Source organism: Micropterus salmoides, unplaced genomic scaffold (genome assembly GCF_014851395.1).
Source record: "Micropterus salmoides isolate LMB-PRFRI ecotype aquatic unplaced genomic scaffold, ASM1485139v1 Ms_hic_scaffold_12, whole genome shotgun sequence".
NCBI classification, from domain to species: Eukaryota; Metazoa; Chordata; class Actinopteri; order Centrarchiformes; family Centrarchidae; genus Micropterus; species Micropterus salmoides.
Genome location: NW_024040263.1, coordinates 8,818,212 through 8,869,536, shown reverse-complemented (window position 1 = coordinate 8,869,536; position 51,325 = coordinate 8,818,212). Strand labels below are relative to the sequence as shown.

The 51,325-nt window shown below is 39.1% G+C and overlaps 3 protein-coding genes across 10 annotated transcripts; 1 reads left to right on the top strand and 2 right to left on the bottom strand.

Moving 5' to 3' along the window:
- Positions 1–283: 283 nt before the first annotated feature.
- On the bottom strand, positions 284–12,971 carry g3bp2 (GTPase activating protein (SH3 domain) binding protein 2). Of its 6 annotated transcripts, none has more exons than XM_038713183.1 (13): positions 12,803–12,970; positions 10,785–10,903; positions 10,620–10,701; positions 9,975–10,148; positions 9,556–9,646; positions 9,343–9,448; positions 7,124–7,304; positions 6,102–6,203; positions 3,697–3,799; positions 3,535–3,594; positions 3,236–3,367; positions 3,001–3,128; positions 284–2,091 (listed from the first exon to the last, which is right to left on the bottom strand). In XM_038713183.1, the coding sequence occupies exons 2-13, from the start codon at positions 10,877–10,879 to the stop codon at positions 1,810–1,812; spliced, it is 1,536 nt and encodes a 511-aa protein (XP_038569111.1). In that variant the 5' UTR covers positions 10,880–10,903; positions 12,803–12,970; the 3' UTR covers positions 284–1,809. The 6 variants fall into 6 exon arrangements, with proteins under 6 accessions (XP_038569111.1, XP_038569112.1, XP_038569113.1 ...); XM_038713184.1 differs by having other exon boundaries at positions 3,010–3,128; XM_038713185.1 differs by lacking the exon at positions 3,535–3,594 and having other exon boundaries at positions 12,803–12,971.
- An 8,842-nt stretch (positions 12,972–21,813) lies between these two features.
- On the top strand, positions 21,814–32,631 carry pkd2 (polycystic kidney disease 2). 3 transcript variants are annotated; one of them, XM_038713180.1, is made up of 16 exons: positions 21,815–22,156; positions 22,303–22,738; positions 23,570–23,683; positions 24,925–25,058; positions 26,111–26,361; positions 26,532–26,756; positions 27,148–27,376; positions 27,479–27,649; positions 27,767–27,948; positions 28,041–28,161; positions 28,248–28,346; positions 28,596–28,717; positions 28,850–28,967; positions 29,131–29,294; positions 29,760–29,907; positions 31,050–31,259. In XM_038713180.1, exons 2-16 carry the CDS (start codon positions 22,327–22,329, stop codon positions 31,257–31,259), a joined length of 2,700 nt encoding a protein of 899 aa, XP_038569108.1. In that variant the 5' UTR covers positions 21,815–22,156; positions 22,303–22,326. The 3 variants fall into 3 exon arrangements, with proteins under 3 accessions (XP_038569110.1, XP_038569108.1, XP_038569109.1); XM_038713182.1 differs by having other exon boundaries at positions 21,814–22,738; positions 29,134–29,294; positions 31,050–32,631; XM_038713181.1 differs by lacking the exon at positions 21,815–22,156 and having other exon boundaries at positions 22,327–22,738; positions 31,050–32,631.
- A 4,752-nt stretch (positions 32,632–37,383) lies between these two features.
- abcg2d (ATP-binding cassette, sub-family G (WHITE), member 2d) lies at positions 37,384–50,843 on the bottom strand. Its single transcript, XM_038714821.1, is given in 16 exon segments — positions 37,384–37,608; positions 37,847–37,887; positions 37,889–37,960; positions 39,753–39,842; positions 40,158–40,312; positions 40,909–41,030; positions 41,154–41,243; positions 42,533–42,615; positions 45,117–45,367; positions 45,920–46,021; positions 46,194–46,345; positions 48,026–48,183; positions 48,317–48,469; positions 49,200–49,314; positions 49,414–49,473; positions 50,638–50,843. Coding segments are annotated over 16 exon segments (1,998 nt in total). The 3' UTR covers positions 37,384–37,460.
- Positions 50,844–51,325: the final 482 nt, after the last annotated feature.

Below are 51,325 nucleotides of genomic sequence, written 5' to 3'. Positions count from 1 at the left end.
AGCACAATTATTTGCTAGTCCGTAGGCTGTAACTATGGCCAGCCCCAACCACACAGATCATTACAAAATTGCTGCTAAGAAAAGAACAGTCTGACAACTTTTGAGTCCAGGGATTAACCAGAGTTCTGCCATGAGTTGCAAAAACTATGGTCAGACTGAAAGTAAGGATCAACAGTATCTGAATCACACTGAGAGACATTTACTTGTTCCAAACTGCAAACCTTAGTCCACTGAAATCACGGTTGTGTAGAGAGCTACGACATGTTAAACCAAGGACCAAGCATTTCACTGTCACCATCTTTAATGTACCTTTTTTTGGGATTAGTTCTTCAGATGCACTTATTAACCATTTAACATCAAATAGAACTCGAGGCACCTATTCTCTCTACAAATCCCAGAACAGACAATACAAAACAAATGTACAAAACTCACAACAGATCATCTTAGGTAGTAAACAGTATGGAGAAAAGAAAAAAAAGGAAATATGCACCTGAAACTTAAAATCTTGTGAATACTGCAATTTCTTTTTGTATCTGCTCCCCTAAGACAACAGTTCAAAATCAGCAGCTCCACATTATGAGGCGGCAAGCCCCGAGCCACTTTACGCTTTAGTAAGACTGGAAACAGGTGAAATAGAAGGCACCATCATGCTCTTATCAAGTCCAGAAAGAAATGACTATACACAAAGGGGGAAAAAAAATAAAAATACATACAGTAAACTATGATTTTTGCTGTACATTTATTATGTTACTCTGTACTTAAGACATGAAGGGAGGGAAGAGGGAGGAAGGTGTCGTCCATCCCAGTTTCACGGTCTAGCTGGCAGGGAAAAACAATTAAAAAAACAAACTTGAATTTTAAAAAAAACCACCAAAAAAAACAAACAGAGCGAGCAGCCATCATTACCACCACTCTTCTATTGTTCAACTTTGTTTCTTGTTTATCCTTTGTCCCCCCACTCATTTGGTGAAAGTCCAGGATTTTTTTTATATTTGATTTATAAAGGAGGAAAAATATAATGTAGATTTGCTTGTCACCTTGTCCATCCAGCAGTAATTGAAGCGTAGTTTTGGGTCAAAAGTGTGAAAAGTACATTGGTCACAGCAGACAGGCTGTAAGCGAGGCCTGCCCCGGTAAGTCGTATCGCTTTGAGACAAAACAGGTCTCTCCAGCTGCGTTCCGAGCATGGATGTCAATGTAATACGACAAAAGTACCCATTAGTGCATATTGATGAGTGCATTATGCAATTTTGAAGCAGTGGTCTCTCAAAAGGAAAAAAGTAAAAGGCAAGCTTTTCCCCTGGAACTGCATAAATTTTGCACCTCACTCTTTTCCAACAGTAACGGGCAGAAAACTACCATATAAAATGTGCAATAGAGGGATTTCGTGAAGCAGCGCCCCAGTTAAGTCAAGGCATATAATCTCTTTTCCAAATGATGGGCTGTATTGTCGTAGTTAAAAGTCTTATCAGTCCCTCCTAATGTGGCAGATCACTCCTGGTTGGTTTGCCTTTTTTCCACAAATTTACAAATTAAAGTTTGTGAATTCTTGAGTTACCCGAAAAGGATGCTCAGCTCACAACTAATAAGCGAAATTTTTTGTTTGCTTATTCTGTTTTGTCTATTTCACAAACAAACGGTTGACAGGCTGTGTCACATTCCAAAGCAAAGAGGGAACAAAAATAAAATAAAAAATAAACAAAAAAATAACAAATATTTACGTTTATACATGAAGATTTCTTTTCGTTAACGAGAACGGTTGAAGATGAAGAACACGGGACTACTTCCACGCTGCAGGTGGTGCTCTTCTCAGCGGCGCTGGGTCGTAAAGCGACTCTCTCCCTGACCACCAGAGCCTCGTCCAGAGCCCATGCCAGGTTTGGGGGCCATGCCGCCTCGAGGTGGTGGTCCCCTCCCGTCACGTTCGCGCATCATTCCACTTCCCACAATGCCTCGCGAACCCCCAGGGCCTCGGTCGTTGCGCCTCATGTCCCGACGCTCGTCTCCTCCACCACGAGTCTCCCGTTCACGCACCGCCCTCGTCTTCTTCTCCTCCACATTCAGACGCACCTCGCCTCGAAACATAATGGGCTGCAGTGAAAAAAAGTAAAGTCAGCACAGGATAAACCAGGACTGAGTATTTCCCTGTCTATTTCACAACCCACATCATTCACTGGTTTGCACACAAGTTTGTTCATCTGTCCCAGACGCTGTGTAAGCACTGCCACACTGGCCTGACCTGATGAGCTCAGTGTCCCTGCCAGGGAAACAATTTAATCTCTTAGGCTGAGCTCAGACCGACATTTAGACCTGAGTGAGAAACACAGCCCCCCTCATTCATTTGAAGTCAAATACATGCAAGCGCGCATTCCTGGTGGATTACTTTGTAACGACAGCAGAGCATTTCTCCTGCTTACCTCACAATTGTTGTGATGAAAGACACAATTACAGTGCTGTGTTAACTTTCCAGAGTTATAAAATCCAGTCTCAAGAGTATTTGAATTATTGTGCACTATTTTTGCTTTTCCAAACTCACGGATCCATTTACACAAACTGGGCTTAGAGTCTTATCAGTCTCTCCTAATGTTGCAGACCACTCCTGGTTGGTTTGCCTTTTTCTCCCACAAAGGAAAAGGATGCTCAGCTCACAACTAATTAGCAAAATATTTTGTTTGCTTGTTTTGTTAAAGCAGTATAAACTGCTGTGTGGTTCATGTTTTGTCTCACCTGTTGTAACAGCTCCTTGTTTTGTTGGTTGCTTTTTTTAAATTCAATGTTATAATTGGTCTGAACACAGTCATAGATTTCTGTTTACAAGCTCGATTTGTTAGTGCCGTGAAAATGGAAAAACAAACATACAGTGGCTTTATGCATTTCATACTTTATAGGGGTTTCCTCCTACTGTGTCAGATTCAGGGTGAGAATAACTAAATGTAGAAATGTGTGTCACCAAACCACCACCGAAAGAATGAAAGTGGGTAATGAAATGTCAATACATGCCCCTTCTACCTTGGCCCCCAAGATTCTTTGCACAGGATCAGAGTCGTCAAAGACCACAAATCCAAAGTTGGGCAGCTTCCCACCAACGCCCTTGGTGTTGATCCGCAGCTCCACAACATTTCCATATGCTGCAAGAACAAATGTGTAATTGAACTAATATTTAAAATCACCCTCAAACACATTTTACAGGACATGCAAGTGTATCTACAATGGGTTGCTTTTTTTGAAAACGTACTCATGAAGAAGTCCTTAAGCTCGCTCTCGTCAATGTCATGCGGGAGGTTGCCAACAAAAAGCTGGTGGCTGTCTGGGTACCGAACAATCCGCCTGCTGTCAATGTCCCCAGATTCAGCATCTACCCTGCCACCTGCAGGTCAGAACAACAGGCAAACTTATGAGTTATCTGCTTCAAGTAAAATTCCTGGCATCAAGTGAAACATATGCCACGTGTAAGACTGAATAACAGTCTCATACAGAATATCATGAAACAGGATTATAGATCACTTTAGATGTGACCTAAACGGTCATGTTTACCTTTGTTAACAAAACTCAAGTGTGGTTTCCCCGTTTGTGACTCCGAAGATGCAACACCATCTGATTGTGACAGAGACATGCAAGACTTAAGAATAAGCCAAATGAAAGGCTTGAAAGTGATAAACCCTTTTTCTGGCCAAGGAGTGTTACTATAGGTATTACCAGGTCTGGGACCCCGCTGAGTGAAGGGCGGTCTGTCGCGTGTGCGCTGGTCTCTGGGTCGTAGAGGTGCGGTCTGTGTCTCAGGCTTGGCTTCAACTCTGGGCTGTTAAGGGGAAGATTGTCACACACAAAAAAGACTCAATGAACCACACATCCTTTTCATCATTGCTTTAACACGTTTCTCCAGAGAATGAGTTTAAGTCACCCAGCGTGATCTGGTAATATGTTTTAGTCCCAAGCACAGGTGGGTAGAGTAACCAAAATCTGTACTTACTTAAAAGTAACATTCCTGTGCAAATAAAAGTACTCAAGTAGAAGTAAAAGTGGTCATAAAAATAACTACTTGATTAAGAGCACAAAAGTATATACTGAAACAATTACTTGAGAAGCGAGGAACTTAAATAATAAAAAAAAAAAAAAAATGTGAAAACACACTTGTTTAAAGTCTTTTATTTGATGTGGCTGTGACTAAAGTTATTCAGCTTCCTATGGTTAAGGTAGAAATGCAAAAATACATTTGTATTTATTTGTGATGAAATGACAAGTCACCTCCTCATTAGATAACCTGCCACATAGACACAATATTCCCAGTTTGTAGCTCTAAAGTGTGACCACAAAATACTACATTAATATTATAGTCTGTTAAGTACACCGATAAGTAAAGATTGTTTAAAAATATACATTCTTTGTTGTTGTCGTCTCCTATAATAAAGTTATGATTTAGTAAATAAGTAACATTAGCAGATAATGCAGGGAAATTTCATAATGTACTGCCTATTAAATACAGGCGTGTTGTCTTCTTCACTTTTACCTGAGGCAGATCATCTGTGGTTGAAACATATTAGTCACATCCGTATAAAAAGTGTTTTGTCTTCGTGTGTGCATGATTTGGTCTCTTCAATAGGCCACACCAATGAGCATGACTAGTTAAATGCACACTGCTCTACACAGTTAGCTTGAATATTTAGGCTATATTATGGCAGAAAGCAGGAGTCATTTTGAAGCATGATATACTGTGTAGCTATTTACTATTAAACTCAGCTCATTTCTGTGATGTAATGTTCCTGACTTTACAACCGGAGACCGCTGCACTCACAAATAGTGCTAGCAGCTAATATTTACAGATGAAAATTTAGTGCACCGTGCAGCCAGCCTGGTCTCATCCCACGGCGTCTAAGAATACACGTTGGTATTGGACGCCCTGGGATAAGAAACTAAATTTTCATCTGTAAATATTAGCTGCTTGCGCCATTTGTTGTAGCTTCATTACATTAATTCATTTAGCTGACGCTTTTAACCAAAGCGTGTTTCTCTCTCTCTCTCGCACCTCTGGAGCAACTAGGGGTTAAGTGCGTCTTATCCACTGCTCCATCACCACCCCTTGCTTCAGCCATCATTCTGCTCTGAACAGAGTCATGTGAAGGTGTGACTGCGATCGGATAAATAAGCATTAGCAGACTTGGGACCAGCTGACCACCAACCTCTTAACAGATCATGAATGCATAAAATAAATAAGTAACAAAATAGTGCGATGAACCTATCCAAATGTAACAGAGTAACAGTAAGGATTTTTCTCTAACAGTAAAAGTATACACATTAACACTACTCTGACAAGTAAATTTGACTCAAATTGTACAAAACAGTAAGTACGTGTAACGGAGTAAATGTAACTCGTTCCTACCCACCTCTGGTCTTAAGTCACTTTGCAGCAATGCTTTGGGTAATTAAAACAGAACTTCCTCTTTCTGAGCACATTTTTGTCCCCTTTACTCATTTTATTTTACTGTGAGGACATTAATTTTATTGCATATTTTCAAGATAGTTACATGGCAATATAAAATTACATATACCGTGATAGAGGACTTCAATAATATCACTTATGTCTATAGAGACTTCATGAGCCATGTTTACATAGCCATGGCTAGACAAAACTGATGTTTAAATCCATTTTTAAAAAGTCTGAGGAAGTCTTGAAATGACGACACTTAATGGAATACAGTACATTGGCTACACGTTTTTATAAAGTCTTTGTAGTCTTTAAGCGATAAAGACACAATCAACACCCCATTTCAGAAAACTCACCTCTGCTGGTAAATTTCTACAGTGAATTTCCTTTATTTATGGCTTTTGGGACTCTAACCCTCATAGTACTAAGTACTGCACAATAGAAGAGGCACTGCACAAAATGAACCAGCACTCCGTTCTGTCAGAAGGTGCACCTCATACAAACTTCAACTAAAAATCTAATGCTGCCGTTTATCCATGGTCTAATCTTTAATGCATGTTTGAAATAAACATTGTGGTAGACTCCTGTACAGAGACCCATTTCTGTGCTGTGGCAGTTCATTTTATTAGAAAAATGTTTTGATATTCTGCAAATTTCGTGTCCACTGGTAGTTGGTTACCTGTGTGCCTGGAGCTTTAACAACATGGGGTGAGATTCCAGAGGAGGCGACTGTGCCGGTAGGAGGCAGGTTTTTACTGGTCACAGAGGCCCACGAGGACGTCTGTGAGGGATGCAGTAGGGCATTGTTAGGGCTGCAACAATAACCACTCAACGCCACTACAATATTCGTAATATTACCTTTAGGCAGAATCGTATAACATGCTATTGGACTGTGTATCACAAAATTATTTTGATAATAATATAAACTCTTCCTGTGTGGGAGGAAATCTCACTCAAGTTGCTTAACATCCATGACAAACACAGCTTTTTTAAACTACGTAGCATCGCTGATACATCAAACAAGACCTTACGTTTAATTAGAGTCATTTTGGCACTTCAGTTTGCATACACAAAGATTCAGTGAGTAGTATGGCCCCTGACGCCACAATTAGCACGTACATGCAGATTTTTCTTAAATGCTGGTAAACCCGCTTTAATAGGCCATCAACTCTTTTCCCATTGCCAGTAGATGAGTCTGCCGTTTCTGTTTCTGATGTGTCATGTTCAATGTCACAAATGAATCATTAAACAGTAGAAAGCAGAATGGTGGCCAGTGGCAATGTTACAGTGGTTGATGTGTGTAGCCCATAAACTGTACAAATAAGGTGTAGCCACAGTGTTTCTGGTTAACGGCACCATGCTGGGCAGGTGAGTGGGGTGTTCATGGTGCTTGTGCGCTTGTTTTGAAAGACGCCACAGTGCAGATATAAAGTCACACAGCTGACGGACTGTTAGCTTAGCATGATAATACTACATAAAGTTGCGCCGGAAAAGGAGCAGAAAGTTTTAGTGTCCACCCACGTGTTATGTTTCTATTACTGCCAATCGGAGCCAATAAAAGCCCGTATCTACTGCAGAGTGATTTGACCCAGGAATTAATGCAGATAGTACCCGTTCCCACTGAAGACAAAAACTAGATGTTAGAGCGCGTTACTCTGGTTTTTGTCCAGTGTGAAAGGGGCTATAGAGAGACAGCCTTACCTTGGGAGGCTCCTGGGTGTTAGGTGGGGACTCCACAGGGACCGGTGAAGGTGCTTTCTCCTCCATCTCTTCAAGAACCTTCTCATCTGCTTCAGGCTTTATCTCCTCTACTTTGGGCTCTGGTTCAGGCTCTGGCTCGGGTTCTGGAGCTGGCTCCTCCATGGGCTCCTCTACTCCATTACTACAGAGCACAAATCAGCATGCTGTCACATCCGCAAAAGTTTAAATGCAAAATGCTGGAGCTAAAGGTAAATAATACATTTTGAAGGGAAACACTATAAATAAAGATGGGTCACAAATTAAGGGTTAAACCCTGCATGAAGTATTAGTCTTAGTTCAGACAAGCTAAAGTGTCTCTTCCCAAGTCTGTGGAGCTCTATCGGAGGGATGGACACCATCCCTCCAATAGAGCACCTGAAGTCAGAGGGACGTCCCAAAGTAATTCTTCACATTTTTGTGAATGCTGGCACCGAGTGCCATAAACAAATAACCACAAAATAACGTTGGTTAAACACAGCTTATGGGGAAGCGATTTGCTCATCCTCCCAAAGTCTGGGTGAAGCCACTAACCAGCTGTAGATGGGGATTGTTAGGATTATTCTCTTTATCTAAATCTTATCTGGCTGGTTGTTTTTTTTATTACTTAAGAACTGGGATTTTTAAATAAAAAAAACAACAACAAAAAAAACAAACAAAAAAACCAAATTGATTTATATTTTAAATATATCAAACTGGAGCGGCGCGGTGGACCAGTGGATAGCACTGTGGCCTCAAACGGTTGCTCCGGTGTGTGACTGGTGACCTGTCTAGGGTCTTTCGTCCGATGCTGCTGGGATTGGCTCCAGACCCTGTACGCAGGATAAGCGGTTGACGATGGATGGATATAACCAACAACAGAGCAGCAACAATAAAGTTACAAAAATCACAACATTCACTCAATATCTCCCTGGAAACAAATCTAAAAAGTCAGAAAATAAATCACATTCCTGACATCAAAATACTGAGTGGCGTCTAGAAAAAAAAACTTCTATACTTTCTGTATCGGTCCTTCCTCCTGTCCTTGCTGATGTGATGCCTGCAGGTACTGCCGTCTTAGCCAGTAGATGCGTTTAGAAGGATTTGCCAAATTTTAAGAATCATGGCAAACTAGTTGTCGTCAACTCAAGTCACTTCACTTGATCACTGTCTCCAATGCGGCCTATCTTTGTTAGGCACTGTGCCTGAATGCTAAATGTCACCTCATTTGCAAGAGACCTGAGAACAGCAGACAAAAGCAAAAAAACAAAGATGGCCAGACATGACACTGTCCAGAGACAGTCCCAGACGTCACTAAATAGATTTGAAGATGAAAGTTTATAATATATCATTTGGTCTTATGGCGATGGAGGCGGACACCTTGTCTCACATGTTGGAAATCACAGATCATCGGCAGGTGTGAAATTGGGTTGAGATCTGGTTACCATAAAGGCCATAGCATTTTATTCACGTCATTTTCATACTCACCAACTACGGATGAGGATCGTTAATTTTTATTGATACCCTTATTGAGACTGCTTAACGATCCGATTCTTTATCGATACTTTATTATTTAGTGATGGTTATTTGGTAAGACCAGACCCAACGGGCATGAGGTAGGCCTGCAGGGTATGAGGAAAATATTCACAATGTGCAATAATGTATTGTGCGAAAATATAGAGAGATGATAAAGTATTGTCTTTTTACTTGCAAAGATTTTATTGCACGTACTTACAGTAACGAGCGTAGCTGTCATCAACTAACGTTACAGTAGTTTGGAGCTAACTTAACCCTCACCGTATTGCACCGCGACGGGGCAGCCTCTCGCTCTACTGCCGCTGTGTGTGTGTGTGTGTGTGTGTGTGTGGAACCGACAGAGAGCAGGCAGAAACTGTAGCCTGAGGATTTTCTTATCCAGTGTGTTTCAAATTAAATCAGATTTGACGCTCGAGACATAACGTTACATCATAGGACCCGCAAGTCTTGATAGCAGTATCGATAAGCTTGAACCTTATTGATTTTTAGGTTTTGAGAAATTTTGGAACCGGGTCTCGATCCCCATCCCTATCACCAACCCATTCAGCCAGCCCTGGTGCATGGAAGCATCAGCATTTGATATGTTTCTCAACTCTTTTGTTCAGGTTTTTCCCTTTAATTTGTGCCCCCTCTGTATTATTGAGGTTATGATAAAAGTTTAAGCATACGCGACAGGGTGAGGTTCGTAATAGGTGGTGCTGTTGGGGCTTTCTTGAAGTGGCTCAGGGGATTGCTGCCTCTCCTCTGGCTCCTCTTCAACGTCCTCCTCTGATTCTAAGAGAGAGAAATAAACAAATAGAAAAGTTATTTCCAGCAACACCATCACATTTAACCACTAAACCACCAACAAAAACTGCAGGAAATATTTGTTACCATCTTACCCTCATCTAGCTCCGCTTCAGAGTCTCCGAAAACCTCATCCTCGTAGCGGAAGATGTCATTGTGAACGTAGAACTTGTTTGCCACCGAACCCTGAGGAAATGCAAACAGAAAGAAAATCCACACACATTTCAGTGTTCAAGAGTGTCCAATTTAAAAATACAATCCATGCACATATTAAATTGAAGGACCATGTTATTCATTTTGGGCACACTGGTGCACTTTCAAATTTTGAGTATATTCATTACACCAACAGCAACTCATCTCCTGTTATTAGCTCAATTTGAGCCACTAAAAACATCCAAAATTATAATTTACAGTTAGTAGTCAAGCCATAAATTGCACTAAATAATTATTCATCACCGTTGTTATTAGTTAAACATAAAACCTGTTAATAGTACAGAAAAGTAGAGGTACTCACCTCTGGAGCAAGCACAAATGTTTGCATAAACTTCCTCATGGGCTGACCATTGTTGGACAGTTCTCCGAGGACTTGCACCACCACTCCATCACTCAGTGTGGCATGGGCATCCACATGCCTGATCTTTGTGTGGCATTCACTAAACTGCAGGGACATGACCTTCTTGTGGATTTCCTAAGAGATGCAAGTGGATAAATAAAAATAAATGGAGAAAAAAAATTTGTCAAAATCAAGTCCAACATCTTGTAATTAAAAAGATATTTTCCTGAGGCAATTTGTCTGCCATTTTGCATTTAACCAATTATGACCACAAGTTCGGGTTACTTTTGACTGGATCCTTCCAGTCCCAACACAAAATACAGCATACCATTGTCTTCAAAAGCAATCTTGGATTTTCACTATATTTTTGTTGCCATTTTACAAAACTTTGTTCAAAATATGATCTTTTCATATTGAATGTTTGGGGGGGGGGGGGGGGCAACATATATGACAAATCATTCTATACAATGTGACAATCAGGTCAGCATCGCTTTCTCCTACATTTCATTAAAACTTATTTCATCACCACTGTGAAAGATCTTGTACCTGACACCTGATACACAGTATTTTCAATGTGAATTTTCGTTAATGGTCCATAGAACATACCGCCTGCCCGTACACTGCTTCCGCCAGCTTCCCACTTGGGTCAAGTCCTCCATGAACATAGGAAGAATTCCTCCCATAGAACCTAATGGCAAAACGATATGACAGTTAAGAATATTACAAAGACCTACAGCTTTAGTGTCTACCACATCACATTTCAGTAATTACCTGTGCAGGAAATCTGGTGCCTTGTTTAAGAGTGTGTAATACTGCCTCACAAACTCCCGCCCTACAAGCAGGGGACTTGGCTTCTCCATCACCATTTCTTTGGTAAACAATATTAAGTGCTGAAACAGAAAATAAACACGAATTTATTTATAATAATGCTATCTAGAAGTAGGAGTTTCTGAACACACACTCAGTTGGCAAGTGTACAGCTAGTAGGTAAACTACAGAATAATGCAGTCTAATACTACAGTCCTGCAATACACCTACATGAAAGTTATTGAGTTTTTATTTTATTAAATTTAGTTTTTGTTCAAATTATTTAGATATAACTTTATGTTCCTTTAAAGGCTGTAGTTTATGGTTCTGGTGAATTGTATTGAGTTATACCGGGAGGTGTTACTAAGATTTTATGACTTGTGTACTGTGGTGCTGGTGATTCAATTCACCAGCACCACAAACTAACTATAAGCTCAAAATGTACTTTAAAAGTACACCTTTCCAAACAGTTATTTTTGTATTGGAATACATTAGTTCAAGGTAGGCAATGAATAGACAACTGATTGTAAGAGAGAGAGCATTGAAAAATTAAGCTTGGTCAGTTGGACAGCTAACATTACATGAATTGTTTAAGTCAGGCTATTTCAAGGAAGTCTATATTAGTACACATAACCGTGTATTGTGTCTCAGGTAAACAACATTGATGCGTTTGAGCTTCAAGTACAGGAAGTACAAAAAGTGAATTAAGACGTTTCACTTTCTTTGTCTCATTAGGTGAATGTTTACCTGACCCACATCAATCCCATGGTAGACCCAAGACAGCTGACTGTTTGGCTAGCTGGCTAACACACTAGCTACCATTCAACTGCGCCATCACGTTCATCCAATGAGACAAAGAGGGAAACCGGCTGTGGATAAAAAGGGAAGCGACTGATGCAGGTGTTCAAGTTAGGCAGCGGAGAAAACCAACTTTAACGTTACTACAATTAAATTATTCTTTTCAAAGTATACATAAAGTACATGTGTTACACACACCTGTACATCGCATTTAAGTTAGATAAGTGGCCTACTGTAGGAGTTGGGCCTTTCCTGTCCATGCTAACAACATTTTCCCCATGTCTCACATTTGTCGCATATTTTTTAGCCATGCAACGTTACAGATTAATAATGTACATCATATGTGGCTGTTCTAAAAATCTCAGAAGCACTGTGCGCCAACACTGTCAGCAAAGCCAACGTTATCTATTCTGTATAACAACTGAAGGAATATTAACTCTAAACTGCCGGCCTCTTCGCTGTCATCTTCAATGGCTAACACTAGCCCGGCAAACGGAAAAGCAACGCCAAGCTTGCGACACTGTAGTTAGCTAACATTAGCTCTAGCTAACTTGTGGCGTCGTCGTTTTTCCTTCAGCCGGTGGTCACTTTTGCAACATGCTTGAGGAACACATTTCATGAAAGACATTGCCGTTTCCCTCAACACAGAAAAGCGGACAACTGTAAAGATGTTGCTTTGTTGTACTTTCACACAAAAATCGCACGCTGATCGTAAAAGGGGAAAGCCGTCAAGCTGACATGACGTTGATAGCCGTTGTAAAGTAACGTTATGTGCAAGGTTCCGAAAACTGACTAACGTTTGACCAGCTACGTTATTAATTTATAATTAATTGGCTCATAATCGGTACAACCCGTTCGAAGTGCAACGCTTACTCAAACTTTAAAATAAATCGTTCCCACATACACTATTAACCATTAGCAATTTAACAAGTTGAGTGCTATGCTAGCTCAAAGAAAACAAAGGAAGGTAAATTTGACATGTTTGGCTGATTGCATACTTCTTAACCAGATAACTTAAGTGGGCTATTTATAGAGTAGCGACACGCATAGTTCGCAACTTTACATCTGTCTATCGAGTAGTCGTTGTTTCGACTAGACAATGCAGCTAACACTTAACATTAGCTGGTACTGTTAGCTTGTCAGTCGTCTCATAGCTGATTTAGCTTGGAGGATGGCTAACTTACCTTATGAAAGACCTATCTATGTAGACAGAATTATTTGTAATAAATTACTACGAGTATCCGGCTATAAACTGTTATGATATATCCCAAGTGTAACTTATAGTGTGTTACTTCCCACGCTTCACTATCTAACAGTTTATGATCTCTGCTGTACCAGAGATTGAAGATTTAAAGTGATAGGTTCTATTTATTGTTTTACCCCTGCAGTCTGGGGCAGGGAACCCCCATCACAAAGATTCAGCCAATGGACTGTTTACACTAGGCAACATAAATTATGACGCCAAACAAATAACCCCGCCCCCCAAACTTTCTACTAATAGTATCCCAAAACCGTTCTTATTGTACCACTACACTTGACTTGATTGTAGTAGTATTATAGTAGTATTGATTATCACATGTTGTCAGCAGGGATTGTAGCCAATTGTGTGGTCGAAATGTGAGAGGTGACAAAAAAAAATACAAATAAATAGTTTGCAACCATATATTCATTCTTTTGTCCTTTTTTGTTTTGCCTTTTCAGCGCGTCCCTATTTCTCTAAACTGTTTCTGTAAAGTATAAAATTAAGTGATTTCTCAAGTAAAGATATATGAACATAATTAGCTCATATGCTAAGAAGTATTGCGATTAAACCCGATAACTAACAAGAAACTGTAGTAGTGAAATTGAGGTAATTGTAAAACAGTGTCTCTTACATTGTTTGTCCTCAAGTATGTTTTTCAACTGCAAAATGACTCTGTAGCTACATAGGCGGTTGCCTAGGGCGCAAAATGTAGCGAGTGGAGTATAGGGCAGGTAGAATTAAAAGATGTTTGATGAAGATGAATTCTCATCAAATGACATTAGTCTCTTAATATTAGCCTGCTCTTTTGTTCGACATGTCAGAGAACACAGATGTGGGAGAGATTCTGAATGTGCAGCATGTTTTGAACATGGACAGAAAACCTGCTAAAACACAGGATTTATTAAAGTCCAGGAATTTATAACTATAATTTATTTGAGGTGAAAAGCTGCCACATGCACATCCCCATGCAAAAGACACAAAAGAGGAGGGAAGACTGAATCATGCCTGCATGTGCACTGACTCAGCAGGGATTTTATGAAATTAGAAAAGTTGATCTACAGGAGAAATATAGGCTACTTAAAAGCAATAGCTACAGGATGCCTGAAAGCCTTACTGCATTATATTCTAAACATGCTGCCCGAATTTTTTATTCCCCTTTACATAAATTAAAACTTTTACACCATAAATTGAGTCAGAAAAAGCAGAAATTTTCACCAGAACGCAGGAAATGAAGTCCTCAATGCTTAAAATATTCTGGGGGAGGACCCCTGGACCCTCCTCTTCATCTGAGTCATCTCCACCATTGAAACTAAACCAATGCTCTTGCATTTCTAGAAATACTCAATGAAAACAGTCTCTGGGTTGACTCACAGTTTCTGGAGGGGCATAGCTTTGGTTCCCCAATTTAGGCTATGATGTTGAGGTTGACAAGTTTGCTGATCACACTTATTCATTATTGACCATGATTACTGGCTTTTCATCTGTACATGCTAAAATTGTAAATTTGGCTGCTGAAGGTTTAAAATAATTCTTGAGGATAGGGAAGCGAACCTGTATACTGGTTATTTAATTATTTAACACTGTAATTAAAAAAGTTTGGTTACGTCATGTGTTTATGTTTTAAAGAAATCCACCAATTGATCATTATCTCAAATATTAGAAGTAGCCTATCAGTCTAGTTTAAAGTACCCAATATTGAGTTAGTAGACCACAAAATATAAATAATGTAGTGCCTACATTGTAGCACATTAATATTTAAAGAGTCTAAAAGAAACCCATAACAAAATAAGATTTTCTTTTACTATAACTGTTAATATTGTGGTATAACTCAAAGGAATCTGTGTGAAGACTTTTCCCACTAATGACACCTGTACTTCTTTTCAGCTCAATAGTCTAGCAGTGGCTGTCGTTTCTCTCTCCTGTCCTCTTCCCTCTCTGCCTGGTCTTTAAGGTGGTCCAACAGAGCCTGGCTGTCCCTGGGACAAGAGAGATAAGTCTCTGCTGTAATAAACCACCACTTACAGATACTGACAAAAGAAAACTACTTACACTACAAACCAAGTTAGATCATATTTATACAAGAAAAGCAAATGGAGCCTTCATCAGATCCAGAGCAAAATGGACTGAGGAAGGAGAAAGAAGATTAGAGAAAACCCGCCAGGAAAGAAATAACATAGAAACACTGGATATTAATGAAAATGAATGATCTGATCCTAAAACTATAACCAATGACATTTATTCCTTTTACAGCAATTTATATTATTCTAGATTCTCAGCTGATGCAACAGAGGCCTTTATTAATAAAATCAGAGGTTTTATTCCCCAAATAAATAAGGACTTCCAAAGTACATGTGAGGCAGAGATCACGTATATAGAGCTTGAAAAGGGGCTGCAGTGTCTGACTTCTGACCGCTCCCCTGGCCCAGACGACCTGACAGCCAACTTTTATAAACACTTCTGGGAGCATGTCAAAGCACTTTTACTTGTAACAATTAAAGAAGCTTTAAACAACCGGTCGCTTCCACAGACATTGAGTCAAGGTGTCATTGTTCTCATTGCAAAACCAAACAAAGATCCCAAAAATTTAGAAACACTATAAAAAAGTTTTTATTACGACACCAACAGCTCAAAGTCTCTCTCAGGTGGCGCTACGCCTCGCTTCACTATCAACAGAGGTATAAAATAAGGCTGCCCCATCTCACCATCACTCTTCATAATCACAGCTGAAATGCGGTCAATCCTCATCAAAAATTCTCATATCATATTAAATGTATTTGATAACCAAATAGTTATAAGTCAGCTGGCTGACGATGCAACTCTGTTTCTTAAAATTGTTGAGCAGGTCCCAAAGGCTACTGAAACTATAGACTCATTCTCAAAAGCATCTGGATTACAACTGAATTTGAAAAAGTGAGTTATTATCTATACATGACTGCCACCTTGAGGCAGCATATGGCATCCCTATTAAAACTACAGTCAAATACTTTGGTATACAAATAACCAAAGATACTTAGTTTTACTCAATTTAACCAAAATGTATGGAGCAAAATGGATGAATGTAAATCAAGATTAGATAGATGGTTATATAGAGATCTTTCTCTTTGTGGTCACATCTATATAACCAAAATGGAAAGCCTTTCAAGGTGTATTTACCAAGCATAGTCTGTGTTTATCCCCAACAGAGCTGCCAACACCATCAATACATTAAACTTTAATTACATCTGGAAAAGAAAATCCCATTATCTAATAAAAGCGACTATAGTGAAAGACTTTGAAGATGGCGGGCTACAAGCTATAGACTTTTATTGCATAAATGGAACCTTAAATACTAAATGACCTTTTAAAAGACCTTTTCTAGCAAACAGTGGAAGCTTCTCGTATTTTGTCTCCAGGGAATTGTTTAAAAAAATTGGAGGTATTGATTTACTTTTACGCTGTGACTTTGATGTTATAAAACTTTCTGTAAAATTGTCTGGATTCCATTCAGGGTCTGTTATATTGGAAACTAGTGTACAAACACAATTTTACTCCCCATGATGTACCTACAATAATCTGAGTTTAACATTAGAAAATCACAGGTAATCCAGGTTTTAACATCCTGAAGGTACATTTGAAGTTTAGCTAACTGATGAGTTTCATCTGTTTACGGAGTGTTTCCTAATAATATTGCCTAAAGGAAGGATATATAAAGTGAAGAGGATTGGTCCGAGCACAGATCCTTGTGGAACTCCATGACTAACTTTGGCGCGCATGGAGGATTCATTGTTAACATGTACAAACTGAAATCAATCTGATAAATAGGACTTAAACCAGCTTAGAGCGGTTCCTTTAATGCCAATGAAATGTTCCAGTCTCTGTAATAGAATATGATGGTCAACGGTATCAAATGCAGCACTAAGATCTAATAAAACCAGTACAGAGACAAGTCCTTTGTCTGATGCAATAAGGAGGTCGTTAGTAATTTTCACCAGTGCTGTCTCTGTGCTATGATGAGCTCTAAATCCTGACTGAAAATCCTCAAATAAACTATTGCTCTGTAGAAAGTCACACAGCTGTTTAGCAACTGCTTTCTCCAGGATCTTAGAGAGAAATGGAAGGTTAGATATAGGTCTATAGTTGGCTAAAACATCCGGATCAAGTTTGGGCTTTTTCAGAAGAGGTTTAATTACAGCTACTTTAAAATATTGTGGTACATAGCCTGTTGATAGAGATAGATTGATCATATCTAGTAGAGAAGTGCTGACTAAGGGTAAAACATCTTTAAGCAGCCTAGTCGGGATGGGGTCTAAGAGGCAGGTTGATGGTTTAGATGAAGAAATTATTGAAGTTAGTTGGTAAAGGTTGAGGGAAGCAAAACAGTCTAAACATATATCTGGTTCTACAGCTGTTTCTAAGGTTCCTGAGTTTAGAGATAAGTCGGTGCCAGTTGAGGGCAGGTCTTGGTGAATTTTGTTTCTAATAGTTAGAATTTTATCATTAAAGAAGCTCATGAAGTTGTAACTACTGAGAGCTATGGGAATACTTGGCTCAATAGAGCTGTGACTCTCTGTCAGCCTGGCTACAGTGCTGAAAAGAAACCTGGGGTTGTTCCTATTTTCCTCTATTAATGACGAGTAGTACGCTGCTCTGGCATTACGGAGGGCCTTCCTATAAGTTTTAAGACTATCTTGCCAAATTAAACGAGAATTTTCCTGTTTTGTGGAACGCCAATTCCTCTCAGATTTCTGTGATATTTGCTTTAATTTGCGAGCTTCAGTATTATACCATAGAGCTGACCGTCTTTGTTTAAAATTATTTTCGTTTTCAGAGGGGCAACAGAGTCGAGTGTCATTCGCAGCGAGCCTGCAGCACTATCAACAAGATGATCGATTTGGGAGGGACTGAAATTAGAATAGAAGGCCTTCGTTACTTTGTGACTTGATAATGAATTTAGAGCTGATGGAATCGCATCCTTAAATTTAGCTACAGCACTATCAGACAGACATCTTGTATAGAAATTTTTGCCCAATGGCGTGTAGTTCAGCAATACAAACTCAAAAGTTATCAAACAGTGGTCAGATAAAGAGGGATTCTGTGGGAACACTATTAAATGTTCAATTTCAATACCATATACCAAAACAAGGTCGAGGGTGTGGTTAAAACAGTGAGTCGGTTCATGAAAACTCTGAGAGAAGCCAATGGAATCTAACAGAGAGATAAACGCAGTACTAAAGCTGTCATTCTCAACGTCCACATGAATATTAAAATCCCCTACAATAATAACTTTGTTCGTTTTAAGGACTAAAGTTGACAAAAACTCAACTAAACTCAAAACTCACAAATTCAGATAAGAATTCAGAGTACAGGCCAGGTGCTCGGTACACTATAACGAAAAGAACTGGTTTCAGTGATTTCCAACTTGGGTGTGAAAGACTAAGAACAAGGCTTTCAAAGTTATAGTTTAGAGTTAGAATTTAGTTTAGGTTTAGAGCTGATTAGTAGACTAGAGTCAAAGATAGCTGCAACTCCACCTCCTCGGCCTGTGCCTCGAGGAATGTGAGTATTAATATGACTTACACCCAGCCAGGTTTCAGTAAGACAAAATAAATCAATATCATAATCTGATATTAGTTCATTTACTAGTACACCTTTAGAAGAGAGAGATCTGAAGTTTAAGAGTCCACATTTAATTTTCCTATTAGTTTGCACTATTGCTCGTGTGGTTTTAATTTTTATGAGGTTTTCTGTTTACCTTTGATTTAAATAATTTCAATGGAGGGGGGACAGACAACGCCACTATGAGGTTTTCACTAAGTAACTCCTGGAATGGAGGAGCAGAGAAGTGTGTTAGACTGCGACTCTGCCTCCTGGTCTCAACTCCGGATTGTCATGGATTTGGTCCACTTATAAACTTTTTTTTCTAGAAATGAGGTAGCTTCTCCTTCCCAAGTAGGATGGATGCCGTCTCTCTGACTCAGACCAGGTCTTCCCCAGAAAGCCTGCCAATGATCTACAAAGCCCACATTGTTTGCTGGACACCACCTCGACAACCAGCAGCGAAATGACGTCATGCGGCGATACATGTCATCTTTTGAAGACTTTGGTACAAAATTTAATTTTCAGTGCAACCGTAAACATTATGATAAGGTTATCCAAAGCGTCCCATCTGCCTTCTTTCTGATGGTAAAAATTCCACTACCTCATATGTTTAACCCCCCTCATCTTGCTTCATTGATGATTGCTGGTCACCAGTTCTGTAGTAAGACTTTGCAAAACAAAGTGTTCCGTGATCTCTTTACTCTTACTTTATATCCAATGCAACACAGCCGAAACGCTGCTGTCATTCTTCTTTGAAGAAACTACATACAGATTTCTTAAAGTTACCTTTATCACCAAAAGCTAAAGAGCTTCACTTCAAAGTATTTAATGACATTTATCCTTCAAGAGACCTCCTCCTCCATTTAGATTTAACTTTGATCCAACTGTATATTCTGTGGTGGGGACATAGACACCACAGATCATTTGTTTTTTCTTCTACCCTTCTAGTAACATGTTCTGGTGTGACATGTATGATTGGCTGGAGCCTTATCTCCAGTCTCTCTGAAAGCCCCTTTCACACTCAGCTGTGCTACAAGGGATGGTCTGCACGCATCGTATAAGTGGTTTTAGGCTTTATGGCTCACTGTCTGTGTGCTCAAGGAAATCTCTCATGCCAGTAACTGCTTGCACTCACACTTCTCACCATGCCGTATGCCAGGTGTTGATGGCCAGTTGCCTGTATGCAGAATGCTAAGATCATGAAGCGTTTCACCTTCAAATGAGAGGCGCTTCTCCATGTTGTTTATGCCTCCTCTGATTTTTCTCCTGGGGTGTCTTTGAATGATACCAACACTCTGATGGTGCGTTTCAGAAGCTGGTCTGCTCTCGCGAGTGTGACTGAAAGGGCCTGAAGTTGCTGATACAGATTTGCAAGTTCAGACAGAGCATCATACGTGCGTCCAAGGTCATACAAGAATTCCTTGCTTTGCATACGGCGTGCTAGGCCTCTGTAAGTTTGTCTCTCTTTGCTGTGTCTTGTTTGGTCTCCCGCAGCATTTTCAAAGTGTCTGTTGAGTGCTTTGTATGACTTCCACACAAAGGTCATACATACATACATACATATACTCCACGCTGCTTGGATGGAACACAAGCAATAGCTTGTGTTCCATCCAAGCATCTCCCTCAGGTCAGCTGCAGAGACTGATTGTACAATGACAAACATAAGGGATAAGTCATTCAGCTCTTCTTTATCAAACAGTCTCTCAAAATAAGTCATTATGACCCATATATGGAAGCTGTTATCTACGTCTCAAAGTTGCAATGACTGGATGATAATAAATGATCCCAATATTATCACCAAAAACAAATTGCCAGTTTTAGAGATGGCACATTCAGCAGGCAAATTTCTGCCATATAACAATAATAATGTAAAACATACTCACTCCCAGAAGGAGATCACAGTGAGGGATCAGCTGAAAAGCAAAGCCCGCTGCCGCCGTACCTTGTTTGCAATGCAGTAAGTGTTGTAGAACAAGAATTATGCTTTGATACAAATTTACATACATCTAATAATAAGGATGCATAGTTCCTGATGGTTTTAATTGTCCTTCCACTTGTACAGGTTCAGCTTTGACAAGTCTGGATATTGAGCACCACCAAGTGGTCAAACAAGCTTTGTGTAAAGCACACAATTCATGGGCCATTATTTTAGTGACAGAAAAAAGTATTATAACAACATATAATGAAATAAAGACTTTTACATTTGAAAACCATAACAGAAACAATTTTTTTAATTCATGTATGTTGTTACTCTGATAAAAGTCAAATATGGAGGAAAAACACAAGCAAGTACTGCTGTGTTGTCTATTAACAAGGTCCTCTTTGACAACAATTGACAACAACTTCTTGGCCTAAGAGATGTTTACATTTTGAGGAAATTTCACTTGGTTAAGTTTCATGTAGAAACTGCTAAATTTAGAAATAATATTCTTTTACAGAGTTGGTGACTTTTTATTTATAAACATCAGCAGTTTGGAAATCAGTGGGTTGCTCTTTGCCATTAATACACCACATATGTTTGCTTGTAATTTATGACATATAACACTAAAGAGCCTTTTACCATTACTAAATCAGCATTCCCAGTGTTATACTGTACTTTACATTCTATTTGTCCAAGTAATGTTATATGCATTCGATTATATTGTAACAAGTCTGATAAGATAAATGAGATGTTATAGTAATTAAATTTTTGGAGACTGTGCAGCTTAGATGCTTTATTCAAAAAGAAAACTCTGAACAGTAACTTTTGAATTGTAACCTACAGTAACTTTTAACATTTGTTGTTTGGTTGCTGTATCTGAAGACCCAAACTGGACACTTGGAAACTTACACTTACACATAGTTGTGGTTTTGTCCTAAAATGGCTTCCACACAACTTTTCCCAACATAGTTTTAATGTGCAAAGCTTTTGAGCTATGTGCCATTCTTGTAGATGTTATGTAGTTCTCATTGGAGATCACTTGGTTTTGCATCTGGCGTGCAGGTCCCATAGCAACCACTGACCCAAACATACAGAGATTATGTAACGCTAACTTCAGTATTCATCTAAATACTATATTATACATTTTTAAGCAAAGGCAATGCATAATGAGCGACATTAAGGGTTCAAAAAGCTTTTAAATAACGCTTTCAATGAAAAGTATTAGGCTACTTTGAGGAACTAAACTCTGATCTTTAGACACAAGCGCTCCCAAACGAGTCTGATCTTTACAAGCTGTAAATTCAAACCGTTAATTTAGAAAATATTTCATTTAAATGGACTAAAATGGATATTTCAATAAGGTAAAAAAAAAATGTCCACAGAGGCGTTTTCCATCCTTTACTGCGACGCCATGACTTCTAATGTAATCTGAGTCCTGACCAAATGAGAATCAGAGATTTTTTGGGGAACAGTTCAAGAACAAGATGGCTGTCCTGGGGCAAGCAAAGTAACTTTCTTGTTTAACGTAAACACAGCGTTTCTGAGCGGTCGTCAAGCTCATGTGAATAGCTAATTAGGTAACAACTTTAAAAGCTTTAAAGGCATCGCTTTATAACCACGGACATCGTTTTTTGTGAGACGGAATGAAGATTGCTTGATGTTTTCTCGAGGAAAGTTTTCTTAACGGTTTGTTGAGAGTGAAAACGTTGGCTATGAGGAGCAGGACTGCGTTATCGTTACTTAAATGTATCTATTGTGACTTTTTACAGACAGTGTAACGGTGTATATATCTAGGGTATTTAGTTAACTTAGTGTATTGACTACGTCTGCGTTGTTAGTTCGTCAGTAAAATTACCCGAAGTGCTTCAGTCAACATTTATTAGAGGTTTTTGCGTTTTTGTCTAACGTTAACTTTTTCAGATGCCCCACATTAGATAAAAAAAAGAGTAACATTAGCTATCTGGACCATGAGTTCATCTCGAGTCAGACCGCAGAGCCAGACTGGCAGGGTGCCGCACCGACTCGACACAAGCGAAGGGATAGAGATGGAGAACATGCAGCATCAAGACCTGGGTCTCGGAGGAGTAATAGGCACCCCGTCCCCTCCGTCCAGACAAGCATGGAGTCGGGATAACCCGGGGTTTGAGCCTGAGGATGAGATTATGGAAGCCGACTGGCCTCCAGCGAGTCCCGGGAGGAGGTCAGTGTCCACGGGCTCCAGCAGCAGCTGCAGCAGCGGCCTGGGCAGCTACACCGGCGGAGGCAGCAGCACCCACATCCCCCGAGGAGGACTCTACCCGACCCCGACCGTGGATGCCCAGCAGCAGGACAGACACGAGCACCCCAGCTGTATGAAGCAGATACTCCAAAAGATCAGAAGTTAGTTACTCTCTTTATGCTTTTTAAACTTGTAAGCGTGGGAGAGTCTTTCATATAATAAGTTATTAATCCTCTACAGATCAGTAACATCATGATAATGTATAAATATATTGATATTGAAGTTTATCAAGTTTCATTTACTGTACAGTAAGCCATCCATCCTAACCCAGCAAATATGAAGGGGACTTTCATGAGTAGGTACAGTATGTCAACCTCCCTCTATTGTTATCAGTGCACTTACAGTAGACAGCTGCTAAGTAGTAATAATAATAATAATAATAATATCTTTAATAGAGCACTTTTTAAAAGCCCAGGTTACAAAGTGCTTCATAAAAGGCAGCAAATTAGAATCAACAATTGTAATGTAATCAAGTATAACATCAAACCAAACTTACATGTAACACAGACATTATGTGGACCAGAATTAAATAGATAAAACAAATCCCAGTAATATAAGATCATTAAAAAGTAAAATGAAGTAAAAAAGAAAATCAGGACAAGCTCTCTGATTAAAATTTAGTATTTAAGATTCTGATTCTGATTAAGAAGAGATCTCTGTTCTTACTGTCACTTCTTAAATCGTCATCTTCAGCACATTTTCTGAGGTGGACACATTTGATCAAGTGGGGTCTGTGGTTTAATATTTATATATCTGAAAACCACTAGTGCTGCCAATGCACTACTGCTCTGTCTAGCTTCATAGCTAGAGTCTAAGCTAGAGTCTAAGGAAAAGCTGTACTGTAAGTTTTACAGCAATATTTATGTAATCATGTATCTTCTATGTGCTGTAAATATGCTGATGTCCTCTTGAATTGCTGTTTCTCTTTGCAGTTCTGTGGGGCACGGAGCTGATGGAGGACAGTGACAGCAGTCGAGAAAGGTACCTCAGGAACGTACTGAGGGAGATGCTCACATATTTTGCATTCCTCATTACCACTTGCATCTGTAAGTAAACGCTAAAAATCCTTCTTTGGTTGACACAAAATGACATATGATGTGTGCACAATGCTCACTGATGAGAAATCAGATTTCTGCAAAGGCATTTCTGCTAGCCGAGCCTCATCATGTGCTACAAGGCACTGTTAGGACATAGTCCACCTTCCAGTCTTAAACTGTTTCCCAGTTCAAATCTACATATTAATTCTAATCAGGTTTTTGGAGTATGAAGTGTTTTCACAATGGAAATATGGCAAACTTTGGTATTCTCAAAACATTTAGTTTGCATATTAAATCAGCTTGTGAGCATGCTGTTGATTTCCACTATTAAAAAGGTAAATAAATTGTTCTTTGTGTTGCGACAATTGCAGGAAGATCTCAGGAAGCAAAACAAAAAGAACTCTTTTGGAAAACCTTTTTTTTTCTTTGTGAAGTATAATTAGCGTTTGCTATTTGTTTAATGGTAGTCAGCACCCATTGCATCATATCCTGTTATTTCAAAACAGTAAAGTAAATGCAAAAAAAACAAATCAGGGCTAAAAACATTCTCAGTTCTGAATTAGGACCTGCGGTGTAAACATGGTCTTAGATAGAGAATGGTTACATGGTTTAAGAAACACGCACAAAATATGTTTTATGTCATTTTGGTAACATAAAACTAAATGCTTGTTCCCTAAAAGCTAGTCCTGGACTGAACAGACGGTTGATCCAAGTGACTCATTGAAAGCTCTGTAAAATGTATTACAAAGTACGCAGGCCTGGGCACCTTTCCTGTAGCTCTGAAGTTCTTTTCCAAGCTCAGAGTAAATGCTTAATGGTTTTGGCATCTGAAAATCGGATCTTGTAAACAAATTGATGGACATTTAAAATACGTGCGATGAGAAAAATTATGGTAAAGCTTCTCTACTCTCTTTTTGCTGCAGTGAAAAATGTGGTTTAGGGTGGATCAGGAAATTACTTCCTGGCAGACTTAATTATGGCATATTCTGCCAGGCAGAGCTTGACTATTAAAAACAGTTTCCAGAGCTAGGAAGAGAAAAAAGTAATACATAGGTGAAACTAAATTATAATTTTGAGAGAGATGTTCCTCATACTGGATGTAAAGCGCATATTTATGTACACACAAAGCATTCACTCTGTGTTAATTGTCCTGTTTGTCATTCTGCATTTTAACAAGGGCTTGTTATGCTAGTGCTAATTAGAATATTACTTTCAGTAATGGTTATGTTATGTTACGATTTGCTCTGCAGTGACATATGGAATGGTGAGCGCCAATATGTACTACTATACCAAAGTCATGTCTCAGCTCTTCCTGGACACACCGCTGTCTGCCGCGGACCCTTCCACTTTTAGAGACCTCTCAACCATGGAGGATTTCTGGAAGGTAAAATGAAAGATTCATGTCTGTTTTGGGTCAAATACTTTGTCAAGCTAAAGTGTTTTTATCAGTAATTATCAGTTAAAGTAATTTTTATCAGTGCGTTATCTTGATAAAGGAAGCCTCTGCACTTGCTGAATACTTGCTGAATGCAAGTATTTAAAATAGTTTTGGGAAATACACTTATTGGCTTTCTTGCTGCGCGTTAGATGAGAAAATCCATACAACTCTAGTCTGTTAATTATAAGTCCCCAGAAGTAATTGGTTAGCTAAATTTGGCATAAAGACTGGAAACGGGGAAACAGCTAGTCTGGCTAAGAGTAACAGAATATGCCTACCAGCACCCAGTTAGTGAGCATCAGAGGTGCTGGTAGGTGGACTTTGGTTTTCCTTCTTACAGAACCAGAATAACTGTGTCTTCCTGTTTTCAGTTTATGCTAAGCTAAGCGTGCCTGTTGCCTCAGTGCAGACGAGATAGTGGTACATCGATCTTCTCATGTAACTTGCGTTAAGAAAGTGGACAAGTGAATTTTCCAAAATGTCAAACTTCTTCTTTAATAAGAAGAGCTCTTAGTCTTTAGAAAATAATCAAAGCAAATTTTTGGACATCTTATAATGCCAGCAAATAGAGTACATCAGAGCTTTTTCATGCATTCGGGTAATGCAGTTCACAACTGTAGTTCCATTTCAATAGAAATATATATCGGTGGAAGTACTTTTCAGAAGTAATTCAAGGGACGGAAATATCGTTCCAGCATAGGGGAAAAGTACAGCAGCTATAACCTTCATACACATTAGTAAAGTCTGTCTATAGTGAGATTATAGTAAGATTACATGAAAAATCACCAAAAACTGTGAACTGTCAGAGTTGAGCTATGCACAATAGACATTGGTTGCTTGATTCTTAATATTAAACTTCACAATTTGTACTGCAGGAAAGACAATGATACAAAAAACAAATCACAATGGTTAACCTTCAGGTTAATTGTGTTTCTCATGTCTGAATACTGCCGCCTGGTCTCTTCTGCATCATAATCCTGACGGGTCTACCATTATAGTTCACAGAGGGACCTTTCCTCAATGGCATGTACTGGGAGGTGTGGTACAACAACAAGAACCTCCCGGAGAATCAGAGTCTCATCTACTACGAGAACCTCCTCCTTGGGGTGCCACGGCTCCGGCAGGTCAAAGTCCGTAATGAGTCCTGCTACGTCCATGAAGATCTGAGAGACGAGGTTCAGGACTGCTACAACATGTACACCCCAACCAACGAGGATACTACCTCTTTTGGCCCGAAGAATGGAACTGCGTAAGCCCACGCTTTTGATTTGATAGTGCTTGATTTTGACTTTGGTGCTGAAAGAGACACATTTTCTTTATTCTCAGTTATGTTACAAAGCAGCTTTTTACATTCCCAGTTTTAAAGGAGACTAGAGCTGAAACAAATGTCTACATCGTTTTCTTTCTGGTGTCTCCTAGGTGGGTGTATGCGACAGAGAGTGAGACGAATGGGAGCAGTTACTGGGGTCAGGTATCTAAATATGGAGGTGGAGGATACTACCAAGACCTGTCTCGTACGAAAGAAGAGTCAGCAATCCAACTGCAGTTTCTCAAAGACCACATGTGGCTGGACAGAGGCACCAGAGCAGTGTTTCTTGACTTCTCTGTGTACAATGGGAACATCAACCTCTTCTGCATTGCCAGGTAACAATCATCAGTAACAGCCTATCCATTTACAGTGTAATCTAGGGCCATGAGATTTCTGATTTATTGACTTGAAACCATGTGCACCTGGCAGGAATAAAATGCTTTAAACAAGAAGGCACATAATTTACATCTAACTTGGCTAATGCAACTGTAATGATGAAACTACAAAAGGACATAATTTTTGGAGAAAATACTGGAAAAAATGCATATGACAATTTCCCAGAGCCCAAGGTGACCTCTACATATTGCCTCTTTTGACTGAGAAACATTTCTAAATCCAAAGATATTCAATGTAGAACAAGTACAGTGCTGTCCATGATAACAGCACCAGCTTGTAACTACTATTGTATGAACACTCACAGTGAATATAATTTGATGCATTTGTCAGGTTGTTGGCGGAGTTCCCTGCTACTGGCGGGGTGGTGACCTCTTGGCAATTTCAAACCGTGCGTCTGATACGATATGTGTCCAGCTGGGACTACTTTGTGGGTGTTTGTGAGGTGGCATTCTGCCTATTCATCCTTTACTACGTGGTGGAGGAGGTGCTGGAGATCCGCATTCACCGCCTGCATTACTTCAAGAGCCTGTGGAATTGTCTGGATGTTATCATTGTCACAGTGTGTATGAAAGTCATATGCAGGATTATTAAAGTCAATAATAATCATTTTAATTTGTCATTCACTGACTTTGTCATTTTGCTATTTCTGCTCTATTTTCAGTTAAGTGTTGTTGCTATTATTATGAACATAACCAGAACAGCCATGGTTGGCAACCTTCTCAAAGGCCTGTTGGAGAACCACACTGCTTATCCCAGTTTTGAGCCTCTGGCCAACCTGCAGGTCCAGTTCAACAACGTGGCTGCAGTCATCATCTTTTTTTCCTGGGTCAAGGTATAAATCTTTTCCCTTTGGTTCAAAATCTGTCCAAAACTACATTAGTGGAAACACCAGGACCCAGCTGCTTTGAAGTCGACTAATGCTGACGATTAATTTCTCTCGTCCTCTCAGCTGTTTAAGTTCATCAACTTCAATAAGACCATGAGTCAGCTCTCCAGCACCATGTCTCGCTGTGCCAAGGACCTTGTGGGCTTTGCCATCATGTTCTTCATCATCTTTCTGGCATATGCTCAGCTAGCCTACTTGGTGTTTGGGACCCAAGTCAACGATTTCAGCACTTTCCAAGCCAGCATGTAAGAGCATTCAAAGTATTGTCCACAAATGTACCTCTGACAACTGATGTTTCCTTTTGTTTAAAATTGTTGAAATGTTTTGCTGTTTGTAGTTTCACGCAGTTCCGTATCATTCTGGGAGACTTTGAGTTCTCAGAAATAGAGGAGGCGAATCCTGTGCTCGGACCTATCTACTTTACAACCTTTGTCTTCTTCATTTTCTTTATTCTCATGGTGAGTAGCGGATTCACACTTGTGTTGGTTGATGTTGTTTGCACATGTGCGCTTCACTTTAATTTTCCTCGTCTCTTTCTAAAAAGAACATGTTCCTGGCCATCATCAATGACACATACTCTGAGGTGAAGGCTGACATGTCCCAGCAGAGGACCGAGATGGAAATGACTGACCTTATTAAGAAGGTATTGAACTACATGTATCATTTATTTTAGCTAGACGGATATCCATTAAATTGACACTAGCCGCCATGCCATTAATGACAGAACAGCTGAGGGATGAAAGTGTAGGACCTAAAGGTGCTATTTTAGGTGAGGCAGCAACTATAATTTGCTGCAAGTATCATCTGTAACAACGTAACAACATTACGCAACTGACTTGTTCAGGTAAGTCCAAATGTAATATTAAGTATTCTCCTGATTCTCCTCTCTTAGGGTTGTAACAAAGCTTTGATGAAATTGAGACTGAAGAAGACGGCGGTGGACGACATCTCCGACAGTTTGCGTCAGGCCGGGGGCAAACTGAACTTTGATGAACTTCGCCAGGACCTTAAAGGGTAAACAAACGCTCAAATAATGCTAAAAGCTTTTGACCTTCATGATATTATTTCAGTATTTGTGTTTGGTTTTGTATATATCAAATTCATGTTACGTGTCCTCAGTGTGGTTTTGGTTTCTTCTTTGCTCAGAAAGGGCCACACAGATGCAGAGATTCAGGCCATCTTTGCAAAGATTGATCACGGTGGCGATCAGGAGCTGACGGAGCACGAACACCAGCAAATGAGAGACGACCTGGAGAAAGAGAGAGTGAGTGATGGTGCTTGTTCCATCTGTTAAACAAAAGTTGATGGTTTTACTTTAGTTTTTGATTGGTGCTGATGAAAAACACAGCACACCCTGCATATATGTGGTCGCGTACACTCAGCCACAACATCTGCAGATGTTCAGTGTGTTTTTGCTCATATGCTAGGAGGACTTGGATCTGGAACGCAATTCGCTGACAAGACCCAACAGTGGGCGGAGCTTCCCTCGTACCCAGGATGACTCGGAGGAAGACGATGACGAGGATAGCGGCCACAGCTCTCGTCGTCGCGGGAGCAGCTCAGGGGGTGTCCCCTATGAAGAATTTCAAGTGTATGGAGCTTTTCTTATTATTATTCTGTGATTTATTAACTGCTACACATTTATTCACCTAATAACTGACTGAAAGTTGAAATAAAAACTGATAAATAATAAAGAGATAATATACATAGATATGCTACTGAAGTACAGGTGAGGCTGACGGTGCATAATAACTAAACTACAGCCTGCAACAGATGGTAATTTTTATTATCAGTTGATCTGTAGATTATTTTCTCAATTAATTGATTCATTCATCATAAAAACTAAACTGAAGAAAAACAGCACATTTTCAGATAACAGTATACTGGCCAATAATATCAGTCGAGCTTTACTTAGAGGCCCCCCTTTTGTCAAAAACATCGCTGCCCGTTTTTCTGTTTTGAGTTTTTAATACTAATCTGAATTATTATGACTGAAGTAGTCTGACACATTTAACATGTAATATAATAAGGGCACTAATGGCTCTCTGTTTCACAGGCTGGTGAGGCGCGTGGACAGGATGGAGCACTCCATCGGCAGCATAGTCTCCAAGATAGACGCTGTGATCGTGAAGCTGGAAGCCATGGAGCGAGCTAAACTCAAACGGAGAGATGTGCTGGGCAGGCTGCTGGACGGCGTCATGGAGGTGATATGTAGTGGATACACAGTCAGCGCGTTTACATGCACTTAAAGCTGCTAAAATATTTTTTTTATATTATCAGTGGATCAGTGGATGACAAATGACTGTTTATACGTGATAGGGGTTTCTCATAGTGACGAACCCACTGATAATTATAATTATCACCAGACTGCAGTTGACATTTATAGCATATTTTAGCAGATGAAGAGCCAGATATTTTTCTGAAGAGTTGGTAGACACCACAAACAGAGCTGAAACAAGAGTGAATTTTGGATTTACATTCATCAGGTGGTTAGGAATGTGACTCCAAATAAATGAATTATGTTGCTCCGTATCTGCTAGTAGATAGTGTTAATAGGCAACAGATTTGCAGTGTCAACTAAAAAGGTGAGAATAGGTGCGTTTGACTTCATGCGGCACTGCGCATTGCTGACTTAACGTGATGCATGCTGGTTAGAAATCGTGTCCGACTTTTGCCGGCACTACAAAACAGCACCGTGTCACAACATTAAAACTTTGCGGGAGCAAGGTGGCTGCAGGCGCCGAGTTCGGTGGCCGCAGTTGCTTTTCTCCGGCTGCACAAAGTTGGAACCACACTTTTTGCCACGAGACCAGGCATTGATCAGAGTTCACAGTAAGCTCAAGCAGGTAGATTGAGTCCGACTTGACAGCGCCGTTTTTATTCCCCGCCCCTGCAGTTGCATACAGCTCACGTTAGACTATCAAGTTGGCGAAAGTCAGGCGCCGTCATCTCGAACAACCTAATATGTCAGTTGTGTTAAAATTTACTTTTTGTGTAACTTGATGCATCTTTATATTCAAAAGCCTCTATTTCCACCACTGAACATTTGACTATTTATAAAATTGAGACTTGTTTGTGGTGTATGGACAAGCAGCTCTCACTGCACAAAACACACAAAATAAAAAATAATCAGGAAGCAACATCTTAAATCCCTTATTCAATCAAAATAAATAAGCCATGTTTCCATAATGAGGTTGGGGGGAAATATTGTCCTGCTGCATGTATTGTAGATGCAGATTTACAGTTACCAGGCTACAACAGTGCACATTGTCAGATATCCTGCGTAACCTGGTTTCTTATGTGCATCTAACCAAACTATACAAGTGAATCTGTTTATGTCTGTCAGGATGAGCGTCTGGGAAGAGACACAGACGCCCACAGGGAGCACATGGAGCGGCTGGTGAGGGAGGAACTGGAGCGATGGGAGTCTGATGATATGGTCTCACAGGTCAGCCACCCACAGCCAGCCACTCCTGTCGGCCCCCGGCCCCGTCCCTCCTCTTCCTTGTCCACCGACGGCCTTGAGGCAAGCACAAATGGGAGCGGCCATGTGTGAGGACTTGGCCCAGGGAAGAATATTCCACTCTGGCAAGAAAAACTCTCTATTTGAAATTTCCCAGCAGCGGTACAAGTAGTTGTGAGACCATTTTTGAAGAACAAAATAAGGTACTTTATTGAAGCGGTTTCAATTTTTTGACGTAATACAAAAGAGGTGATAAAATGCACCTCACCTGAAATACTTAAATGCACTGAAAATGAGACATCTGAAAATATTCACTCAACTGTCTTTTATAAAGTATTTCTTTAATAGGACCGTGAAAGAAAACTGTTTGAAAGACGTTAAATAATAATGAAAGATTTACAGTACATTATTACATCACAGTATTGGATATAATACACCAGCCTTAAACCATACTCAGTTGTACACAGCGTATTATTTTAGTATAATATGAGAAATATGCTCACCTGCTTTGATTACTGTATCCACACATCTTTGCATTTACACAAATACCAAAAAGGCGTTTCTATGACTTTTAATTTCACTTATTATTGTTTAGTTTTGTTCATTTTAATACACAGTAGGTACAAGTGTGGCACATTCTGTCATATTTACTTATACTCTGTACAACAATGAAACTTCAAATTAAATATTATCATTTAATGATTTATATTGTAACTTAAAACAAACTTCGATTTGGAGTGCATCTAGTGTTCATGGGAAACCCATGCATTTAATATTTTTTTCTCTGTGCCTTACTTTTTTTTTTTACTTACTTTTATTTTTTTTTATCTTTTATGCCAAATAAAGTGTTCAAATATAAGTTTGTTTTATGTGTTATTCTGTCTCTGGTTTGGGTTATAATTCATTTAAAGTGACAAGAAAACAACCATAAATTATGATCACATGTCCTTACTTGCTTTTACTTAGTTTTAGGTAGATATAAAGCCTCATGAAATTAATTCATGGTATCGTGGATAATAATACAGAATCTTTAATTTAAACTTTAATTTTGTGTCTGAGACAACAAGATGTATTTTCCCACAATGCAATCGAAATTTATTTTATGCACTAAGCTACAAGGCTCAATTATGCAAGAACCTATTTATGACTTATTTTCTGAAAATATCCTAAAAATAACTATGGTATCTGGTTCTAATTAAAGAAAACATACAAACAAAGGTTTGTTATTTCAGTTGTTGTATTTAGCTATATTGAGTTTTTGATTAGTTGAGTTTAATTTCCAGAGAAATGTCCTTGAAAGAAAAGCTTTATTTAAACCCAAGTCAATAAATGTGTTATTAATTCATTATTGTAACCATTCATTTGAATAAACTGATTTGAAGTGTACTAATTAACACTGTAATACTACCAAATTAGTTATTTCTGAAAAAAACTACAGACCTGTAAAATAAAGCATTTTCAAGTATTCTTTTCCGGTTACCGTTTGGTTTGTTTTCGCTTGTTATTTTAAGCCATATTAATTTATTTATTAAGTCTTTAGTCTTGTCTTTAGTGCTGTAACAATTGCGATGTGTTGGTATCATTTTATATATTTTGGATCGTAGGTCTGTGCTCCACCTGGAATAACCTGCAGCGTGTAACTCCGGATCAACGCCTCGGTTCGGCTGTCTGTGTGGATTGTACGACTTTGTGCTCCCAGTGCACTATGGAGTTTCATTCGCTCTGGCCTTGCGAGTGTGCACTACCGACCATGGCACTAAGGTACACTACACACCAGCTTTTGAATTTAAAACAGAACTGCTATTGCCTAGACTATAAATCTCTGTCAAGATGCTGGACTGCTACGTCCTAAGCGATATATCCATCGGGGTTTGCGGCGCAGTCTTGCTGTCTCACCCTCTCCTAACATCTATGTCCCTACCTGTCGACATAAGACCAACAAACTGCTCCATACTGGTGTTGTTCACAGTAATTGTCAGGATCGCTGGGTGCGCAAAGCAGGGGAGAGCCCAAACGCATGACACTGTGAGCTGAGATTGAGTTCCAGGGTTTATTAATCCCAAGCATGACAAACAGAACTCCCGGGTACAGGAAACTGGTAACATCCAAGAGCAGCAACTTCATACAACAGGGCATACATGCGACAATGACCGGACAGGGAATGAACAGAAACACCAGACATTTATACACAAGGACTAACGAGCAGGGCGGGAGCAACACAGGTGACTGGGATCAGGGTTAACGAGGCAGGGAGACAGCATGGAAAAACAGACACGCAGGCAGGCAGAGAGACAGCAGGGGGGAACAGAGAGACGCAGATGCAAAACACCATTCATGAACAACAAGGAACACAGACTGAAGCAATGATAAAACAGAACTCAGATAGACATAGGCAAAACAAAGAAGTACAAATACCGGGAGTGAACACTTAACACATAAACTAAGGTACAGGACTAAGATACGAGGCAAGACAGATACTAAATAAGATGTGGGTGAATAATAAAGGCTAAACAGAGACTAGAGCTGAATGAACAAAATCAGATTACTGAAACTGGCAGAGAACATAAATGACACCTAACCAACTATAACACAGGGATCATAACAGAGAAATGAGAACACAGAGTACCCAGCAGACTAAACCCAAAAGATGCAGAGAAAGAACTAGAATCAAATACTACGACAAGAACTAAAACACAGGACTAGGAACACAGACATGGAACAAAAACCCAGACTCCGCAACAAGACACACAGACAGGACTGAAACCCAGACACGCTCAGGACAGGATCGTGACAGTAATTTAATATCGGTTCCCCGCAGGGAGATTAAACCTCTGTCGTCTCCGCTTCAGAGCCAGGCTTACGCCGCTTTATTCAATTGTGAACAAAAAGCGCTGCTTTTATCGGATTTTCTTACAGATAAAAAGCTGGACTTCTTAACTGAAACCTGGCGCAAAGAAAATGATGGGCTCCTGTTTAACCAGATCACTCCAGTGGGATTTGGAGTGTTAGATCTCCCGAGGCTATCTGGCAGAGGTGGAGGCATTATTGTGGTTTACAACCTGAAGTTGAACACAAGCTCTGTGACTGTTCCCCAGTTTCCATCAATTGAGTGCTTGGTCTTGAGTAACTCCGCTCCTGAATTCTAATTGTGGGAGACTTCAACATTCATGTGGACCGGAGTGACTCAGTGGCGGCTAAGGAATCTCTGTTGCTAATTGATTGTTTTAGCTTCACACAGTTTGTAACTGACCCGACCCATAACAAGGGTCCTTCGCTGGATCTTGTGATTGCTAACAGCTCATTTGTATCGCAGTTTTCATCTAATGACATTGGACTGTCTAATCATTCAGCTGTCTTTTTTAAACTCGAACTGTATCATTCAAGTGAGCCTACCATCCGAACAGTAACCTTCCGGAAGTGGAAGTCTATCGATCAGACTGCTTTCTGCAATTCTGTGGTTTCCATCCTAAGCAATCTTCATCCATCATCACTGGAGGAGAAAGTTACGCAGCTAAACTCCACTCTTGCTGCTAATCTTGACGCTTTTGCTCCTCTAAGGTCACGTTTAGGTCACATTCGCCCGCTCCGCTCCATGGTACAATGACAATCTGCTTTCTAGAAAGGCTGCTTGTCGGAAAATGGAGCGCAAATGGCACTTTACTGGACTGAGTGTCTACTACCAAGAGTGAGGGGGGTTATCGTGCTCTAATGGAGACTGAAAGATCCTCTTACTTATCTCAGGCTATTGTAAATAATAAAAATAATCCCAGACACTTGTTCCAAACCATAAACAGACTGCTTCAAGTTAATCCTGTTTCCACCATGCCTGTTTCTCAGCAGCTCTGTGATTCTTTTCTACAGTTTTTTAATTCAAAGATTGTCAATGTTCGCAAAGACATTGCTGTTAACCCTGACTGTGCCACTTCACTCCTTCATCTGGGTTCACTGGTGTTTATTTCAGTCATTTCTCACTGCTTGATTCTGAGGCTCTCACAAGGGAGGTATCTAGCATGAAATCAACCACTTGCTTGCTGGATCCAATTCCTACTATTCTATTTTAAATCGTGCTTCGCTGTGTGGTGCCCTACTATCCTCAGCATTATAAATGAATCACTGGATACTGGGGTCATTCCAGCAGTACTAAAGACTGCTGCTGTTACGCCTGTACCAAAGAAAGAGAATGTTTCTGTGGATGATTTTAACAACTTTCATCCCATCTCTAATCTTCCCTTTTTGGTAAACATACTTGAGCATGTTGTTGCCTCTCAACTCTGTAATCATCTTACAACCAGTAACCTCTTTGAACCCCTTCAGTCAGGTTTTCATAAATTTCACAGCACTGAAACGGCATTGGTCAAAGTTACCAATGACTTATTGATGGCCTCTGATTCTGGAGCTACCTCACTTCTTATTCTTCTTAACCTTAGAGCCGCCTTCGATACTGTGGATCATGGTCTCTTACTTACCCATCTTGAAAGTGTTTTTGGTGTGTCCGGGACAGTTTTAAAGTGGTTTAAATCCTATTTTACTGACTGTTCCCATTTTATTTCTATGTGTGGCTTTAGGTCTGACACTTGCTCGGTGCTCACTGGTGTTCCTCAGGGATCAGTTCTAGGCCCTCTACTCTTCAATATTTATCTATCTCCACTTGGGCATCTGCTGCAATCGCTTGGCCTCCATTATCACTTTTATGTTGACGATACCCAAATCTACATTCACTCTAAATCTGGTGAAGACATTGATGCTTGTTATCTTTCTGGTTGTATTTCTGAGATAAAAGCATGGATGAGCAATAACTTTATTTGCCTGAACAGCGGGAAAACTGAGGTTATGCTTATAGGTTCCCGTCATCAAATTCGCAAAGCGGCTCTACTGTCCCTGTTTGTTGATGGCTCTGTTCTAGAGACCCAAAGTAAGATGAGGAACATTGGTGTAACTTTTGACACCAGCCTCACCTTTGATTTTTTTGTTCAGAGCACTATGAAGGCATCCTTTTTCCACCTCAGAAATATAGCCAGACTACGCCCAATGCTAAATTTATCTGTCGCTGAAAAGCTGATTAATTCATTTGTTTTCACACGGCTGGATTACTGTAACGCCGTTTTAGCCGGAGTTCCTAAAACCACAATTAACAAATTGCAAATTGTTTTATAGTTATTTTTATTATTAATGTTGTTGTTTTTATTAACTTTTATTTGTTGTATTTTCCTGTGGATTGTGATTTTATGTACAGCGCTTTGAGAAGCTGCTTTTAAAGGCGCTCTATAAAATAAAGTTATTATTATTTTAAATGTGATCATTAAACACGCACTTAAACACTGATATTCATCTCAAGAGAATTATGATTATGTAGGTCAACATCAAAACATTATCAAATGGAAGACTGCAATGAAAAAACACTAAGACCAAGGTTCCATGAAAATGTTTATAAATGTTATCATAAAGCTGTATCAGAAGATAAATGCAAAAGAACAATGAAAAAAGTGAACACAAACTATGTGATATAATTCTACAATATCTATAATTGAGAATAATCAGTGCTGAGTTCAAATCAAGAACAATTTAATTCAATTATAGTGCAAAAACTGAATGATCAAGATTACTTAACTTACAGAAGTAGGCAACTGTAAAGCCATAGTTTTTAACACCACTCCAACAATGTAAAAAACAAAGTACATTGTCATGTTACTTCGTGAAAAGTAAAGATTTTGGTTTTCGCTAAAGATAAAACTGATGTTTACATTCTGGTATGTGTTTTACCTGTAGGCCTACAGATTATCCATGCATGTAAGTGCAAACTGTAGGCACACTCAAAGAAATAGTTTGACATTTTGGGGGAAAAAAATTGCTGGTTTACTTAGATAAGAAGATTGATACTCTCATATCTTTACATTAAAGCTGCTCTAATGAATATTTTAATATTAACAATAAATCAAATTACCATAAACTCAATGTTTTGGTTTTATGTCACACAACCTTACGGTTTTGGTTGATGCTCACCGTATTTTTGGACACAGCTGGCAGCTGTTTTCAGAGAAAAAGCTCTACAAACTAACCATAAGCTGCCTGCTCAGCACCAAACAGCTGTGCTAAAAAAAAAACAATAAATGCAAGTTTTAATCTAGAGCTTTAGACAGAAAGCAATTAAAGCTAGCTTAGCTTAGCATAACCACTGGAAGCAAGGGGGAACAGCTAGCCTGGCTCTATTCAAAGTTCAAAAATACACCCTTTAGCTCACTACTTAAAATGTCTTGGTTCTTTGTAGACCAAACTTAAGATAGTAGAATAAAACACTTAAGTGAATTTCTTGATGTAGCGGAGTTTCAGGTAGGCGATGATGAGGAATATGAACGTCATAATGGTCAAAGCCACGTGATTCTCCCATAGTCCCCAGGTAGTGTATTCTATTCCCAGGTAGTCCAGATACTGTTCTCCTGTACATCTGCAACAACACAAGTCCCAACTGGTCACTTACAAATTAAATATCAATATTTAAGATGATTTGTTTTGTAGTTCCTAAATGTTTGTAAAGTCAACTGGAATTACGCTTAAAGATGTCAACTTTTAACATGAAGCCTGGTGGACTAGCTAGACTAGAAATGAGATAATTTGCTTTGAAGCAGACCACAGAGGTGGTACATACCAGTGTGACACAGCCAGAGCAAATACAGTCTACTCACGTCTCCCCAACTATGCTCACATAGCAGTTGGTCACTGTAGCCCGACATGTTGGTGTTTCGGATCACAGCCTCCTCACAGAACTTCAAACCCACAAACTCATTGATCTTCAAGGCCTGAACATAACGTTTGACAGTATAGTCAATGAATACGGAGCAGGTCAAAGGAAATATAGTACATTAGAACCTTGCTTATCTGTGGTGATTAATGGAAGAATATGGTCTGCAAATTAACTCTGTAAGGAAGGTGTTCACAGTCTTTTAAGAGCCAAAATTGTCTTAGAAACATGCGATGACAACATTTTGACCATACAACCAACAACACGTGTGTTTGTAGTGTGAAGTGCCCAAGCGGAAAGCTTCTGGTCTGAGACGTGAATCCAATGCGGAAGTCATTCTATAGAACGGCCAGCAGGGGTTCGACTCTTCTGGTTGTAAAAAGATGTCCGGTGCATTACAAACAATGGTAAAATTACCCGATTTCTCGCCTGATTTATTACCTCAGTAAACACTTTCCTAATGAGTTTATGGTCTCAATCGCTAGTTTCTTGTCTTCTTCAATACCACATGATGTTCATTTAGTAAACTATGGTCCCATTTAGAGGAAAATAGACCATAAAGGTCTTTTCACATGGGAAGCGACACTCCACCTGCGCTACGCCTGTTGCAATACCCGCGCCTCCCTTCCTACACGCTCGCCTCTCATTGACAATGAATTACGAGGCACGTAAATCGCTTCCCGTGTGAAAAGGCCTTAAAGCAGAGTATGCTTCAGGTCGGGATTATCTGTGATTGACAAGTCGTCACCAAGATGACCTGTCAGTCAGGCTAGAGTGACGCGTACCTACGGCACTGTGTAAATTTAACCAGCGCCGTTGAAAAAGCTTATTAGGAGTTGGCTGTTCACTTTCTCTGGTGAGTACATTTAGCTTTAAGACTGTTATTCGCTAGACAAAATTGTCAGCCCTGTTAAAATTTAAGTTAAGGTGAATTACAGATGAACCTAGCTAAGCAAGCTAGCTAGCTCCACACACGGTCGTTAGCTCGACCGTCTCGTCCAAATATGGTCACGTCCGGTGCCGCTGGTTGCAAAAACTTAGCATGGCGGTGCCCTATCGGCCAAACTTAAAAACGGCAGTCCACAAACCAACGGGTGACGTCACGATGACTATGTCCACTTCTTATATACAGTCTATGGTAGTGTCCTACATGAGAGGGATTACACTGCTGTATTTAAGCATTAGGCAGTATTAAGTATTTTAGAACATTCAAATATTTTATCAAGTTGCTAGAAGACAAAAAAATCAAGAGAAAAGTGCCAACACAATCACAATCAAGTCTAAAAATGACAAAGATTTGTTTGAAGTCATTTATAAACAGTGTTGCCATTACAGTTTGGTGACCAGAGGAGTCTGACAGTAAAAAATGTAAGGTCTAGTAAGTAGACATTGATTCATTGATCATTGTTTGTCAAATAACTACTAGGATCAAGAATAAACTTTGACACATCAGTATAGAAGATCTTTATCAAAAATGTTTGTGTACATTATGTGTTTATGTTAAGATTGAGTAAGATATATAAATATCAACAAACATATTTTTGTTAAATTTTATTTCATTATCATATTGGTGAAGGCCACAACAATCCAATATCAACAGAGCTCTAATATAAATTAATGTGATAATATGCTTAATCAGGTGATGATGTGTATACAGTATACATATATGACCCTTTTTGGTCAAATGCTGAGTATACCTAATTAAGTCATAATATAGAAATGTCAAAGCTGTATTAAATAAATAAATTTTGGTAGCATCAATTCAGTGTGCAAGTACCTTTCTTAAGAACTATAAATATAAAGTTCTTATTATGACTTTAACTGAAATTATTTCTTTAATCTTGACTTACTGCGAGGCCGTAGCGTGGAATGCTGAAGTACTTCAGCCAAGCCAGCCAGTCCATGATGCTGGGTAGGTTTACCAAGAGACCTGAGAAAATCTACCAACACAACACACAACTGTATTATTGTTTTTTGGGTATTATTGTCTTTACACTTGTTAAAGCACTTTGTAACTTGTTTTTGAAAAGTGCTTTACAAATAAAGATATTATTATTATTATTATTACTTGGAAGCTGCTAATAACTAACTGGTTGCCTTTTCATGATGCTCCTACCCATTTGCCTTCCAAAAAAGGACCACAATGGAAATAAGCCGTCTGGCTTATGTTTTCATCCTTTTGATGGTATCTATAGCTGGGGCACCTCTCGTTGGAGGCGCCACTTTTATATTTACAATCAATAAAGAACTCTCACCATCATGAAGACAAAGGTGATGGTCATGAAAATGTTGGCGAGAGCCACGACGCTCTGGTCAGCGGAGATGGCCATCGTCAGGGCTGTGGCGGTGTAGGCCACCATAGTCACTGTCAGTGTGAAGATGAAAAAGGCTGCTGCTGTGGATTTGAGCCCTGAGAGGACCAGTGGTGCAAAGTAAGTAACTAAGTACATGTACTCATGTACTGAGTACTTTATTTGCATCTTTATCCTTCTACTCCACTACATTTCAAAGGGAAATATTGAAATTTTTTATACTACTTTGCAGATTCAGATTAAACACAATATTATCAACAAATAAAATCATCAAAATAAATCACTATGCTACATCACAGTTTATAAAGTAGAATGAGCCCCGCCTTTACCAGCTGTAACATTAATATACAGTATATATATGTGAGTATATATATTAATGGATCAATGATTATAATCCAATAATATATATTATTCTGAAATGGGGCATTCTGCAGGATGAGTACTTTTGGTTCTTTAAATATATTAAATATTTATGTGTAGTGATTAACTTTTACTTTTACACGAGTATTTCTACACTGTGCTATTGCTAATATAATATATTCTTAAGTAAAGGATCTGTATACTTCTTCCACACACTGGAGTGGACACAGACAAAATAATGAGCAATCTGCAATCTTAAATTTAGTATTTGATCAAGTGTTCATGGGTTGAAACCTTCCACATATGAATTTGTTTATGGATTCATTAGTCTTACCGATCATAAAGTAGACAATACAGCTGAAGATGACTGAGGTGATGGTGCGCATTGTGATGTCAGACAGGATCTTGGAGAGGAAGTAGACAGACAGTCTGTAGTAGCCACTGATGTACTCATGCCTGTCACAAGAAAACCCAAGAGGAAATCAAGCTCTACCCATTTGTTCCTAATTTATGTTGAGTTATCCATTTCAGATGTCATAGTTATATCCTCTAGCTTGTTCTGTGCAACATGTTACATACACAAACAGTTTCCTCTCAATGATGAAGAGCTCAGCTGCAGACACCGTGCTGAAACACTGGTTGGTAGTGATAAAAAAGAGGCCACCCATCCTGCAAGAAGAAACAAAATCTGATCATTAACTCTTTTATAGAAATGTATGAATCTCATATTCCACATACACTGTAGCTGTACATGAGAGAGAGCACACACACACATCACATGTTAAAATGAGAACCAGTCCTCTGCAGTAAGACAGAGAAAATGACAAAGGAAACAAAAGAAAAGAAATGAAGTGAATCAATAACTGGTGTTGTATTTTTGCTACTGTAACGCCCTAATTTCAACCCAAACAAACAAAAGAAGGGCATTTAACACCACACAAATTATAGTGGTATGTGTGTGTATATGCGGTATGGTCCACATACAGAAAGCCTAAAAGGTGACTGACTCCAGAAGGGCCCCAAACCCAGTCAAAAGGAGGGAGGGGTGAATAACTTTTTTAAGCCACGTACATTGGTGTTTGCCATACTGCTAATGCACTGACCAGGAGTATAATGACATTAGGTCCTTATATTCTACTCAACCATGAGTACCAGGTTGTACCCGATAAAATATGGTAAGAGGATTAGCAATGTAGGAATTGCTCTACTTTTCACGCTTCTTCATTAAAAGCAGTGACTAACTTAAAAAATCTGAACAATCATTAAGAATCATGTTGCAAAAATCAATATGCCCGTACTACGTAGCCCTATAATCTAGATTAACACAAATAATGCACATCTTATTTCTGTGTGAACATTAAGACATATTACAAAATTATGCAATAACTTTAAATAATAAACATGCTGTTGAAGGTACAAAGACCCAGAACCCAGTTGCAGTGAAAAAAAATGAAATAAATACAATTTTCGTGGACCAGTGGGTATTTACTATTGTTTTTGCTACCTGGGAGTTAGAGGGACTCCATTTGTTTTTTGCGGTTAGTTATTATATAATGTATTATGTATAAACAGGGAGGTAAAAAATAAAAAAAACATTTATTTGTTCAATTTTAATATCAGAGGCCTGCGTGCTGTTTCAAAGCCTTTTCCAGACTACCAGTAATACATGTCTAGTAGGTAAATAATCCATCCATTATTTATTCTTTTACGTGACAAAAGTCAAATTTAAGCAAATAAGTAGCAATCTTTTAGTAAAAAATGCCAGAATCAGCCTATAAAATTTCTACAATGTTAGTTTTTCAATGTAGAACAATTACATTGGTTGCTAAAAAACACAAATTCCCAGAAAAAATAAGGACATGACCTTGTTCTCATCAATGGTCACTACAGCCCTTGGTGTACGGTAAATATATTAGCATGGGTCCCCTGCTAGCTGCTTTTAAATACAGTTCTCTCACCTGTTCTGGATTCCACTCCGATCATCTTTGACCCCGAAGAAAATCGCTCCTACGATGAGGGCGAGGAAAATGTTGACTCCGAGCTGCACAGAAAAAAACATTTAGAGACAGTAGAAAGTCCTGTTTGTAAAAGCAGCATGTATTAGCCCATACAGGGTCAGAACTTTAACAATGTAGAACAAATGTATTGTTTGAGCTTGAGGCCTTCGTTAAAGTCATCATAGAATACTTTGTAAAGAACATTTGCAAGATGAATATGAAACAAAGGAGTGAGTTTTTGGATTGCATCCTGTTTGAATGTTCTTTTTTAAGTGTTGCATGATTATGGATTTACTTTTGTGTCATTACTATGCAATTAAAAATACTTTTATATTATATTATACACATTTCAAGACAGTTTGTCCTGCCTCTGAATATCATAGTCTAATCAGAGGCAGCACTCGGTGGAGTACAGAATGTTTCGGGCAAATTTTGGTCTGGTTAAAAATCGTCCAGATTGCTCTGACTTGACTTGCATGTTAGGACTATTTTTTTATTCAAATTGCAGGCACTGCAATGTAATCTCTATGGCTTCTGGGTGGGCTTGCATTAACATGTTTTCATCATATATAATTAGTTGGATTCATGAGCTTTTAAGTCATAATGTGTGAAGACAAAGAAGATATGTTGTATTTAATTGCTCAGAGCGTTTAAACAACACATTGATAGCAGTTTCCACTGAAATACTGCTTTCTTATCGGAAACAATTTTTTTTTGATTATTCCAACACCGCATGAGGCAGCACCACTTGCGCCAGCTGTCACATTCAAGATCAACATAGATGAGGTTATCTTGAGTCAGAGGAATAACTTGATCGTGTTATTAAGAAAAATACCGTTCAGTTGTTGTAGTGATCTGGATAAATTAATTTGCAACTAGAAATGCTTTCTTAAAACTTTCTGACCAAAATAGGCTTTAGAGAGTTCGGTGACATAGTATAAAGAGTCCATGAAGGGAGCAAGTTTGGTGGACGACTTTCACCTGGGAGATTGGGGTTTGGTTCCTGTGTGACCCTAAGAGTTAATACTGACTTGTTGTTTTGACAAAAACCGTGATCTTATCCTGAACTTAACCAAAGGCTTTCTGAAACGGTCACAGTTTGGTTAGGTTTAGACACTTTTCTTCTTATGTTTTTTTCTTTATGGCGTAAGAAGGTTTAACTCTGAGCGATCAGTAATTCAATATCAGTGTTATAATTGTAGACCTTCATGAATTATTTTTGAAGAATGGAAATTAAACTCAAGCAGTGTCCTTCTTGACAAAAAAAAGCCAGTGTTTGTGGGGATCAGGAGTCAAGTGGATGCCCTGGTCCTCCTCCAGACCGGCCTATCTGAGCGAACAAAAAGGACTTGCGGGTGAGGTAATGATAACAGAAAAGACTGAGAGAAGTGAAAGTGACACAAGTTTTAATCCTAACAATTTACAGATTATGACAGGTCTAAGCGGTTCCCAGGGTGAAGGGATAAGCTAATACGGTTGAGCTTCTTTCACCTCATTCCCCACAGCCCCTCATGTGAAAGCCGGGTGGAAGTGGAGTGAGAGGTCATGATGCCATCATGTGATGAGTCCCAGACCAGGGCCAAGGGGCTTTGGCCAGATATGATATCACTTCAGATCCCAGCCCAAAGAGGCAAGAGAGGCGTCACAACAGTCACCAAAGCCGATTATTGCGCCCATGCCACCTAGAGCCTCTCTTGTAGGATTATTTTGACTTATTTAGGGCCAATTAGCTGTTAATACTTCTTAAAGTGAGGAGACTTCTGACAGCATTTTGCCGCCATGGGTTGACTAATGAGAGCATTAAGTCTTGACCTCCAAAGTGCTGTCTATGCATCCTGTTCATGACAACAACAGCACTTATTTTACCGCACTTCGGAGTGTTTGAACAAAGTTAAGATGATAGTGGATTCAACCTCTGTCAGAACCGTAGACATGAGCTGCATTAAAGTTGTGAAAATGAGGACATGCTTGACTTACTTGAGACTTGACTGTTTGAATTCCCGGCTTGACTAGAGACACGAGGGCAAAAAGCTGTTAAAGAATCCTGTGCTGTGCAAAGTTTTTGCTTTTTAGAGCACTGCCAAACATGCAGGAATTGTTAAAATCGTAACGAGGATGCCATTGTTTAAACACTTCCAGCTCCTGCCACCAGAATACATTTTTAAAAAACGTCCAAATTCAGAATATGTAAAATAGATTTTTACTTTAAAATTAATTACCCAATACACAAACAAGTAGTGTTTATGTAACTCGTAAGAGAGTCTCTGAAATCTCTTTTCATTTTTCTTTCTAAAATGTCATGATCCAAAAGATTTAAAAACCGCTCTGTAATCTGTGGCGACAAACACTGAAAACAGCAAGCTTTAATTAATGTACAACAATTCAACAAGTAGGAGAAGTGAAGACTCAATTACTTAAGGAGGCACTCTACTTGTTCTATGTTATTTGTTTGTAATATGTCCAGTCAACCATTGTATTTACAACAACAGATGGCTTTGAGTTCATGATAAGTTTTGTATTTTAGTGATTAATGGGGATGTGTTACCTGGGCCACAGATGTTTGTGGGTTCAGCATGAGGTTCTGGAAGGTTCTCTTTAGCACCCAACGTAGCTGGTGGAAGAAGGAGCTGTTGTAGGTGATGGTGCGGGATTTTGAAAATGAGATACACTTCTTATCCTGGACGATGCGGTCCAGCTCAGCACTTGTGTCGCTGGAGTAGCTGCTGTTCCTGTACTCCTCCACCAGGCGCTCCTCGATGCTCTGCCTGGAGCTGCTGTGCTCCTCAAAGTCCAAATCTGGCCGAGCACCCACGAGGACAATGACAGATTTAACTATTGGAAATACTCTACAACAATAGAAATCAATTGGTGCTTTGAACTGAATTTTTTACTGTTCAGTTTAATCAATTTTTTAAAATGTAACTTATGTCTTTTAATATTGCCTTGCATTTCCATTATATCTTGTCTTAATGCATTTTAAGTCTTATGTAAAGCACTTTTAATTACCATCTTGAAAGGCGCTATACAAATAAACTTGTCTTGACTTGATATTAAAACAATGATCAAATATTATGAAGAGGCTTAAAATACTGAATTAGTAAATAAAGTCTGTCCTAAGTCAATAACCACAAAAGTAAAAGCACTGATTATTTTTGCAACAAGTAAAATTAGAGCACAACAACAACTTATTTTTAATAATATCCTTAGAAATGTTAAGTTCAAGGACATTAGACAAGGATGAAGTTAGGATGAGGGGTTAAAGGCACTATATTTTAACTTTTATTTTAATTTGTACAAATAAAAGATATCATCTTATAGTATTCATGGAGCGATATAGAACGCTGTCACCTTCAGACCCGTGCACTTTGGTCATGGTTGTAGCGGTGGAGTCTCCATTGATAACATCCAGAAAGAAGTCAGCTGGGTTGTTGTGGGGCTCACAGGGATAACCTGGAACACAGATCACAATGATCTATGTTTAATCTCAACACGTTATCGAGACGTTGCTTTTTCTATTGTCAGATTTTTCATCAGACGTATAGAATAAAGCTGCACAACCATCTACATTTATTTAAGATGGTAGATGGTGTCTTGTGTTGATAATAAGTTTCGTCATAGTCACCAATGTTGGCGAAGTAGTCCAATGCGTTTGGCGCTGGTCCATGGTACACCATTTTACCACTAACCAGCAGAGTCAGAGTGTCAAATAGTCTGTAGATGGAGTATCGTGGTTGGTGGATGGACATAATTATGGTTCTTCCATGACTGGCCATTCTGAAAAGAGTAAAAAAAGTAAAAATGTGTAGCAAATACAATAAAAGCTTCCTTTTGATTGCAAAATTGCTTTTTTCAGTAGACATGCTGCTATTGGGGTCCATTTTCAAAAAACACAATATTTCCTTTCATTACTTTGTGGAGGGTATACAAATCTATTTGCCAGTAAAATCCAATGACAAAGCCTCAATTCAGGCCTTGCCTTACTGCCTAAGAGATCTTAAATATGGCTGGATCAGAAGTTTCTCTGTCTTAATGAAAGTAAGACTGAGGTTGTTGTGTTTGGTTGTCCTGCTTGTGTAGATGCTATTGGTACTTTAGGATCGCATAGTCATTCATTTACCAAGTATCTGGGTGTGATCTTTGACAGTGCTTTTAAATTTGAAAAACAGATTAGTTGTGTTGTAAAAGCCAGTTTTTTTCCAGCTGAGACTGTTTTGGCTGAAGTCGAGCCCTACCTGCCGAGCAAAGATTTTGAAAGAGTAAGCCATGCATTTATAACGTCTCGGCTAGACCACTGTAATTCTTTATATGTTGGAGTGGATCAGTCATCTCTTCATCGGTTGCAGTTTGTCCAGAATGCAGCAGCTCGACTTCTAACTGGAACTAAAAAGCGTGAGCACATTACTCCAGTTTTAGCCTTGCTCCACTGGCTTCCTGTCTGATTTGATTATGAGGTTTTATTGCTTGTTTTCAAGATTTTAAATGGGCTGGCACTTTTACATGTTCATACTCCTGTCAAAGCACTGAGGTCATCCAATCAGGTGCTCCACGATGTCCCCAGATCCAGGTAAAAAAATATAGGGGACTGAGCTTTTTCACTGGCTGATAATAATCATAATCTTTAGAATATTTTACCTGTTCAAACAAGAACTCAGACTGCTGATATTCTCAGGTCCTTGCTAAAGACCCACCGCTATTCATTGGCCTTCAAACCAAGTTGAGTTTGGACATTGTTGACATTTTCCACTGTCTTTGTCGTGTATATTTGTTGTGTATCCTGAATTTGGAAAGCCCTTGGTCAACTAGGGTTGTTTTTAGATGTGCTATATAAATAAATTTGAACTTGAACGCCAATGTGGTTTAACGTTAAAGACTATTTCCTTATAATAAAATGTATAATAAATCCTGTGGCACATAAGTTTGGTGGTAATTATTAACAATATATCACAGTGTGGCATACTTAAAATATACATTATTAAACAGTTCCATGTCTTCCATGTTACTTTGTTTGATCAATACACCAATAATAGACTAATGTGTATTTTAATGCAATTGCATTAAATATCAAGTGCTGCATTATTTAATAAATAATAAATTATGCTAAATGAAATAAAGCTATTTTCATTGCCAAAGGTGCTAAATCAAGGTTAATCAAAACTGTCAAAGAGAATAGGCCTAAAGTTTGCTCTAAACAACCCTTTGCTCAGAAACCAGAATCCTTTGCTCTGTAAGAAGGCAAATAACTGTTTTTGCAATGAGCACTGTAGACTGGAACCAAATGCAGCTAATGCTGTAATAAAGTGACATTCACATATACTAATAGACTGTTTTAGTGTTACATTACTTTTTAGTAACTAGAGTATTGGGTACAGGTTCAGCTTTGGGGCAGTGACAAAGCTGAAGACTCAACTCTGAATATAATCCATCAGAGGACTGGCAGAGAAGAATCTTTATTACCTTTTTAGCAACAGCAGGACAGAGTTAGCAGTGCTAGCGTCCAGTCCTGTGGTCGGTTCATCCAGAAAAAGAACTGGAGGATCAATGATCAGCTCCATACCGATGTTTGTCCTCTTCCTCTCTCCTCCAGAGATTCCCCGGGTCATCTGCGTGCCCACCTGAGGACACCCACATAAGATCAACAGGGATCAATCAATCTGCCCTGGCTCTCACCTGATGTCTTCAAGCTTGAGGCCAACCCTTAGGTTAGATAAGTTATTATGTCATGTCTTATGTTGTGTGTATTTTTACCTTGGAGTCCGCCACCTTGGTGAGACCCAGTTCTTTAATGAGGTGATTGACTCGAACCTCCTTCTCTCTCTGAGGCACACAGCTAGGCAGCCGCAGAGCTGCAGAAAAACGCAGATTCTCCCTCACAGTCAGGGTGCCCATGACCACGTCGTCCTAGGAAGGTAGACAAGAGTTTGAGGTCAAAGATCAGAGACGGGTAGATCATTTGTTTTGTAGTTTTCTCATTCTGCTAGGCTGTGTTTTTTGGAAGGCAGAGAATGGTTAATGTAATAGAATTTAGTAACTAGCAAACTCTGTAAAGTTGCTATAATCAATATTTTTACAATAACAAGGGATCAATCACCCAACTCTGCAGTTCTCATCAACTTTACAGAATTTTTTTTAGCATCTTTCAGCTCATTAATTTGGCTTTACTGGCCACAAATTTCCTGTTTATATTTATTTTCACTGCTCTCATCAGCGTTCTTTCTAGCCACAGCATGTTTCAGTGAAAAGCTCTAAAAACTCACTGTACACAACCTGCTTAGCACCAAACTGCAGGGAGACACAGTTAACAACTAGCTGGTGAACACGGTAGAGAATTGAAACACTGAAGCTGAAGCTGAAGAGCCAAATATTTCTCCTGGGAGTTGGTAGAAACCAAACAAGAGAGTGAAAATCGGACTTCCTTTTTTAAGGTGGACACAAAAATAACTCGAAATGAAAGCTAATGTTGCTCCATGTCTGCTGGGTGTGTAATTAAGCAACTGTTTGCTAATAGGTTATTCATATTATATTATAATATAATATATACTACATTACTTCAAGTTAAATGATCATGATGAGTCAGTTCACAGCTTGTTTCCACTGCCCTCCGAGGGACCAAAAAAACATTCAAATGCACCTGAACCACATAGCCAGAGAGGCACTTGAAATTTGGAGGCTGTGGTGCTCTGTCAATGAGGACTTCTCCTGAGAGACCTGAAGGATCCTTCCTTGCAGCCAGGATATCCAAGAATCTTTGAGAAAAATAACCAAACAATACTTAAATATATCTAAAACTAATGCAGGTGGCTATTTTGAAGATATTTTTTCTTCGAGATCAGTGTGAAACTGACGTAGATTTTCCACTTCCAGTAGGTCCAAGAATAGCGTTGAGGCCAGGTCTCATGATCCCACTGCAAGATAATAGCACACAACTCTCTGTAACCAATTTAACATGATTAAATTAATTTAAAGGCACAGATGGGGACATGTTTAAATGGTCTGCATTCATTCCTAAGGTGTACAATCTAAGATTTTTCACTTCACTGTATCAGCTTTACAATACAAATGTGAGGAGTGTGACACAAAGTGGATTAACGTGATTCTTGGACACGTGATGAAATTTAGAAGCTCTTGAATCACTTTATCTAAATAAATTTTCTGCCCTTATGTTGACTAAAATAATGCTCAGGGAAGTAGGTTGTTACAGATATAAACATTTCTTGAAAGCTGCGCACACACACACACACACACACACACACAAACTCTATACTACGGTGTAGATGTTTTTTTTAAAACACATCCTTTGACTGCAAACAGAACAGTTCGACAAAGCACCAGAAAGAGTCAGTGATAAAAGCCTGGCGATGGATCACGTGATTGTGTTTAATTCGTTTCCCTGGCAGACTGCTCTTTAGTGCATCAGAGAGATTATATGCAAGAAACCATGCTTAATATCATATAATTAACTCTGAGGTAGGAAAAGGCCCAACAACTTGTGTGAAATTATTAATTCTACCATGGGAAATGTCATCTGTATTTAATACTATCAGAAAGAAAACAATGGTAAGAGTCTATTCGTATTGTCCTGCTTTTAATCAGGACACAATGAGCCTTTACATGATTTACATGAAGACCCACTGCACTTTTACTGTAACATGGTCTCCCAAATTAAGGAACCTGAAAGAATTATGGCAATGCAACTTTATATTGAGCCAAAAATCCTGTTTGGTTGTCGACAAACCAAATATCACCAGATTTATAATTTTTTTGTCTAATTTTCTACAAAAAAGCTTGTAATTCATCTGAAGCAGTGTCGAGTGTATGTTCGGTTAAGTAAGGCAACAATCTGAAATACATCAACTTAATTATTGAATTTAATAGATATTCTACTTATCCCTTAATGAGTAAGCAAACTACAACTGACATATGTTCAAAACACAATGGTGATATATGTAAAACAAGTTATTTCTAATTTTGTAACAGCATTTTAGTATGTGAGCAATAAGTAAATAGACAGATGACAAAGAGAAAGACAGACAAACAGGTATAGAAAGTGTCCAATTTTTCTAACTGACTTGAGGTCGACCAGTATTTCCTTTGGACTGGTTTTCCTCTTGAAGCCGCTCTTCAGCTGCACTTTGTACTGGATGTTGTGGAAGCTCACGGTGGAGCCACAGAGCTCGTTGTTCTGATCCACGTCCGTGACGACCTTTGACCTGGCCATCCCGTTGGTGCCAATATCTTCTATCATTGCAATGTTGATGTGACCGGCTTTCTCCATCATCCTCTGCAGTGCACACAATGTCAAATGACAGTGCTCAGAGAGAAATCAATCTTTTACTGATTTGTTACATACACTAGTGTGATGCCAAACAATTCAGACATCCATAAAGAACGGATGTCAGGGTTTCCTGCACTGAAACAAAGACCACTAAAATTTAATGTCACATACTGTATGTGTGTACTGAAGACATTTATCAATGTTCATTATGGTAATAATAAATTATTATAAAAAAAAAAGTATCTCAAAATTCTAAGATTCTGAGATCTCAAAAAATCTTTCCTTCTTGCTGCTGTCAGACTCTCTACTCTATCAGTCCTATTTCCAGTAGACTACATGGACAAAACACACACACCAGGACTGATAATCCGTGCAACATGGTATTTCCAGCTATTTACTATTTATTATCCATCCATCCATCCATCCATCCATCAACCGCTTATCCTGCACACAGGGTCACGGGGTGCTGTTTATTATCTCGA

Bases quoted from the DNA above. Each gene is read 5' to 3' on its own strand.
- g3bp2 (XM_038713183.1), bottom strand. From the start codon at position 10,879: ATGGTGATGGAGAAGCCAAGTCCCCTGCTTGTAGGGCGGGAGTTTGTG. The intron at 10,702-10,784 runs GTAATTACTGAA...TTTTGCCATTAG, and splicing joins GCACCAGATTTCCTGCACAG to GTTCTATGGGAGGAATTCTT. The intron at 2,092-3,000 runs GCATGTATTGAC...TTTTCACTGCAG, and splicing joins TGGGGGCCAAGGTAGAAGGG to CCCATTATGTTTCGAGGCGA.
- pkd2 (XM_038713181.1), top strand. From the start codon at position 22,327: ATGAGTTCATCTCGAGTCAGACCGCAGAGCCAGACTGGCAGGGTGCCG. The intron at 23,684-24,924 runs GTAAGTAAACGC...TTTGCTCTGCAG, and splicing joins CCTCATTACCACTTGCATCT to TGACATATGGAATGGTGAGC. The intron at 25,059-26,110 runs GTAAAATGAAAG...CTACCATTATAG, and splicing joins CCATGGAGGATTTCTGGAAG to TTCACAGAGGGACCTTTCCT.